General features: G+C 44.0%; 4 protein-coding genes across 11 annotated transcripts in view; 3 read left to right on the forward strand and 1 right to left on the reverse strand.

Moving 5' to 3' along the window:
* The first annotated feature begins 1,349 nt into the window (after positions 1-1,349).
* Positions 1,350-13,626, forward strand: csnk1db (casein kinase 1, delta b). 2 transcript variants are annotated; one of them, XM_079372274.1, is made up of 10 exons: positions 1,350-1,878; positions 5,648-5,758; positions 7,029-7,177; positions 7,364-7,592; positions 7,711-7,881; positions 7,979-8,127; positions 8,568-8,736; positions 9,302-9,441; positions 10,202-10,272; positions 12,039-13,626. In XM_079372274.1, exons 1-9 carry the CDS (start codon positions 1,803-1,805, stop codon positions 10,232-10,234), a joined length of 1,227 nt encoding a protein of 408 aa, XP_079228400.1. In that variant the 5' UTR covers positions 1,350-1,802; the 3' UTR covers positions 10,235-10,272; positions 12,039-13,626. The 2 variants fall into 2 exon arrangements, with proteins under 2 accessions (XP_079228400.1, XP_079228399.1); XM_079372273.1 differs by lacking the exon at positions 10,202-10,272 and having other exon boundaries at positions 1,351-1,878.
* Positions 13,627-17,103: 3,477 nt separating this feature from the next.
* On the reverse strand, positions 17,104-28,705 carry slc16a3b (solute carrier family 16 member 3b). Of its 3 annotated transcripts, none has more exons than XM_079372267.1 (6): positions 28,649-28,705; positions 22,132-22,386; positions 21,905-22,048; positions 20,801-21,414; positions 19,641-19,821; positions 17,104-17,856 (listed from the first exon to the last, which is right to left on the reverse strand). In XM_079372267.1, exons 2-6 carry the CDS (start codon positions 22,352-22,354, stop codon positions 17,531-17,533), a joined length of 1,488 nt encoding a protein of 495 aa, XP_079228393.1. In that variant the 5' UTR covers positions 22,355-22,386; positions 28,649-28,705; the 3' UTR covers positions 17,104-17,530. The 3 variants fall into 3 exon arrangements, with proteins under 3 accessions (XP_079228393.1, XP_079228394.1, XP_079228395.1); XM_079372268.1 differs by lacking the exon at positions 28,649-28,705 and adding an exon at positions 23,683-24,396; XM_079372269.1 differs by lacking the exon at positions 28,649-28,705 and adding an exon at positions 23,716-23,723.
* Positions 28,706-30,282: 1,577 nt separating this feature from the next.
* ccdc57 (coiled-coil domain containing 57) lies at positions 30,283-50,297 on the forward strand. Of its 4 annotated transcripts, none has more exons than XM_079372265.1 (20): positions 30,283-30,531; positions 31,235-31,377; positions 32,840-32,962; positions 33,353-33,496; positions 34,065-34,173; positions 35,344-35,445; positions 35,569-35,726; positions 35,808-35,882; positions 36,319-36,519; positions 36,633-36,791; positions 37,069-37,231; positions 37,910-38,002; positions 41,828-42,044; positions 42,544-42,732; positions 43,803-43,891; positions 44,332-44,575; positions 44,989-45,092; positions 45,308-45,412; positions 45,940-46,051; positions 49,429-50,297. In XM_079372265.1, exons 2-20 carry the CDS (start codon positions 31,253-31,255, stop codon positions 49,632-49,634), a joined length of 2,718 nt encoding a protein of 905 aa, XP_079228391.1. In that variant the 5' UTR covers positions 30,283-30,531; positions 31,235-31,252; the 3' UTR covers positions 49,635-50,297. The 4 variants fall into 4 exon arrangements, with proteins under 4 accessions (XP_079228391.1, XP_079228388.1, XP_079228390.1 ...); XM_079372262.1 differs by having other exon boundaries at positions 30,283-30,527; XM_079372264.1 differs by having other exon boundaries at positions 30,283-30,527; positions 44,332-44,554.
* A 6,830-nt stretch (positions 50,298-57,127) lies between these two features.
* Positions 57,128-69,631, forward strand: part of fasn (fatty acid synthase) — a 22,798-nt gene continuing 10,294 nt past the window's right edge. For both annotated transcript variants that reach the window (XM_079372259.1, XM_079372260.1), the window contains exons 1-22: positions 57,128-57,289; positions 58,004-58,156; positions 58,269-58,442; positions 58,722-58,922; positions 59,087-59,209; positions 59,320-59,435; positions 59,770-59,904; positions 60,210-60,672; positions 61,111-61,298; positions 62,570-62,759; positions 62,846-62,940; positions 63,305-63,439; positions 64,101-64,304; positions 64,903-65,018; positions 65,106-65,281; positions 65,975-66,166; positions 66,366-66,446; positions 67,350-67,535; positions 67,633-67,812; positions 67,962-68,165; positions 68,415-68,731; positions 68,809-69,210. In XM_079372259.1, the coding sequence (XP_079228385.1) occupies positions 57,163-57,289; positions 58,004-58,156; positions 58,269-58,442; positions 58,722-58,922; positions 59,087-59,209; positions 59,320-59,435; positions 59,770-59,904; positions 60,210-60,672; positions 61,111-61,298; positions 62,570-62,759; positions 62,846-62,940; positions 63,305-63,439; positions 64,101-64,304; positions 64,903-65,018; positions 65,106-65,281; positions 65,975-66,166; positions 66,366-66,446; positions 67,350-67,535; positions 67,633-67,812; positions 67,962-68,165; positions 68,415-68,731; positions 68,809-69,210 (4,158 nt within the window). In that variant the 5' untranslated portion in view covers positions 57,128-57,162. The remainder of the gene's footprint in view (positions 57,290-58,003; positions 58,157-58,268; positions 58,443-58,721; positions 58,923-59,086; positions 59,210-59,319; positions 59,436-59,769; positions 59,905-60,209; positions 60,673-61,110; positions 61,299-62,569; positions 62,760-62,845; positions 62,941-63,304; positions 63,440-64,100; positions 64,305-64,902; positions 65,019-65,105; positions 65,282-65,974; positions 66,167-66,365; positions 66,447-67,349; positions 67,536-67,632; positions 67,813-67,961; positions 68,166-68,414; positions 68,732-68,808; positions 69,211-69,631) is intronic.

The following is a 69,631-nucleotide window of genomic DNA, read 5'->3' on the forward strand; positions in this document are numbered from 1 at the left end:
CCAGAAAGTCTGAGGATAATTATCTGAAACTTAAATAATGTTCACGGTCAGATAACACAACGACATTGCTTTGAATTGTGAAGTCGGTTTAATTTTTTCCTACAGGATTTGAACGCATCGTCGAGATTCCAAGCGGAGCGTTGGCGTACACGTGCAGGCTTGTTACCCAATCTAGACGACAACACAGGTCTGCCATGTGAGCTGCATCTGTGCTGTGTCAACCTGGTTCACAGCTCACAGGCGACCAATGAGAAAAATCCAGAGGGGCTGGTCCGCGAGCAGCCAATAGGAAAATTCTAAACTCAGCTCAGTGGGCGTGGCCTCGAGACTTCAACTCTTCTGAGTAGAATAAGAGAGGGGTCTTTTTTCTCTGGGTGTCCGTCTATCTTTTATTGAATCCTCGGGACCCTCGTGTGTTTATCTGAACAGTTTCGAGTATTTGAAAGCACAGCACAGCATTTCTCATCCTTTATTTTACTAATTTACTCCGTTTTTTACTTCAGTATAGTATAGTATAGTCTTCAGTATATTTTGTATAATTTAATTGCAATATATGTTTTCAGCACTTGACACTTTCATTTTAGTGTATATTTAACTGCATATTGTCTATTTATACTGCATTATTGATCCATATTAATATTCTTATATTCTTATGTGTAAATTTGGTCACAGTGTTTTGTATATTTGTATATTTTTGATATGGCATCTATTGGACAGAAAATAAATGAGGAAAAGGAAGAATGATTTAGTCCATATTTTATTATAAATAAAATACTTGACAAACAATGAGTTATTTCTTACAATTAAGTGTTCAGCTATTTCTTTTCCAACATCAACCTGAACAAGTATTATGCCTGTCTTATTGTTTGACTATTGATAGTAAAGTCAGCTAAGAAACAACCAGATTAAATATTAACACTTTGTAATATTAAATATCTTTAAAGGTTCAGCTGAATCTGAAAACAAGCAGACCATACAACATTTTAACTTCTCAGAGGAAAGTTGCCACGTTCCAAAACGTTTAAGTTACAAAAGTAAATCAGGAAAAGAAAATATATATTGTTGACTTACAGCAGTCATGGTGTAAATGCATTTTATTAATGCAGGGCTCTATGTATGTAAGTTATAGTAAGCAAAAACCTCAACAATGAGGATTAAACTGCCAAAATTGTGACATATTTCAAGATGACCTTCGAATTCATACAGTAAATGGCCTAAATTTTTGTTTATGTGGGTATATAAGTTTTCAACGTGGATAAAAAAACACCACCAGTAACCCCTGAAAGGACAATCTTTTGCTGTACTTGTGTTGTTCCAGGAATTCCTCCTGATCTGCCTGTAGTTGCTAGGGGAAGTGACGTCAGAAGCGAGTGACAGCTTTCACGGTGAAGGGAAAAATCCGACAGCGGACTGAAGCTTCAGGACTGAGGACAACTTTATCAACAAAATCCGTCTTCATCCTTTTTGTTTCGGCGAGTTATGATTCCGGAATTACGAGGGACATAAACTGCACTCTTCACACTATCGGATGATATAGATATTATCGGGCTTCGCTTCTTAGTAAGACAGAAAAGTAATGGTGAAAATTGTATTGTTACAGAAGAGCTGGGATTCAGGGGGACGGGGGAGTGTGCATTAGTGAGCGTTGTTATTAAAGGCTGCTTTTGAAGGTTGGGATATTTGTCGAAGTAAAGAAAGCAAAGAGTCACAATACGAACATTTTTTTGGAGGAAAAGCAACGCAAATTATCAAAGGTAGAAACGACGCAACAGACGTAAAGGTTAGCTGACGTAAATATCGAAATGGAGTTGAGAGTGGGGAACAGATACAGACTGGGCAGAAAAATCGGAAGTGGATCTTTCGGAGACATATATTTAGGTGAGTAAAACATGTTTACTATTCGTCTAATCAATCAAAAAGTATCCTGCCATTTTTTACACATGTTTTTATCAATATACATCCGATTCAGGTTGTAGTAACCGGTAACCTAGTAACCGTTGTCAAGGATACTTTCCTTCGTAACGATTTAAACATTCAACGGTTGATTAAAAAATAAAAACAAGTGAGTGTGTGTCGAAAAAAAGAAAGATGGACCAATACAGTAAAGACAGCTACAGTAAAATGGTGTTAGCTTGTTGACTGACAGGTTACATAATAGTAATAATAATAATAATAATACAGTTGGCAGGGAAGAGCCACTAGTTTTTATTTAATACTTTAAAGACGGTTATAATCTCATGACTGTCATTGCAGTCGATGAAAAACGGGAGGCCAGTTTAATATACGAGAACCTCAGCTAATTTGATCCTGTGTGTGTGTGTGTGTGTGTGTGTGTGTGAGAGAGGTAATTCCTGGTATACAAGCTTACATTAGTCCTGATGAGCAGAATCTAGTACTACTGTCAGAACCTACAACCTTTTTTTTAATTTAGTTCTACAAAGCTGTTTCTTTAGGCTCTGTTTATATATATGTATGTGTGTATAATATATATGTACACATGTATAATACACTGAAGAAGTTTGTTGTTTAACAAGATCTCTGTAAGCTTTGTATTAAACAGTAATTACTGTCGATGTAATGACTCATTAAACTCGATACGATTCTTATTTGACTAAAAGAGACTGTAGACAGACGATGAGTGAAACAGATTCCTTGAGGAGCTGCTAACATTCTTGTTTTTAATGTTTTTATTGTCTCATTAAGGGGAGGTGATCGGAGCTTCTCATTGAGGTGTCGATTAAACGCTGCATTATGTTAGTTGTGTTGTTTGAAGTTCTCCGTCTTCTTGTAACATTGTTGCACAGTTTTTGTCTCCTGTTGTCTTTGCACCTCCTTTTATTTTCTGTCTTGAACTTAAAATGCTTTCACGATGCGCCCTCAGTTTCTAAATCTTTTCTCTACAGCTGCTGACGCTCACTGTGATGTTGAGATTCGTTTTTCAGAATCAGTTTATCTCGATTCATCTTTACATCTCTAGTAGCTACTCTTTCTGGACTCTCCATATCTCACTGACAGTATTTCATTAGTTAGGTCACATGAATACACATCCATACCATCCATTTTCACAGTACAACAAACACGGTCTGATACATGCAGTAGCTATACATAGATGTGTATGTCTTTAGTAGCTGAAAAAATAAAGTAACTGACATCTACATCACAAGAAAATTTGATCTAAATCCATTTGTTATGAGGCCTTCATAAATATACATCATATATAGTACTGTACAGTATTTGTTAGGTAAATAGATATAGTCTTCACTTATTGTGGAAACATCTTAAATAACTTATTTTTTGCAAAGACGTCTATCCAGAAAAAATAAAATCATTAAAGAGAAACAAAAGCTACGTTTCACACTTATCAAGTCTAAACAATGATTCATTACACTTCCTCTTGTTCTACATGAGCCGTTAGTCATGTGAATGTGTTTGTTCAACACAAACACTGGACACACTGGTTTTTCAAGTAAATGGAGTCATCCGCTCGCTCCTGTGATAAGCAGATTGAAGAAGCCTATCAGGATGTCGGTGTTTACAAAAGTCTGTGCAGTTTGTTAAAGAGCAGATGTTAGCGAGGTTGACTCGGTCCGTCTGGCTGCAGAGCGTGTTGTCATGGTATCGAGATGGGAGCATAATGTGACCTTTCTGTTCTTGACCAGAGCAGCTGACAAAGCAAACAGGGACGGCATTCATCCGAGGACCGACGACAACGTGATACAATCATTTTTGACAACAATCGTTTCACACATTGCAACTCAGACTGTGTAACTTTTCAATCCAAGTAACTCCTAAACAGGGGGGGGCAATCACAAACTGCTGTGCTGATAAATACGTATCAACCGAGGGTCAGAGAGTCTCTGACGGATGGTATTTTGTGCACTCTGTTTTAGGTGTCATTTTTACCGCTGTCCTGTTTTCATTTCTTTTTAGCCTCTATCAATACCAGTGCAGCTGTCTTCCTCCTACACTGCCTTAGATGTGTCACGTGTTTATGGAAATGACAGTCAATGCTCTGATCCCATATCAGAATTTATAAGCTTGTTAAAAATCAACTGACTTCTGGCAAAGTTTAATTTGATGATTACAGTTTACAACAGAGCATGCTAGAGCTGTGTAGAGCCAGAAAAGGTCTGCTCATGTCAGCCATATTTATATATGTTTTACTGGTATCTAAGAGGTAAATGTCGAGCTGTGAGGAAACACTGAGTTTATATTTTGGTCAGATTTTCTTCTCATGTTGACGGCCGTCTTTCTGCAGTGAAACTAACGAAAGGCTCTCTGATAAACGCACGTTTAAGAAGTGAATTAGAGGAGATCAGTGACTCTGCCGACCTGATTTCCTCACGCACGTCGTCACAGAGCCCTAATACGATAGACGTGTAATTAATCCTCCCTTCATGAAGGTTAAAGTGTTACTGGTTTTTTTGTGTGAACGGTTGTAGAGAGACATCTATGCAGCTTGATGACGGTTTGTTGGAGGATTGTGGTGCTGTGACTCTGATTGGTCGACGGTACTTTTCCCTGTTGTACGCGTCTTGCAGAGTTTTTATCCCAAACTATGCGCTCTGTATCAGCACAGTCCTTTTTGCTAACTGTCAAACTCAGTGTCCTTTCATGCTTAATCTTTTGGCTCGGCCTCCTTTAACATGGCCTTCCTGCTCGTGTAAACCAGACACTTATGGCTCTCTTTTATAAGCCAGGAAAGAGTTGGCCTCTGACTTTGTTTTGATTGAGTGCAGGGCGGGGATGGGCCTGTGACTTGATGTCAGCCATTGTGTTAGTATTGTGTAGAAGGCGGACTATAATGAAGAAAAGAGAGTGAAGGATTTTCTGTACACTGGCAGCAGCACAGTGTGTTATTATGGGATAAATGAACCTCCATAGAATCAGGTGTGAGACGCTTTAGCTATGTTTTCATCTAAAACATGAGCCTCCTACATACCAGTACGACCAGTATATCTTTCTAAAATGCTGAGACGCGCTGTTGTTCCTACCAGTGCAGCTGTCACCTGCTCACCATCACTCTCTGCACGCGACCTGATGGTTGAAAATGTTCCCCCGCTCGTCGTTTATTCTCTGTGCAAAAGCATGCTGGGATACATATTTGTGCATTTAAAGGACATGGTGGTGTTCGAGTCGGTAAAAGACCTGGTGGAGAGTTAGTAAGGAAGTGCACTGACTGGCAAATCGCTCATGGGCTTAAACTAGTAGGCGTTAGACGCGAGTTAGCCTTCTTTCTTTTTCTTGTCGTCGTACTCGACGCTGAAACTCATCATTTGTGTTGTTAGCTTCCCCAGCTTCAGTACATGGTGATCACACATGAACTCATGATGGGAGGGGTTTCCTGTTCCCAGCACACGGACTCACAGGCACATACAAACAGCAGAGCGAATCAGAATACATGAAAAGACTGTGATCTACAAGTGTGTATTGAACCGTGAATGTACGGTTCAGTCTTTTATTGACATGTATACACTTCTTATCTTGTACCATTTCATTTGTATTAGTTGATATTTTAAAATGTTGGTCGATGAGAATGAAGCTTCTGTAAGCACTGTGTGATTTCCAGGTCTTGGATTAAATGATGGTTAAAAGTCAGAATCTGTGTACCAACACTCTTTGTGGGTTTTTTTTTGTTTTTTTTCAGGCACGGATATTTCAGTCGGTGAGGAGGTTGCCATTAAGTTGGAATGTGTGAAGACCAAACACCCCCAGCTCCACATCGAGAGCAAGATCTACAAGATGATGCAAGGAGGAGGTGACGTATCAGCTCGCACGCCCACTGAGACTGTGCTCTTCATCCCAGCATGCATCACTGCCTCGATCTGCTTCTTTCATCATTTACTCCTCCTCCTACATATATATGTACACACACTGTAGGTGTGTGTGTGTGTGTGTGTGTGTGTGTGTGTGTGTGTGTGTGTGTGTGTGTGTGTGTGTGTGTGTGTGTGTGTGTGTGTGTGTGTGTGTGTATATATATATATACATACATGCACTGTATATAGGAGCTATTTTTTCCCACCGTATCTGCCTTCATGTAATCTTCTTCCTCATTGATTCTCTCCTCTTCAATCCACCCACCGCTCCGTGTTAACACGATGCATACATGGCTTCAGCAGTGATCACATGACTTACTAGTGGAAGTGTAAAGTAGAGCGACTGACTGCACAGTGGATCCGTCTACAGGTTTAGTTTTGACATCAGGTCCACTATCATTACACTCCTGTACCTACATATTGAATCCATAGCAGCATATTATTACTGTTCCACTGGATTCATATTGCATTTTTGCATAACGTAGCAAACGGCAAAAAGCACACGCGCACACACACACACACACACACACACACACACACACACTCACACACACTGTGTTCAGCCTTCCCGGCCCCTAGGTTTCATATTGCCAGCCCTCTTTAAATATTGTATGTTTGTCATTTTACAGGCATAAAAAATCTTGCGTCTGACACAAGATTTTTTTTTTTTTTTTATGATCACAAAATAATAATCATGCAAATAATAATAATCTGCGAGTCTCGTTCGTTAGATAATTTGAATACTCGAGTACAGAGAGAACAGCAAATCGCCATCCCAAGTTAGTACCTCAAAAATGGTGGATCAGGGTAGATCGACTTCACCCCATATCACACCTGCTTGTGATACATGCAGTGTGTGTGTGTGTGTGTGTGTGTGTGTGTGTGTGTGTGTGTGTGTGTGTGTGTGTGTGTGTGTGTGTGTGTGTGTGTGTGTGTGTGTGTGTGTGTGTGTGTGTGTGTGTGTGTGTGTGTGTGTGTGTGTGTGTGTGTGTATATGTATATATATATACCACCTTCAAACTCGTTCTCCTTCTGTCTCTGTTAAGCCGGAGTATTTGGAGATTACTCTGCGAGAACAATAATAATACAATAATGATTATCGTGTGGGAAACACTGGTGCTGCATGTGTAAAAGAGCAGTCTGTATCAGATCATCATCAGACAGTACATGTAAGAGCTGTAAGTGAACTAAATGTCTTGTGTGTTTTTGTAGTTGGCATCCCAACAATAAAGTGGTGTGGGGCAGAAGGCGACTACAACGTGATGGTGATGGAGCTGCTGGGACCCAGCCTGGAGGATCTCTTCAACTTCTGCTCCCGCAAGTTCAGCCTGAAGACAGTCCTGCTGCTCGCAGATCAGATGGTGAGCCCACCTGCACTCTGACCTCTGTGTGTTGTTCTGTGTGCTGTCTGTACAGTGAGAAAGAAATGGACACACATCAGCTGAAACTAACTGGAATAAAAGAAAACAATAAACATGGAATCTGTGGTTTTCCTCCCTAAAACGTGACCTTATGTGTGCGCTGCTTCTCCTCCTCTTCTGCTACAGATCAGTCGCATCGAATACATTCACTCCAAGAACTTCATCCACCGAGATGTGAAGCCCGATAACTTCCTGATGGGACTGGGCAAAAAGGGCAACCTTGTCTACATCATCGACTTTGGATTGGCCAAAAAATACCGTGACGCTCGCACGCACCAGCACATCCCCTACCGCGAGAACAAGAACCTGACCGGCACGGCCCGCTACGCCTCCATCAACACACACCTGGGGATCGGTAAAAGAAAACAACATATGTTTGGACACATTGCTGCCTCTCTTTGGGGTTCAAATGGACGGTGCGTTTTGAGCCTTTGCTGTACCCTTATATTATCTGTTCATCGTCCCGTCTACAGAGCAGTCCAGGCGTGATGATTTGGAGTCTCTGGGCTACGTCCTCATGTACTTCAATCTGGGCTCACTGCCGTGGCAAGGCCTCAAGGCTGCCACCAAGAGGCAGAAGTACGAGCGCATCAGTGAGAAGAAAATGTCCACACCGATTGAAGTGCTGTGCAAAGGATACCCCTGTGAGTCTCTGCTTCCTTCTCTCGAGCATCGTGTGGATCAGAGACCGCCAAGTCCCGTTCACGTTTTCATCTTTTCTCTCCTCTCTCTTATTCGCAGCTGAGTTCGCCACCTACCTGAACTTCTGTCGCTCTCTCCGGTTTGACGACAAGCCTGACTACTCGTACCTGCGACAGCTTTTCAGAAACCTCTTCCACAGACAGGGATTCTCTTACGACTACGTGTTCGACTGGAACATGCTCAAGTTTGTGAGTACTCACAGTTGTGTCTTTACTACTGTCAGCCACAGTATATAAATGCTTGACTCAGTGGACTGAAGGCATGTTCTAGTGTTTCCTCACTTTGGACAGAGTGAAGGAGTTTGGATGCATTTGTTGTTATTAACAGAAAACAGATGAAACAATATTTAGTGCACATAACTTCCAGTTTTTTTTTTGTTTTGTTTTTTTGCTGTGGTTTTAAAACCGGTTTTGATAGCATTAGATTTTTACTAGAATCACTTGATTCTGGTATCATGACAACCCTTCTCTGTTGTCCTCCAGACTTTTAGTGCCACCAACCAGTCACATGGTTTTTTACTCACATGCTGTGTATCTAAATATGTCAAAGTAAAGAACACTGTTTCTCTGAGGTCTGTTTTAGTCTCGACAGGCTGCAGCTGTTGAATGTTTGTTGTCGTGATGTTTAGGGTGCCAACCGTGCAGCAGAGGAAGCAGAGCGAGAGCGCAGAGACCGGGAGGACAGATTGAGACACGGCAGGAACCCGGGGGCCAGAGGAATACCTGCTGCCTCGGGACGACCACGAGGAGCACAGGATGGAGCCCCGCCCACTCCTCTAACACCCACTTCACACACAGGTGAGTCACTCCAGCAGAGCTACAGCTGTCGGGCGGTGAAGCATCGTCCTTGTACGTTACGCTAAAAACCAAGAGTGAGTGTTTGTGTCGCTGAGCGCGTGTGTAACAAATGAGCTATACTTGTGAGGACCAGCCGGCTCTGGTCACATGCCCATATATGGGTGAACATGAAGTTTCAACATTTGATATGTTGCTGTTTTAAGTGCTGCAATGTTTTGCAAATGAAATAAGTTGAACCTTTAAAACCTCCCCTGTCTCATTTTTCTGGGTTCATTAAATTCTTTAGCTATTTAAATATAAAAAAATGAGCAGGTTGAAACTTTGTCTTCTTCAGTTAGATTTTGCAGAAAGCTATTTTTAGTTTGATGTGTGAGTGAATTCTTCACTCTGTCTGTCTTCATCCAAAGGCATGACAACATGTTTGGTGCAGTACTCCAGTCTGAGGCAGCATGCTCTGAGCAGCCTTGTCTGTTGGTGTAAAAAAATGTTGCAGTAAAATCCATTGCTTTGAAAAGTAGAAGACGCTGATGGGGTCATTGTTTTTTTTAATTTTTGTTTTTTTCAGCAAACACGTCTCCACGACAAGTGTCCGGTATGGAGCGCGAACGAAAGGTCAGCATGCGACTGCACCGCGGAGCTCCTGTCAACGTCTCCTCCTCAGACCTAACAGGACGGCAGGACACGTCTCGCATGTCCACCTCACAGGTACAGGACGCCCCTTAAACACACTACAGTTCATTATTCGAGTGTCTCTGAAAGCGTCAGCACGGCCGGAAAGACGAGCAAGTTAATGAGTCATCGCCATCCGAGCTTAGGTTGGAAGTACGAGAGAGAGAGAGAGAGAGAGAGAGAGAGACCTCAAATGAGAAAAAAGGTGGAAGGACTCTGGATGTAAAAGACCACGGTCACACGGGGGACATCTTCCTGTGATGTCACACTAAGGGGACGAAGCTCAAAGACTGAATCTGCTAATTTCCTTTCAGCGCGTCCAGATCAATAAGAGAGTACAAAGACAGTGGATACTGTTAATCACGGTACCTTCAGCCTGTGATACAGTAATGCAAAACCTTTGACCTTAGTTTGACCTTATGTGAACAGGCTTATAAATGATGTGTTCAAATAAGCATCATTATATTAAATGAAAACACGCCTGTTCTATTGGATACATGTTTTTTTTGTTTTTCTGTAAAAATGCAGTTTGTGATTTTAGCTTCCTACTCTGTGCAGGATGGTCTGTTCCTTTTTATGTTACATGTGATAATGGATAATGGCATGTGATGCTCGTTGAGTCTTAAATGTTCTTGAAAGCGCTGCACACAGAACAAAGTCTCAGCAGCTCCTCTGGGACGGTGGGCGGGGAGCGACGCGTACTTTTCAGAGCGTTTTCTCCAGGTGTGTGCTTGATGCAGGATGTGGGTTCTGACTTGACTTGTTGGGCCTTCTCTCTCCCTCCCCCCAACCTCAGAATAGCATTCCCTACGAGCATCACGCCAAGTAGACGGCCGCCACGTCCTTGTGTGACGGTGGCAACATCGGGTGAGTCCGTCCCCAAAGCACCAGGGATGCATGAGTCTGAACTCCAGTTCCACACGAGGCTTCCTCTGAGCACGCCGTTCACTTCTGATTCTCAGCGTCGGGCATTTAGTCTCAGACAAGTCTTTAAAGGAGGTAAAAGAAGCTCGAGGTCAGATCGGCAGCTTTAACAGGTTCATGTAAATACAAAAGTAAGAACCGCCTGGGATCAGGACTGAACACGTGGCAGATACTTCATCGTACGCCACCTTCACATCCAACATTTCTTTTGCATACAAAACTGTAAAACTGGTGGAAAAAGCTCCTTGTACCTCGGAGGCGTAAAGACCCCAGGTTTAATCCAAACTGTGCATGGCTGCTGATCACACGTCACACATGTTCTGTAGCAGCCTCACTGAACACTCAGGAGCAGGAGGGAGAAGTCCTGTGAGAACTGGAGTGGATAATGCATCAGAGCCTAAGAGTGTAACTCCCTTGTTGCCTTTTAAGGGCGTCCCCTTTTAATCAGCTCTGTGCTTGTGGCTTGTTGCTTGCACTGTTTGGTTTGACGCCTGCGGCCGTATCGATCAGACGGCAGGCCTGCAGCTCTAGCATCCAGAGGAATTTACCCCCCTCCCCCCCCCCCCAAACCCCCAAACCCCCCACCCCCACCCCCCCTCTCCAGCCTCGCCTGGTGCAGCCCAGTTGTACTTCACTTGCATTTTCTTTCCTTCCTAGTTGTTCCCGTTAAGCACTTGCATGTTATGAAGCTGTTTGCTGTTTTCCATGTAAAGCTTTCTCATGGCTTGGGCTTAAAGCATGTCAGCAGAGTGAGAGGAGACAGGTTCCATGAATCAGTCCGTTAGTTAGCTCAGACAGCGCTCACGAGGGGAGACGTCCTGCATGCACTGCAGGTTTGTCTACTGTCATAAAATACTGAAGAATAATCCTTAACATGAACACCAGGACAAACTTCTGCCTGTCTCGTACTCTGGAAACAGCACACATCACACACAACTTTAGAATAAAGTTTTAGCATGCACTTACGTTGTTCATCACACCGTCTTTCTTTTTTTAAGAGTGTAAAAAAACAGTAACTTGAGGTAAAGGATGTTGATTTCTCGTGCTCTCCTCGTCTTTAAGACCTCAGTGGAGCCGCTGCACTGGGACCCACCACAAGAGTGGGCAAAACAATGAGCTCGTGCTTAGAAACATGGAAACAACTAAAGATGAGCTAAGGAAGATTAAAGTCGTTTTTAAGGTCTGAGAACTGTGAGCAGTTGTAACTGATACAGAGGAGTCGAAATGTAAAGCTTGTTTTAAAGTTCAGATTCCAACAGAGGAAAAAAAAAAATCAGTTTCTCTTCTCTGCTGTTTGGCGAGTTTTAGGGACTGCGAGTCAGGCCGACACCGACTGAAGCTGAATAAATCCAGTAAAAAGATTTGATGATGTTAAAAAGCACAGATAATAATAATGAATCTATAATATCAGTTCGATTAAAAGAGTTTTTGTGGTGATGAACTCGGCATACAGTTTGTCTGAACTGAGACGTGATGACGGGTGCAGCGCTAGTTTAACCCTTTGCTGTCTCATGAGGAAGACATGTTAGAGAAGTTTTCCCGGGCCTGAACACGTGGAGGTCAAAGTCCTGCAGCTGAGTTCTCAGGTTGAAAACGAGGCGGTGGGTTTTGCTGCTTTGCGTTCAGAGTCAGAATGAATAAAAAGCTCTGCAGACATGAGATGAGTCACTGAGTGTAATCAAGTCTTTGTGACTCTGTGTTCCCTGTAGATGGTGTCCGGTGTACCGTCTGCTGGTCTCCATCTTCTGGCTCCTCGATGAGCTCCCACAATGCAACGTGGAGGACAAAGGCCTGAAGCAACCTGACATACGATACTACCACTATCAATAACTACATCTGTGATCTGCTTCAGAACGGCCGTGCACTGCTCTCCGACTTCCTCCTTCCTCCATCTAGCTCTCCCTTACTCCTCCTCCTCTTTTTTTGTGTGTGTGTTTCTGTCTGACCTTCCAATAAAATGAACGGAAGTCGGACCTCGGAGTTTCTTCAGTCCACTTTTCAGGGCATACTAGCACAACCCTCGACGCGCTTTTTTCCAGGACAAACATGACGGCCTGATACTCTTTTGTAGGACACCAACAGACTGATGAAACAACGCAGACTCCCTGTCCTCTGGAAACTTTATGATCCAACATTTCCACCCTCGCTGTCAGCATCAGAAAACTCTTCTTTTTTTGTCTTTCCCCAGTAAGGTGTAACCAGCAGCTTTTCATTGTGTGTAAATGTACGGGTAGTTTTAGGGGGCGCGATGCTTTTCATCGCAGTTTTCATTTTTCGCCTCCTACAAGTACCAGCAACGTTTCCTGTTTTTGTTTTTACCAACTCGGATGGCTCTGGTCAGTATCTCTATAGCCATGTGTATTGATTGAAAAGAAAGTACTTCTTTGCATGTTTAAGAGCCTTTAAATTCAGGCGTGGAGGCTCGAGCCCGTGAACGTACCAAACACGCTTTGGTATCTCGGTGCAGGAGGTCGTGTATTTACTCATCAGTTGACAAGATTGTTCTGTGTGTCCGGCTCCAGATGAGCTCGGGCGTTCTGTCTAATGAGCCCCGCCCCCTTTTTTAGTGTTCGCTACAAAAAAAGTGCACTTGACGAGGGGGCGAGGGCGTCATCTGACGCTTTTGACCAGATGTCCATTCGATGTGTACAGATAAACATTCAAACTTTTCTTACTTGTATTATTTGGAAGCTGTGAAAATAACTTGTAATGTTGATGTGTAAATGTTTTCTCATGCGTCTTTGTTTTCGTTTGACCTGTATGGATGAATCCGGAGCTCGATTCAGGTACCCAGCTCCTGCAGGTCCCTCTCTGTTGTCCCCCCCCACACACACACACACACACACAGAAAGCAGAGATGTTGCACCGAATGTGAAAGAAATTTAGTACAACATGCCGTCTCATCACCGCTCCTGCTTTGCGTGTGGAAGGATCCGTGATCCTGAACCAACACTCAACTTTTTTTTTTTTTTTAAAGACAGTTGACTCTCGTCCCTCTTTTCCAGCAGTGTCGTCTTTTTTTTTTTTTTTTTTTTTTTCATATCTGACTCGACCCGTCTGACACTAACACTAACCCTGTACTCCTGTCAGAATGTAACGGCCCTCTCGTAATTCATTTTTCACTGCTGCTCGTACTCTTTAATAGTTTTGATTTTGACCCTTGACCTCTTTGGTCAGGCACTCTACACCTATTGAATTATGTAAGCAACCAGATCAGCAAGATTTACTTTCTCACATTTATATTTGCCACTGTATTTGTGTACTTAAACTGTAAATAAATGAATTACTTGTACCTTTTTTTATAGTTTCATTACTTCATTTTTTTAAGATACATTTTTAATCCCTGAAGGGAAATTCTGGTTATTAGAGACATGTGTCCCACACGTGCACAAACAGGAACTGTGGTTGGGGGTCCGGTGCCTTGCTCAAGGGCGCCTTGGCAGTGTCAAGAAGTGTCCTGGTACCTCTCCAGCTACCAGAACGTCTGCATCAGGACTTGAACCGGCAACCAAAGTCCCTTCAGGCTTGATACTACCTGTGAATGAATCCGATGACCAAAACACAAAGACTTTTCTTTCACAAATACTTCAGTTAAAAATTTCAGTTAATAACATGACACAAACATTTATTTTCTCATTTTCTTCAACAGCACATATGTTTAAAATTTATTTGGTTAAATAGTCATTCTTGCCTGTGTTGTGTTCAATGTCACTCAAAAAATACAATTGCAATATCTTCACCCAAGCAACAGTATTATTTTCCTCTGCTACGGGTCTGTCGAGATCAGACGCACAGAAGGCATCAAGTACAAACAGTCGATCACAGTTTCATTTAAACACAACAGCAGATTTCAAACATTCAGCAGGAAGTTCAACAGAACAGTAGATACAGAACAAGACAATCAGCTGAGTCACTGCTGCAGCCAGGTGAACAGAGTTTAATCCTCCAGTGACCCGATCGCCTCAGCTCGAGGAAGTCACAGAAACGCAGCACACAGCAAACACACACACACAGATTTTTGGTTTTCATGAAATAGTAGAAAGTGCTGCTCACAATAAACACAATCAAGGCATTCAAGTATAGAAAGTGAAAATGATCTCATCGTCTTAAAGCCTCGATATAGACTTACAGTGGAAGAAACTGACCTTTTGAAATGATGAAGCAACTTTAACAAATCTGAATTATCCATGAAGTAGAAACGTCTTAAATAATGTTTAATAAATTAAAGAAGAACAAAATCTTTCCCTTTAAAAAATTTAACTTTACTCTCAACACTATCCGTAACATGTTTCTGTTTGTCACATTTTCATCATCATGGATCCTTTCTCATCAGGTTTGTAGCTACAAAAATATCACACAGTTGAATGCAAGTTTTTGTCCACTCGGAACATAAAATATCAATAAATATTTGCAATAAATAAAGAAAAAGTGCAACCAGTACCAACACAGTATCTTGTACTGAGTGCGGGGGTCCGCTGACTCACTCGGTCCTGATCGTGATGAAGGTGGAGGGTTCATCAAGCTGTCAAGCTGTTTGCTATGCTAATGCTTTTTGAGATTGTGTTTTTGATTAAAACATTACCACTAACATTATTTTAATCAACAGTATCATGAAGCTTTAAAAAAAAAAAAACCTACAGATCTTCAGTCATAGTTGTAACCAAAAGCTGCCACCAGCGGAAGAGGAAGCTGAAGTCTAAATTGTATAAATACTGTACGCTGGAAATGTTTCGTACTTGTACGATTTAGAAAGTGTGCAGGAGATTACTTGCAGTTTTTTGGTAATTAAAAAGAAGACATTACCACATATTTGTGTTTCTAAGATTAATAATTAATATGTATTTTTAAAAGTTTAAATAAGTCACAGAGCTCCTCTAAACGTGTGAAGTGTCCACTCTGATCCTGTATTTGATCATGTCTATAAACCCCTCTATTTCAGCCCTGCTCAGAACAGGCTGTTTCTGTGTCTGTAGCTTTAAATATGTAAATGAGCTGTGTCTGACCACGCCCCCTCTCTGGAAGGGCTCAAGTGGCTTGAGCTTTTCCACTTCAGGTAGGTCTAAGAAAGTAGAATGGCATGAGTCCTACTTTAGAAAACATAAAAAAAAAAAAACAATGCTTAAAAGTGCATAAAACTCAAAATCTGTATCTTTGTTCTCAGCAGCATCGTAGATAAAGTATTTAACAAGGAGAAGCTGGTGTGTGTTGCCAGTAATGTGGCGCATTCCCAAAAGAATGAGTGCAGCATGTAGACTGTACCATCACAGATCACAGTAAAGTACAAAATCTGATCAACATGTTTCATTTGTTTTCATCACAGACTGCATATAAGAAGTAGAAGACGTCTCCATCTGTAGAAAGTGAAGCCATTGCAGATTTTTGTCTCGAGCAACCAGCAGGGGGCGACTCCTCAGTTTGCAAGAAGAAGACGGATTATATTGAAGTCTAAAGCTGTTTTCATATCTGCACTGAGGTAACGGAGGTGACACGGACAAAGCTACAGCGTCCACTACACAACGCTATGATGAAAATGTTTGTATCGATGCTACTCGAGCTGAATTCTCCAGAAAATGTCCTGCAGTGTTTTTACACGTCAGCTCGCTCGGACTCGCAGCAGGAAAAATACTAAGGCGCCTGTCAGGAGAAAGTCTGAGTAAAACTTTATTTCTACAAAAAATAAAGGAACATTTAAATCAGTACGATAAAAACTCGGGATGTTCCGAGTGACATATTTTCTCTCAATTGAAGTAAAATCTTTAATCGGACTGTTGGACGAGTCTGTAGTTAGAAAAACACTTCGGATCACAGGGTCCCGTCGGTAAAGATGTCAAACAGGGATAACGTTAGATATTCCAACTGTGCCAACCTTTTGTCTTCATTAAAGGTTGACGTCCACCCAACGTGCTAAACGTGGTTATGCTTGGCTCCGTTTCTGCCAGTTTAACTTGCGAGTGCCGACATACAACCCATCACCATTATCCAGCTCAGAATACTGACACTGTTTCCTTCCAACCTTTCCTGTTTCCTTCAAGTCCAACCTTGTCCCTTTGCTGCATGTCATCCCCTACTCTCTCCTCCGGATTTGTCCCATGTCTCTTCACCTGTCCTCTTCAATTAAGGCACCTGCTGTGCTTTACATGCAGATAGTTGAGCCTCATGGCAGCAGCATTAACCTGAAGCTACAGCGCCGACTAGTGGTCAGTAGCTGCTTTGCAGCTTACAAACATTTAACCGACATTGTGAGCCTAATTTAAAGGCAGGGTTGGTAATTTTCCAAAACTAGCATGATTTTAAAAGTAGCATTCTCTCAGTGCTCCATCTGCACCCGCCCCCTCCCCCCTTTCTCCCTCTAAAGCCACGCCCCCTTACTTACATGCACGAGCGCCATTGGTCTAGAGGCGGGCCTCAGTTCATGCTTGGAGTGCGGGCTCGTGCACGCATGTTGTAGAGAACGAGCAGGGAGACAGGGAGGCGTGTGATTGGTTCATCAGATTGGTACCTCGTGGCAGACATTGGTCGAAGTTTTCAGACTTACAAACTGATACAGATTCCTTTTTCAGAGCACACGAGTTATTAATTGCTGTCAGGACCTAAAGACAATTTCATCTTAAAAAGCATATTACCAACCCTGCCTTTAATTAAAGTCACACATATTATATGATTTTAATTCTGATGCAGAAAAATGTGACATATTTTAATTTTCATGTTAATATGGAGGAGGCGGAGCTTAAGATCTTACTGCAGCCAGTCAGTAAGGGGGGAGAAATTTCATATTTGTTTCCTGTTTTTCTTTCTTTCTTTTTTTTTTTTTTATTTACACACTGTGTTTAAGTAAAAGCACATGTTGCTAGATATGCTTAGCAGGATTATGGTTGCTAACCGTTCCCTACTCTCCAGCTCCACTCACTGGTCCACATTTGGTGACTTGTGTTTCCAAATTGAAAGATGCACCAGGAGTCCACAGATGGAAGCTGACGTCTTATGTACAGTCTGTGAAAACAACTGAAACAAGTTGTGAATATACCCCGTCTGTCCTTTTGAATCCCTCATATGAAAGCACGTTTTCGTTGAAATTGTGGACCCGACTTTGTTCCCTTCATCTCTCCGTGCTGCTCCGTCGTCCGTCTCTTCGCCACAGATCCTCCTTCCTCCGTATGTTTGTCCTCTTGGTGCACAGTCTCATTACCGCAACTCCAACTCTTCATATAGCCGTGTTCTCCTCTACGACCCTTTTCCCGTTCTCCTTCACCACATCCTCGCACACTTTCTCGCCGCTGACGCTCCCGTTCTCTTTTCCCTTCTGCTCCTCTTCTCCTTCCTCCCCGTCCTCCTCTTTCCGCACCTCGGGGTTCAGCCCGTCCCTCTCCGCCGCGCTCACAGCCATCTCCATCTTTGCCTCGGGATCTTGCTGTTTCTTTCTGATGCAGAAGAAGTTTCCCAGAGCGATGACGAAGGCCGCCAGCGTGACCTCGCAGCCCGCCAACAGAAAGACGTACATGTACTGATTGGTGGCGTCCAAGAGGCGACCTGGTGAAGAGCGGAACAATATTTATACGTTGACTTTAAGCGTGAAAAAAAGCAAACAACAGCAACAGGAACACTGAGAAGAATGAGAGCGTCACGCTGAAGTTTACAAGATTGAATGCTGATTTTATGTCCTACGGTTTTGCTTTTGGTTTAAATTCAAGAGAGAGAGAGAGAGAGAGAGAGAGAGAGAGAGAGAGAGAGAGAGAGAGAGAGAGAGAGAGAGAGAGACGAGGGGAGATCAAGTGGTAACCTCCAGTGTTGAACATGTTTCCAGCCCGAGTTCTGGGTGCTGAAGCCCAGAAAAGCTTCCTTTACACAGTCAAAAAATATCTTTCTTTGCATGTAGCTAATTGACGACATCCTTATGAATCTTTTTTATTTTGGATTGATTATTTGCAGATATATTGGATGGGTCTCTGATAACCAGAGCGGTGGTCCTCAGCCGGTCTAGTCTCAGGACAAACCACCGACTCCTTCCTGAAAAACAATCTTCTCCACCAAGGAACACATGTGGGATTTGGGATGCAGTCAAAGCTTACGTGACTTAAAGGGATCTACCGTGATCAAAAAAAGAGTCAACTGGGGCGTCCTCATGGATTTGGGTTTAAGACTGTGACCCTGAACAACTGCTTAAATCCAGACGTGAACTTTTAGTATCCTCAATCTCCTTGTTTGTTTCTGCACCGTCGCCGTACGTACGAAAGGTGAACCGCTTCAGAAAACACAAGCGCGCACACATTGAACACATCGAAACCTGCCGCTACCTTTTAGAATAAGTTTTAATTACGGCTCAGTAATCCGACAGTCAGGTAGGAATAAGTGTTTTTTTAAATGGTCAGGAGGAAAGGCGAGAGGTAAAGTAACCTGTATGTCAAAGCTGCAGTCATTCGATGTATTCACAGTGTCAGCAAACAGGAGAACATAGAAGTGCGCTGGAAAGGTGACGAGCACGAGTTTCTGTGTTTGCTGGTTCGACACGACTCAAGTGCCCTGAAGTTTTTAAAATAATAATTAACTTCCCTCAAACAGCAGAAAATAAATAACTTTCATTTCTTTCAAACTGTTTTTCCGCAGTGTTTACATCTGACTTCTTTTTGTCTGGCGTCGTCTCGTGTCTCTGAAGATAATCGAAGTAACCGACGTGGTCTCGATGACGTCGGTTTGGATTCATCGCCCAGCTCGACATCCGGCTGCCTTCACACATCAGCTCAGCCGGACGTCATGCAAACATCTGACTCTGAGAAAAACGAGTCTCTTTGCATTCACACACTTCAGTCATCCATTTATATTTGACCTCTCTTTATTTTTCTCTCTTGTTTCACTACATTCACTTATTTTATAGTTTGCACCCTGATATTTGGCTTTCTTTGAGTTTGACCTTTTCAATATCTTATTATTATCTACCACACACACACACACACACACACACACACACACACACACACAGCCTTTAATGAGATCTCTATGCACCTTACAACTTTTTTATTCTTCTGTAAAATATATAATTGCTCTTTGACAGTCAGCTGATTAAGCCAATTATTGAGTCAGCTGTTTTTAAAGAAGCTTATCTGTGATTAATTCTTCTCTTCTTGGTCTGCAGGCGCTGATTTGTTTGGAGTTTTTTTTGACTGATGAGAATTCAAAAGAGTTTCTCTTTTCAGTCTCAACCAATATGTACAAAATTTGGTGAGAGCAATTTTTTGAAAACAAATATCAGACATTGAAATGAATGTGAGCAGAGAAGCTGCTCATGTAAACACAGATGTTTCACGTTTGTTTCTCACCTGCTCCAGGAGGTCCCACGAGCACCGCCACGGCCTCCATGAGCAGCACCAGGCCGATGGCGCTGGAGAACTTCTCCGTCCCGACGATTGCCATGAGGACCTCGAACTGCAGCGCTCCCACCATGCCGTAGGAGATCCCGAAGAAGATGCAGAAGACCACCAGGCCCGTGTAGTCGGTCGCCTGCAGGAAGAGGAGGACGCGTTTAAAGGGAGGCCCAGGTATCGACACAGAGCCGGTTCAGATCAGGAGAGACCATTACAGAATTCTGGTTTTTAAAACCTGCATATACATAATGTATTTACAGTGTGTGTCAGCTGCAGCCTCATATCAAGCTGCTGTTCAAGATTAGGTTCATAAAAAAAAAAAGAAGCTCAAACCATTTTATGAAAACATTTTGAAAGTGGCAACAATAAATATGTATTTGTGTAACTTTAGTGAACTTTGAACGTTTTTGGGGGCTTTTGATTGGAGAGTTGATGAGCAGGAAATTGGGAGAGAGAGAGAGACAGAGAGAGAGAGAGAGAGGGGGGGGCGAGAGAGAGAGAGAGACAGAGAGAGAGAGGGGGAGAGAGGGGGGGATGATGTGCAGGAAATTGGGAGAGAGAGACAGAGAGAGAGAGAGAGAGAGAGAGAGACAGAGAGAGAGGGAGAGAGAGAGAGAGACAGAGAGAGAGGGAGAGAGGGAGAGAGAGAGAGGGAGAGAGAGAGAGGGGGGGGGAGAGAGAGGGGGAGAGAGGGGGGGGAGAGAGAGGGGGGAGAGAGAGGGGGAGAGGGAGGGGGGGGGGAATGATGTGCAGGAAAGGAGATGAAAACCTTTGTACACTGAGGGGGCGACACAACCACTAGGCCTTCAGAGACCAGTACTTAAACTGCTTTAAACACAATTCATGTGACTCTGCAGAAGCCCCAAGTGGACACGCATCCGACACGTTATCTTCACGTGACATAACTTCAGGTCATCTTCTCCAGATCTCAAATTCTTTTTCTTGATACTCGGCTGGTCACTAACTGAAAGCAGAGAAGCAGGCTCTGATTTCTGAGAGGTAAAGTGACTGTTTTAGAATCATGACACTGAGTGACATCATTCGTTTCTGGTTTCCTAACTTTACTTAAAGGTCTCTTATGGAAGCTTTGATGACTGAGGCGTGAGTCGACTCACCTGTGATCCGACGAGGTCGGTGCATCCATTGAAGAGGATGGCGAAGCTGAAGAGGTAGACACACCTTGGCCGGACCCACTTCAAGCCCGCTATGACCCCACAGGCGGGTCGAGCGAACATGTCGACGAACCCCAAGATGGTGAGCAGCAACGCCGACTTGGTGTCCTCGTTGCCGAGGCCTTTCGCATAGTTGACCACAAACACGGGGGGCACAAACAAGCCCAGAACCATGATGGATGCTGCGATGGTGTAGATGAGGAATCCTCTGTCCTTAAACACGCTGAAGTCCAACAGCTTCTTCTTGGCCTGGGGCTTCTTCTCCTCCTCCCGTGCAGCTGTGGGCTCGCTCATCTCCAGCTCTTGTGGCTTCTTCGGGGGCACCAAGGGCCTCATGAGGGCAGCACAGGCGCAGCAGTTGAGCAGCATCCCTCCCAGTATGAGGAACCCCCCCCTCCAGCCGTACTGATACTGGAGAACCTGTCCCAGAGGGGAGAGGCAGCACAGAGCCACAGGACTGCCTGCAGCCGCCAGCCCGTTAGCCAGAGGACGCTTCTCACTGAAGTATCGATTCAGCATGATGAGAGACGGCTGAAAGTTCAGCGCCAGACCCAGACCTGAAGAGACGCACAAATGTCACTGAAAATGTTTTCATGTTGCACATGCTCCTTTTCTCTCAGCCATCTAAATGTTCCTGTATCTAAAAGGGGGTTAATGGGTTTGCTTTGCAGCGCCTCAGACTTCTGTTAGGAGCATTCAAATAACAGATTATAAACATTATTGGGAGAAACGGGGGAGTATGGAGCTTCTTTCCTCACCCCTCGGTGCCCTGAATGCTTGACCTAAAATCCTGTGATCAGGTTGAAGCGAGTGTGCAGACCTGTCAGTACAGACCCAGGTCGAGAGTCAAAAAGGAACGGACTGATTGTTGTCTCAGGAGTAAAGAGCACCAAATTATAAAACCCTTCTTCATGCATATGAATATATGGAGGGTGGTCTCTCTTAGCCCACCTCAAATTGACTTTTTGTTCTAAATAAAAGCTGTAGGAGATGTTAATGTTCAGCTTTGACAAAGATGTTGATATTTTCCGTGCATGTCGTTGCTACCTGTGATAACTCCGGTGCAGAGGTAGATGTGGATGATGCTGGTGGAGAAGGAGGCCAGAATCATTCCCAGTGAAGCGAAGAAACCTCCGACCATCATCACGGGGCGGCAGCCGTACCTGTTCACCAGCACGCTGCACAGAGGACCTGAGAGGAAACAGAAAGTTAGACACCTGCAGATCTGTGTTTGAAGATCGCTTTTAGCCCCGTGTGAGGTGTCGTCTGTCTACCTGTGCCGTACAGCATGGCGAGCAGGATGGACGAGATCCAGGCGGTGTCGCTGTAGCCCACGTCGAACTCTCGGATCAGCTCCTTGAAGAAGACGCTGACAGCTTTGGGGAAAGCGTAGGAGAAACCGGTGATGACGAAGCAGCCGACCAACACCGCCCAACCCCAACCTCCATCTGGTGCCTTCACCCCCGGAGGTGCGTCGTCAACCACTGCTCCTCCCATGATGCTCTCTGCTGCTGCGCTGAGGTCAGAGGCTGTAAACAGAGCGGTGAAAAACTTAGCCTGACACTCTGGTTTAAATGGTTCAGGTGGATCATGTTATTGTACGCTGTCGTCTGGCCTGTCTGCACTTCATGATCTCGACTGCTCAGGAAAACATCAAACTGAATATACACACACGTGTTTGTAGTTAAATCTCTGCAGGACTGTGCTATTACTATTCTTCCAGCTTCTATGTGACGGTAAAACGAGGTTCACCTCCTACCTTGATGCAGAAGATTCAACTCTACTGTCAAATTAACATAAATAATCATCTTTATTTAATTATCAATATAAATTAACTGAGTTAATAAACCCCGCCATACAATACATACTAATAATTGTTAATGACCTGTATTTAATAAGTTGAAGATGTGAAATCCAAACACAAAGCTCAGCTTTTATCACCAGCAAACACAAGTAATCACAAACTGCTCTTTAAACTATGACAGAGCTAATTTAATCACATCAATCCAAAATCCATGAAACTCAATCAACAGCAGTGATAACAAGCTGAGCTACAGACAAACACTGTCAAGTTATGAGTGTGTGTGTGAGTGAGAGAGAGAGAGCAAGATGGCTGCGTAACCACGTGTGGTCACATGATCCATCCATCCATTTTCTGCCTCTTATCCGGGCCGGGTCGCGGGGGCAGCAGTCTAAGCAGAGACACCCAGACACCTCCTCCAGCTCTTCCGGTGGGACCCTGAGGCGTTCCCAAGCCATCTGAGAGACATAGTCTCTCCAGCGTGTCCTGGGTCTACCCCGAGGCCTCCTCCCGGAGGGACATGCCCGGAACACCTCCCTAGGGAGGCGTCCAGGGGGCATCCGGACCAGATGCCAGAACCACCTCAACTGACTCCTCTCGATGTGAAGAAGCAGCTCTACTCCGAGCTCCTTCCTGGTGACCGAGCTCCTCACCCTATCTCTAAGGGTGCGCCCAGCCACCCTACGGAGGAAGCCCATTTCGGCCGCTTGTATCCGAGATCTGTCGGACGCTAAATATAAACCTGAGCGGTTTATTATCTAAACCAGAGGGACCGAGTTCGGCTCCGAAGGCGTTTGGACGACACTGAGTGTACACATTTTAGTGTGTGTGCATGCATGTGCGTGTGTGTGTGTGTTTGTGCGCATGCATGTGTGCAGGCGCGATCTCGGAGCCGTCTCCAGGTGTGCGTGTATTAAAGAGTGAGAGGGAAAGGACAGTGAGATCACAGACTCAACTTTACGCATAACTCAGGAGCCAGAGGCAGAATTTAGTTAGATTAATTTAGGGTCAGATTAAGCCTTACTTGTAAACCGTTAAATCCAATATGTTTCCGGACAGATGAGTTTTGATGGCGCTGATTTCCCAAAAGGTGAGCCTGATCGGTGTGATCTCCGTGGATGTTCGTTGCAGGACGGAACGAGACGTAAGCTTTACAGTTAATAGATAAACAGTTTTTCAATGGATGATCCGACCTCTGCGCCAAAACTATTAAAAAACGAGAAGCGTGAAGCAGGCTGGCTGTGGACTTTAGTCTCCTTGAGGTCAGCGTGTGGAAAGAGTAAGTGACCTCTGATGCTTAAAGCAAATGAATGGGGGGGAAGGGGTGGGGGTGATTTTATTTACCCTAAACTTCACACCTATGTAGGTGTTGCAGGGCATGCTGGGAGGAAGACTTCTACATAACCACCAGTCAGGCTTCTCCAAAGGGACACAGGCCTGAACTGGCCCCAAAGTGACAAATCTTATCCCAGATATTCCCCAATATAATTACATTTATTTACCAGTCACACAGCATTAAAAAAGATGCCATTAATGTGTGATTATCTAGATCTACATGTATAATACTAAACTTTCAGAGTAGAGCATTTTAGTTCCAGTCTCTCCAACCAAACAATACCTCATCTGTCCCTCAGCTCTTCTCCTCAGCCCAACCTTCTCCTTTATTCTGACCAAGTTACAGTAGTTGGCTCACTCTTTCTCAGATCAATATTTTTCCCATATGCATCCCTTTTTTATTTCTTAAGAAAGTGTTTAGAAAGATCTTCTGTTTAGCAGGTCTGTTGGTTGTTCTTTAGTTTTACGGCGGGGCGCTCTCTTTTGAGCTTTTTTGGCCAAGACAAAGGCGACGAGGCGACGCCACAGTTCTTTGGAGTCTGCTTGGTGTGTGTAGTGGCACTCCGTCTCTTTCTTTGTCCTTTGTACCACTTATTGGAGTTAACGCACAGTATTTGCAACGCAAAAAAAACGACAACTTTTCTTCGTTTTAAAAAGTTTACTGTAAAAATTTCAAAGTAAAATAAAAGTATAACAAAGGTCGAAAGCACGGTCAAAAAACTGTGTAGCTTCCATCAACACTTGACTCCAACTACCTACGTTACATGCGTCATATTTAAATACGCAGTGATGTCATGACCAAAAACATTCAATGACTAAATTATGACTTTACAAACCATTTTAAACATTGTGAATTAACATGAACGTACTGAAAATCACATTTTAATCATTTTTAACTAAATATTTATAATCAAATCAAGAATATGCATATTGGCTCTTACAGTGTGTCACGGCCTCTACAGTTCAGAGGATTAATCATGAGTAACGGGGGCGCTGGGCGTCCCCATGTATGGAGGCTACAGTCCTCAACGCAGGCCGCCCGGGTTCGACTCTCTTTCCCGCAGGTCTATCCCCTCTCTCTCTCTCTCTCTCTCTCTCTCTCTCTCTCTCTCTCTCTCTCTCTCTGATTTCCGTCCACTATCTCTCTAATAAAGGCCAAAAATAAATTTAAAAAAAGCGTAATGCTGATTCCCAATTTAACAACCGTCACTGACGGGCTTCATACCTGCCTCTTCAGAAACTAACTGGGTGACATCACTGACACTACGTCCATGTTGTATACAGTCTATGAACCGCACACAGAACAGAAAGTGGAGCACTTACAGATGAGTTTTGATGGCGCCGATTTCCCAAAAGGTGAGCCTGATCGGTGTGATCTCCGTGGATGTTCGTTGCAGGACGGAACGAGACGTAAGCTTTACAGTTTTTAGATAAACCGTTTTTCAATGGATGATCCGACCTCTGCGCCAAAACTATTAAAAAACGAGAAGCGTGAAGCAGGCTGGCTGTGGACTTTAGTCTCCTTGAGGTCAGCGTGTGGAAAGAGTAAGTGACCTCTGATGCTAAAAGCAAATGAATGGGGGGGAAGGGGTGGGGGTGATTTTATTTACCCTAAACTTCACACCTATGTAGGTGTTGCAGGGCATGCTGGGAGGAAGACTTCTACATAACCACCAGTCAGGCTTCTCCAAAGGGACACAGGCCTGAACTGGCCCCAAAGTGACAAATCTTATCCCAGATATTCCCCAATATAATTACATTTATTTACCAGTCACACAGCATTTACCAATTTACAGCAGGCTGCCCGGGTTCGACTCTGGCCTGTGGCCTCTTTCCTGCAGGTCTATCCCTCTCTCTCTCTCTCTCTCTCTCTCTCTCTCTCTCTCTCTCTCTCTCTCTGATTTCCGTCCACTATCTCTCTCTAATAAAGGCCAAAAAGAAATTTTAAAAAACTGTAACGCTGATTCCCAATTTAACAACCGCCGCTGACGGGCTTCATACCTGCCTCTTCAGAAACTAACTGGGTGACATCACTGAGACTACGTCCATGTTGTATACAGTCTATGAACCGCACACAGAACAGAAAGTGGAGCACTTTGTGCCGCTTGTTTAATCACTGCACCGGCTTCCTGTGAGTCAGAGAATCCTATTACTTCATCATACAGGACTAATTGGTCTGAAATCATCTTTGATTCCCGTGGGTCATTGTTTACTGCAGCTTCTCAGTAGTATCATTTCATCTGACGTCTTTAAGCGTTTATTGCCTTTTCATTGTCTTTTGATTGCAACTGTAACGTCAACGTGTCTTTCTGTGAGATATTTTTAGCCTGCGTGTTTCAGAGCGTGTGCATGCATTGTGCTTATTATGGTTAAGGGTGTAAATAACAACGTCGTATCTGCTGTGGCCGATTTAGTGTTGACAGCCTGTCAGGACAGATTAAGCTTCCTCCACAGGAAGCAGACACACACGCACACACACACACACACACACACACGCACACACACACACACACCCTCTTTTTTTCTAACAGTGTCATAAACAACATTTTTCTCTTCTGCACTTTTACATATTATTATTATTATTATACTAAACTTTTAAGATCTTCAGTACATGTTATTCCCTCATCAACCCTCTTCCCCTGCCCTCTACACTTCTTATTATAAAGGGTTAGGGTTAGGGTTAGGGTTTTTAGATGAATTTAGAGGGCCAAATATGCATCAAATGACCTGGAGGCGGATTACTGAGCTCTACACACATTGTGCATCATTTGTTTTCAGATGTTATTTTGCAAAAGAAACTTTCAAAGAGGACATATTATCTCCCCTTCTCCACTTTTTCAATCAGTCCCCCTGTGCTCTAAATGAAACGTCTCCGCTGAGCTTTGGTCCAATCATAACATGAATCAAGCAGCAGAGGAGGTTTGTAGTCAGAATGCTCCGTTTAGGTGTGTGTCTTTTTTTCACTTAATGTCTCCTTGATTACCACTAATGTTCAAACATTATCTGGACGTCTGCTCAGCTGTGATGATATTCTGCACATTATTTCATGTTTTCATTCAGGATCATCTCAGGACAGATTTATAAGAACATCAAGATTGTTTAAATGTGACTTTTTTCCAGGTTCTTTTCTATTTCCTGTCCTGGGACGCCGAATACACTTTGGTTGTTGACAAAATAATAAATTTGAGGATATGAAGAACGATTTCTCTGCATTTGTTTTAACAGATTATTTAACAATTAAACAAACTCGCTATTCTGTCTCTAATTGGCTCGTACACATTAACTATGCAGGTGTAGTCTGACATGTCACTGTTTATTACAGAGGCTGTTTCCTCTACTGGACGAGACATTTGAAAACTGGGGGGAACAATTATTAGTATACCCACTTCATTTGGTATCACTACACCACTGCTGCACACCAAACCTCTGCTGAGGATATTATTGTGTATATGACTGAATACATTTTGTCTTTCTGCTTTTGTTCCCTGCAGCTCTCTTTATTATTAGACATCTCATCATTTCCTCATCTTGCTCTTTATGAACCTGCTCCACGGTTCAGTTAAACATGATTATGACTTCTTTAGAGTTTGCTGAAGCATGCGTCATAAACATCACGCCCAGCAATGAAGATACAGTTTATTCTTCCTCTATATGTAGATCAGGATATCCTGCCATCACCTGGTTGCGTAAAGATTACATGAGCCTTTATCCAGCCCGCTAGCCTTTATTATGTTTATATGTAGCCTGCACGTGCATGTTTGGTAGAGAGAGATGACATATAGCCTATAGTAGTCGTGACCTCCTCATCATCATCTCGTGGATGCAGCCCGGCGCACGTAGGCAGTGTGACTCGTCCTGCGTGCGTCACATCCAGCAGCGACCATCCTACTTCAAACTTTCAGCGCTCGTTGCGTCAGTCTCTGAATCAGGAAAAGAGGCAGCGACCAAACGCGCTATGTGCGCCAAATAACATCCACTCCAACGCGCAATGTGCGCCAAATAACATCCAAGTCCCTTCACTCTGTCTTATTTTATCATCTCAGCTCGGCGTCCTGTCTTTCGAGCTTCAGTGTTACCTTTTCTTTACTATTTAACCCCGTTATAAAAACGAATACACCACAGTGATCGCCGTTAGGAAATGATGATCTTCCGTTTAATTCGCAGCACAAGTGTTTTCCAGCTGGAGCCATTTGTTTCCTCTGTAACATATCCGTCAAATTATCCTATTCAGATAACATGATCAACAGCTGCTAGATGGAGTTTTTTGTATGTAGTAGGTTACACTTGACAGACCGACGGGGGTCACGGAAAGAAACAAGAGAGCAAGCTGCCTACGTGAGGAGCGAGGCGTGGGTCTTCAATGTGCATCCCCATAGACCTGATCCAGATCTGATCAGTCCGTCACTAACAGGAATAATACTGTTACAACAGACACTATCCAGTGGCTAAGCATCACAAATACCTTTCATAAACCTTCATTTTCACCTTAATTTAACGCTCATATCCTCTTTAGCTGGCCCACCTGTTACTCTCCACCTTTTCATTCACGATAGACAGTCATAATAAAAACACACATTCAATCTGTAAATTAAAAACAAACAAAAAACTAACCCCTACGTGAAGGAAAAAGAAAAAAAACATGTATGTGACCTTACCTGCTGAGATGATGCCTCCCTCTTCAGAAGCGCTTCTACTAAAACCGCGGGTGCGCGCTTTCCTCTTGTCTTTATGAGACGGCGACGCGTGCACAGGAGACCACGCCCCTCAGTCAAATCTAACTGATGTGCGGTTATTAACTGTGGTGCCCTGCATTGCATTTAATCATTTACCAACCAAACATACACAGATAGCTGCGTAAGAAGGTTACAAACTTTTAGACGACTTTATTCACACCGGAGACAGTTTTCTTCCATCATCATTATATTGTAAATAAATGCAAAAAGGATTACACTGTCGATAAAGACACAGATTGTAGTCTTAACCTTACAAGAAACAAATACATATAGGTCCATCACATTTCTGCTGGGTCAGGCGTGGGGCACTGTTGCTTCTGTGCTCATGATGGATTTATGATGTTTGGTTTTTGTAGATAATAATACAACAAAGGTCAGCGTAGTAGAGCCTAAAGAAGTGGCTTTACTCTTACATTTATTAAAAAAACTGTTTTTTTAGGGGGCCAGTGCAGCAGAGGAAAACAGTCTCTGTTATGAACAGTGACACGTGAGACTACTCCTGCATTATTTAATTCTTTTGTATTTATCACAGAAGAAGAGCAGGTTTTATCATTTAAACTGGCACACAGACTTCAAACTGTCCAAATTGCAGCATAATACTGATTATTGTGAATCAGAGGAGATTCTAAAGTGGGTAGTGTAGTGCAGTATACCTGTGAATACACTACTGCAAAGGGTAATATCCTTGACCTACTCTTTTGTAACATAATATAGCACATTCACCCTATACAAATACAAATAATGATTGATTGATACTGTCTGATTGCTTTTATTTCAGTTCATGTAGAAAATATTGTCTGATTTTTATTTTGCGTTATCATATGTTGGGTTTCTTTGTAGTCTACTTGGATTTGTGATTGCAGCATTTTCCCATTAAAATGATACTGACCTGATGCTATTTGCATTGCAATAATAATATATGGAACCCATTTGTGCAATAACATGTTCATCCTTAAGTGGACTGTGGGGTGCATGCACTTTATTGCTGTAACACTGCACTGTTTATTAGTTGTAAGACGAATAAAGTATTGTCTTATCTTAAATAACGTTTTTAAAATATTCACTATTTTAACAGGCTGCAGATTCTAATTATCACAAAACATATACCGGCATTCGTTTTCCAAAAATTAACAAAAAAAAAGTCAAATGTTAATGCTGCAAAAAAAGAAAAGAAATACAAGTTAATTATTTTCTGCTGTTTTAGAGAAGTTAATTTCTACTTTACAGGTCAAATGGGGAGTTTTAATTTCAAGTGATGCTTTGATTTATTGAAATATTCAATAGATAACAAGAAAATAGTTTATCAAATATTCACTCATTAGAAACAATATCCCAGCTTTAATAGTTGAGCATCTTTACAGTGGAGACCATGTCAGTGAACTGTGAGGTCAAAAACATGAAATAATTCATCGTTATTTTATCAAGGTCAAATGTTAGATTAATCGTAATGTTGATTGGAGGTTATGAGCACGCGAGCATCAGGCTTTTATAAAATGTGACCTTGTCTAGGAACTAGGAACCAATCTATCTCTCTCTCTCCTTGTTCCTGGGGGAAGAATATTGCGTAACGGACGGTTGCCATGGAAACCCTTCAAGGCTCTCTGGGAGGACATTTGTAGTTTTACTGATCGTTAACTTTAGTTCCTCTAATGACATTCACGAACAAAGTGTGAATAAGATGAATAAATAAAGTCGTTTTGTGGCTTGTTGACGATGAAGCACGAAGAATAACGAACCGACACGAAGCGAACTTGGCCGAAACGAGCCGAGTGAGACGGAGAGACTCGGGTCTGGGATGATGGTAGGTTAGTGTGATTGATTTCTGTTTGTTGAGCCGTGTTTTTAACCCCCTTTGTTAGTTTCAAATGATGACAGGGGGGCGTCAAACTAGCAGAGTTATGACTTCTCCTAAAGGACTCTGTACTGACCTCTGACCTCTGACCTTAATGATTCTTCCCCTAATTTAATTATCCGTCTGGATTTATGTAGGTACTTCTGTGTGTCTTATTTTCCTGTCTTTGTGTTATTGTGACCACACATAAAGGGAGGGACGGGTGTATAAAACACTACAGGCATTTTAATACTGCCTTTGAATGTTTCTTACACACTGACTACCTTATACAGAGATGTATTTACTTTTTTTTATATTTACTGTCTGCCAGAGAAAATCAATAAACAGATTTTTTTTTAAAAACAACAACAACAAAAAAACAGGTGTCCTAACAAATTTTTCTGACATGATAAATAACGAAACAAAGAGGCACGAGGACACTATGAGCATCTGTGGTACCTATGAATAAATAAAAAATATATATTATTATTATCTACGACAACCACAGATGCATTTGGGGGAAAGTCACGTTAACACAGTCTCCCTTTAAACCAGGACACCTGCCCTCAGACTCCTCCATATGATCCATTTCAAAATATTCTCCTGGAAGCCCCCAGACCTGTGGAAAAGAAACTAAGGCTGTAAACTAAGAATACTATGTTGATGACCTTTTCTAGGTGTACACGTGTTTGGCCATGCAGTCAGACCTGGAGGCCCAGCTGGCCTGTAAAGAGAAGGAGTGGAAGGAGCTCCAGGCTGTGAGGGTCCATCAGCTGGAGAGTTCCCTGAGGAAGGCGGAGGAGGAGTGCTCCTCCCTCAGGTACCGTGATCACGTCCACCCCACGGTAGAATCAACACCACATAAACATCCACTGGCTTTCTGCTGGACGGATTCCCAGCATGAGAGCCACAGACTCTGACTCAGACAGGAAGTTAAACAGAAAGGAAATATGTGAAGATAGTCATGCCTTTTTTTTTTTTTAATTTACTGATTAATCCTTCTGGAAAAAAGTTTGAAAAAAACTTCTGTTACAAGAAGACAAATGAACACCTTCAGTTTTCAGAAGATGTAAAGCAGAAAATCCTGCTTTAGAAAAATGTCTGGGGGGGTTAGGGTGGTATTTATAACAATAATAATAATAATAATAACAACAATAATAATAATAATAAGAATATATATTGGTGATGAATTGTTTTATATAAAACATAATTCTTGATATAGCCTGATGGATAAATGCTTCCCAAAAAGAGTCCACGTAACTGAACTCTGCGGGTAAAAAGACGGACATCCTCCCGTGCGTTCTTGCGTGACAGTCGGGTCATCAATCGTCCCGTAACAACGCTTGACACGACGCCACGCTGAACATTTGAACTCTTCCACACTGAGCAGGAAACATGATGCAGCCTGTCCGTGCACCACGTTCGTTTGCTCAGGTTTTGTAATGTTTGTCCGCGCTTATCTGCCTCGCTCCAACACAATCGAGGCGTGTGGATTATCAAGCGTGTGCAGCACATTGTAATTGGAAAGACACATTGTTATTGCTCGCTGTCGAAATCCTTCAATGTCTTTGTCAGCGCCAGGAGCAGCAGCCTCTATTGTCCTGCAGTGAAGACAGAAATCTGAGTGGAAACATAAGCAAACATGGACTCCTGAGCGGACTGATACCTCTACACACGTTTGTGTTCTTACCTCGTCCTCACCACCATCTGTTTTGTCTTCAAACATGTTCACGTTTTTACGTCCGAACAAAACGTCTGTGCAGGGTTTTTGTGTGTCACTCAAACTTTTGGTGGAGCCGAAGTAATTCTTTAAAAACACTCGTAATAAAGCCAAACGTAACGCTTGAGGCGTGATGGAGGTAAAATCAGAAACTACAGTGAATGCAAAGTAAAAGTTTGTCAGAGGAGTCGAGGCGATGTCGGCCGTATAGACACATAATATAAAATGAAGCCTTTCTATTACGTTGTCAGACACTCAGAATAAATATTTGCGGTTGTGTCTCAGCTGGTGGAGTCGTCGTCTCTCAACTGGACGGTCGAGGGTTCGATTCCCTGCAAAATATTATGTTGCTGCAAATTGACTTCCTGAAGGAATTCCCCAAAAAGTCGTGGCTCAGAGTTTTAAAGGCTCTGAAATGTTAAAGCACCTGCCCGACCATGTATTCAACCCTCACCTGATGCGTCCTGTCTGTCAGTATCTGTGACTCCACAGTGAGCTGAGGGAGCCTCCTTGTGTGAAGACTTACAGTAACATGTCATGTTGTTGTGCATTCCTCTGTCAGAGAGCGCTACCAGCAAATAAAGGAAGATTTCCAGTTCAATCTGGCCGTGCTGGACGAACGAGACAGAGAGCTGGAGAGATACGATGTGGTTACTGCCGGAGCTCTTCATGTGGAAAACAAGAGGTACAGTTCATCCCAACCTCTTCAGTATGAAGTGCAGATAACATGAGGAAGAAAAGTACAGCTTTACTCTTCAGTGAGCTGCTGCCAGATAAAATCCTTATTATCAATCAAAAATAGAGCAGATTTTTATGTTTCCTTTTTAACTATTTCTCTCTTTCTTCTTTTTCAATGTTTACCTGTCATATTTTTATTCCTGTACTAATTGTACACATTTGGCACTTCATCATGGAGTAAGTCACTGTGCTGATGAGACGTCAGCAGGGTGACTTTGAAATCAGAGCTCCCTGTTTTAATGTCCCATAATAAACGTGCAGGAGAACAGCGTTTGCTCCAGCAGACACAGTGGCGGCTACTGTCCACTAACACTGAAACACTGCTGTCATTGTGCAGACAGGAGGAGGTGAAGCAGCTCCGTCTGCAGGTCACCCGGCTGGAAGAGCGAAGAGGCAGCGAGGCGGAGCGGTGGCGGGAGGAGCTCAGACAGAGTGAGCACAGCGCTGCTGAGTTCAGGCTGCAGCTGGAGGAGCTCAAACTGTAAGAAAGAGGAAAAACAATCATTACCTCTGGGATTCAGATCAGCACGTCCGTGAGACCCAACCACACCAAAATAACTCACCACAGAAAATCTCCTCCAAAAGTACCAAAGCCTAAAAACACAACACAACGACATTTATCAGTTCTTTTTTTAACACAAAGGTGAAACAAGAAGTAAGTTTGCAGCAGGTTGTCAACATGTTTGTTTGTGATGTGGAGATGGACGTTTTGAGTCGGCCTCTAGTGGACACTCAAAGATCTGCAGCTCTTCTACATTATCTTTATTTTTAACTCTGCATGAAGCCCCGCCCCTTTTAAAAGGCATTTCACTTGAACAGCACAGCATGCACGACGAAGGCGTTCAACACGACACAAACACACCAGCTGATTATCTCGCTCATTTGATCATTAATGGAGTTTGTTGTCATACTTTTTAGTTTGATATCCCAAGACTGAGCTGTGTTCTTACTTATCATAATGCTCTTTAACTTTGTGTGTGTGTGTGTGTGTGGGTTGTGTGTTGTGTGTGTGTGTGTGTGTGTGTGTGTGTGTGTGTGTGTGTGTGTAGTTCCACGGCAGGTGAAATTCAGAAGCAGATGGAGGCGAATGAGAGGATGAAACTGGATTTTCAGTTCAGGATACGAGAGGTGGAGGGAGAGCTGACCCTCCAGAGACAGGTGAACACACACACACACACACACACACACACACACACTAACAGATAACATGTCTCAGTGTCAAACACGCTGTGCTGCTGACAGACATTCAAAGCTCTGTTCCTCTGCAGCTCCACAGTCATGTGCTCTCTATGGTTTCTATTTCTGTCTCCTATTGTGACCCCTCATAGTTGACTGTGTCCACCAGTCTGCAGGACTGAAATAACTGATAGGGCAGTGAGACCGTCAGACCTTTAGGATGAACCTAAACAAAAGACCTGTGAAAGGTCTCTGTTACACTACGTATGAACACCTGTTGGTTCAACCTGGACGACCCAGCAGGAGGTGATCAGGCCCCGACTTGTGTCCAGGTAGCTCGCTCTGCTACACGTCACCCCTCTACAGCCTCGCTCATGTCAAAGGAACGATAACCCTGACAACCTTTCTCTCCCCTGCCGCCTCCTCCATAGAGTCATAGGTTGCAATGTCATGAACACTGAAGCTTCAGTGTTTAGCCAGCTCTGCTGTAAAACCGCCTACCTTCTCTGGTCCAAACAAATCCAGACCCCTCAGGAGCAGAATTTAAAGTCTCATACTGGCTGAGAAGCTTCAACACAGCATGTTTCCTTCATGATCACACAGGGAGAGAGTCATTCATTAAATAAATGTGTATGTGTGTGACTACTCAAAGCGCTTTTTACACCGCAGATCACACCTACCCATTCACAATGATGGGCTGGACATAGGCCCATCCAGTAACTATCCATTCCACCCATTCATCAATTCATACGCCCCAGACGTAGCAATTTGGGGTTAAGTGTCTTGCCCAAGGACACATCGGACATGTTGCTCGCAGGAGCTGGGGATCGAACCCTCAACCTTCCGATTGAGGGGCGATGACTCTACCAACTGAGCCACAGCCGCCCTTCTCACATATCTGGCATATCTTTACCTGCCACAGTATTTCTATCTGAGCAGCCCGGGTAGCTGGTTGTGTTCTTAAAGCCGTGATAAGGACTTGTCAAGGCTCATTAAACAATGTAAAAATTGGAGATGAGACCAGGTATGTCAATTCATTCAACCAAGCCTACATGATATAAAACAGCGAGTGCAGGCTGGACTGGGCAAAGGTGTGCTTTCTGCTTCTGTGTTAAATTACAGCTGCTACAATCCCTCTCCTCTGGCCAACAGGAGATGACAGCAGCATTCAGCAGCATGCTGAACGAGCGGGAGCATCAGTTCAACATAAAAATGGACGAGATGCGAGCTGTGGTGCTCGGCCATGACATCAAGGTGAGGAGAGGAAAACATGGTGTCAGTTCAGGTTTCCTACAAACATCTGCTCCGTTTGCTTCCAGATGTCTGTGGAGTTCATAACACTCTCATCTTCCCTCGTCATTGTTTGTGTGTGTCCAGGTAAAGATGCTGTCCAAAGAGGTGGAAGTTCACAGTCGGGCTCGGCTGCAGGCGACAGAAACTCTCCGCTCCACTCAGGAGTTTTGTCAGCAGATACAAACTCAGCTCCAACATAAAGAGCAGGAGATCAAAGACCTCATGGCTGTCAAGGACAACAGGTTTGCTCCTGCTTTGTAAGGTGTGTGTGTGTGTGTGTGTGTGTTTCTACATGTGCTGAAGATTTTTACCTTCTGTTTCAGGATAAAGGAGGTTGAGGAGGAGCTGAAATGTGTGGAGACCAAACGGAAGAAGGAGGAGGATGAACACAAGAAAAGGTGAATCACTCAGCTGATGTCTCAGCCTGATGCTTTGTTTATGCAACTACACCAAGTCTACAGTACACGCTCTTAACAAATGAACACAATCAAGTCAGTGGGTTTGCATGGGATCGTGGGTGTTTATCCTGATCTTTCAGTTATTGTACATTTTAAAGATATTTGTTGCCACAGCTGTGTGATTTATGACTTTATGGAAAAGATGATCATTTATATTTTTTTTGCGTTACCCTCGTGCATTAAAGATTATTTTAGTGCAAGTGACAGCATTTTAAAAAGACAAAAAGAAGGGGAATGTTGCATTCAGGTACAGGATGATAACAACATTGAACTGTTGCAGCATCTTTTCATACAAGCTCAGAGAGCTTCGCAGACCAAGCAGGCGTCTGTCTCTGCGATGAACCTCTTGTTTGACGGTGTGGCTCTTTATGTAAAGATACGAGGGTGCGATCGGGGCTCTGAAGGAGTGTCGGGCACAGCTGGAGGTTCAGCGCCAGGCGCACACGGAGCAGCTGCAAACTGCTGAGGAACTCATCATTAAACAACAGGAGGATATGAAGGTTCAAGCTTCTCAGGCTCACATCGTGCAGAGAGACCAACAGGAGGCGGTGAAGCAGAAAGACGAGACCATCTGCAGGTGAGACGAAGTTTGTTTATGATGCTGTGTTTATTTCCTCTGCAGCTTGTGGCTGCTCAGGTTTGATGTCCGATGCATTTGACCCACTTGTTTCTGTGCTTTTTTTCTCAAAGGCTTCACACAGAGATGGAGAAAATCCGAGCGGGCTGGGACGATTACGTCGGTCAAGCCTCCCGTGAGATCGTCTTGAAGGATACGGAGATGATCGCCCTGCAGGAGAGAGAAAGGAAACTGAAAGCTGAGCTGGAGCGGAGCAGGACTGAGATGAAGGGGTGAGGAAAAAAAAGACCTTGAATGCACCAATACCGATATTGATACCTGATAATGGTTCAACACTGTGTGTGTGTGTGTGTGTGTGTGTGTGTGTGTGTGTGTGTGTGTGTGTGTGTGTGTGTGTGTGTGTGTGTGTGTGTGTGTGTGTGTGTGTGTGTGTGTGTGTGTGTGTGTGTGTGTGTGTGTGTGTGTGTGTGTGTGTGTGTGTGTGTGTGTGTGTGTGTGTGTGTGTGTGTGTGTGTGTGTGTGTGTGTGTGTGTGTGTGTGTTCGTTCAGATACCAGCAGCAGCTGAGTGCTGGTCTACAGAGGGAACAGATCTTAGAGCAGAGAAGAGTCCAGGCAGATCTTGAGGGGCAGAGACGCTGTGAGGACGTGAAGGCTGAACTCTACCTGGCTAACGAGCAGCTGATCCGAGGCTTGACCCAGACCAGAGACCAGGTCGGCTTGTCTGATGTTACACAGCGTGTGATGGATGCAAACACTCCCGAACGTACAGCACGGGGGCCTTACTTTGCTAATGCAGCTTTGTGGAGTTATGTAGAAGACTCTGTACTGGGAGCATTCAACCTTGTCCTCCCCATTCTGACAATGCATAGGAGTTAGTAGTGGTTTGATATAAAATGATTAAATACATGGGGACATTCTTTGATAGGTGAAGACGGATAGCCTCTGCTATTGATTTGCAACAAATCTCTAAAGAACATCAGCTCCCACAAATGTATGCAGAGGATTGAAGATCTGCCAAGTTCTCTTCTTGAAACTCACCGTGTACCTCTAGGTCCAGGTCCAGGTCCAGGTCCAGTTTGTTGAACAGGGGTTCTGACCACTGCAAAAGCTGCAGACTTGACTGGTCTCACCGTCACAGATTGGCCCTTGTCACGTCCTTACCCTTAAGCATTTTCCTGCTTCCAGCAGCTCAGCTCCAATGACAAAATGTTCACCTCACCTGCTGACAGGTGTCCTGATAAAGACAGAATCAGGGTTTTATTCACTCCACGTGTTAGTGGTTTTAATGGTGAGGTTTATCACTGTTTGTCTCGTATGCTGGTTTGGAGCCCATGCTGATGGTATACTTGAGAATGATTCTGACCCGTGTTTCATGTCGGTGCATCTCAGGCTGAAGCAGAGCTGAGGGAGAAAGAAAAGGAGCTGCAGGATTTGACTGTTCTTCTTCGTTCTGTGAAGACAGAGAGAGACCAGGCAGTACAGGTGAGTCCGTACACCTCGCACCGCGTGTCCACCTGAACATCATCGAGCAGCTCAAGCTCAGCGCTGCCTCCGTAGTTTTGGTGCGTTGAGATACATTTCTGGAGGTTCATGTCAGACAGCAATGTGGAGCTCGCTGTGTTTTTACCAAAGGAATATTTCCAACAAGTGACTTTAGGAGGTCCTCCAACGTTTTATCTACAGGGACAAAACACAGGTCTGCAGGACATGATAAATCACAGTAAAATTCAGTGTAGACTAGTTCTTTTAAGACCTTTATTTTCATGTTTTTGTTAATCTGTGAAAAGCATGCTGGGATACATCGCAACATGGACCAGGCTGGCAGTCCTAATCATGCAGCTGTGGTAAACTTGTCAGTGAATCAACCTTGTGGAGAGCTGGTTTCACTGTAAAGACAACAAGTGACACGTCGATGTGGGCAGCTCTGATTTACTAACAGCGTGCAGTGAAGATTACGTCTTTCATATGAGCAAAACAACACGTGTTGTACGTTTGCCTTAATGAATATGCAAAACGAGGCGTTTCTGCCTCAGCGTGCAAAATACTGGGAGGAGAAAATGTAAAGAAGTTAAGTTAGTACACGCAGTGTGATTTACCAAACCAGGTAAAGACTGCTGTGGATGTGACGGTGTCTGAATTTAACACCTTTGAAAAGAACGTGCTCATCCAAGAGCCCCAGTGTTACACACTGCAGGCTGCAGTTAGGAGGAGATATAGGCACAATAAAAGACGTGTTAACATGTTTAAATGACAGAAAAATAAATGGTATGCTTTTATTTTGTATCTTCAATAATAGTTTAAAAGAAACGCCGTGATTAAACTGTGAACATTCACAGCTTCTGCATTCTGAAGAATTTCAACATTGACACTTATTGTCGTCCTATTTCCCTCTTCTCGCCAACATTACATTTTAAACTGGACATTTCATTTTCTCGGGTTACGCGTCTCTGGTGCGCTCGTCTCTTCACTCTACAGCCCCCCCCCCCTGCTGCTGCGCTGTGGGACGCTTGAATGGGGGGCTCACCATGCTACCCCCAACTTCAGTACCTTTTGCCAGACACAGCGCTGACCAGCTTCTGGTGCACGAGTGGCACACACACTGCGCACCAGTGCCACAGAGGACCATGTTTAATACCCAGGTTTTCTTATAAGCCACCTTTTCCTTTTGTTATATTCACATTTATCTGCTATTACTTGAAAATACCGGACGTTCATTTGCCTCTAAATAACACCTATGACTTGCAGTCGTCCAGCTTTCCGTCCAAACTCTCTGTGACGTAAACCAGTAGAACACGTTAAAGCCTGACAGAAATATTACCGCCTCCACAAGGTTTGCACCTGACGTCAATCACACAAATGTTCTTAGTAAATCACCTGTAAAACGCCCACAAGCTGAACGTGCAGACTTTTGCAATGAGCACGCAATTTAGTACTCTTTAATTGAGATCTTAGTAAATCAGGCCCTTTGAGTCTTAATACCTGTGGTACAAGCACAACTTTTGCTTTAATCTCTTAAATAATAAAGATTAAAAATTAAAAAAAAATAAAGTTCCCTCTGGATCAATGACGTGTCTATCTGTCTATCTATTACAAATGTGCTAAACGTCAACCTGTTTGCAACACTTACAAAAGTACAGTTTTTCAATTTCCCATCTTGCCTCTGTATTTTCTGTTCCTGCATGAACTTCCCTTTCTTACAAGAACCTCTGTGTGACCTTCTGCTTTTCACACAAACACTGTTTCACTGTTCAGCACTCAAACTCTTCCATCTGCACAGCAGCAGAGTTACTGATACTCGCCTCACTGCTAATGATTCAAAGTGTGTTTTCTCTTCGGCTGCAGAGTCTGCAGACTCGTCTGACTCTACTTTTTGATTTATTTTGCAAAAAAGAATGAAACTCAATGAAGACGTCGACTTGACTCAAGATCTTTAATTCAACTCTTTTCCATGTCACCTGCCTTCATTTTCACTCTGTTAAGTTCTATCCATCAGTAAAGCCATGAAATCATGTTTTTTCTCCAGACTTCACAGTTTGACTTGCAAACAGAGAACAGAAAAAGACGACTGAGCTTCCCCCTCTGAGCATGTGTTCAGAGTGTGCTCTCCACTTACACACTGTCGCAACGCAGAAGTCGGACACTCCGAGTTGACTGCCTGATACGTCATCAGGAACGCCCCGCTGGTGTCAGAATCCGACTCAGAAACTTTGAGAAAATTCAGTAGCCCGAGTTAAAATCCAACATGGCTGTCACCTGCATCATCAGTGATGTTAAAGAGGACATATTATCCCCCTTCTTCACCTTTTCAAACAGTCCCCCTGTTATCTACATGAAACATCTGTGTTTTATGAGCTTTGGTCCAAACATGAATCAAGCAGCAGAGGAGGTTTGTAGAAACCAGCTCTCTCTGAACGCTCCGTTTTGGTGTGTGTGTCTCTTTAAATACGATGCTTTGTTGTTTGTTTTGGATAAATCCCAGCCAGCGAGGCGGTCACATCTTTAAAGGCTTTTAGTTCCTCATGAATACGAGGGGGATCATGTTCACATGCACAGGTCGAGCTCTTTCTATTTATGACATTTGCTGACCTTTCCCTGCTGTGCTGTCCATATGTCAGAGTGTCATCGCCATGGTTACAGGTTGCATAGGTAACATTAGACACAATCCAGCTGCCGTCACACCTCAGCCTGGTGCACGGAAAAAAAGGAGCTGTTCACCATTCCTCTTGATGCTCCCCGTCGCAGAAATATCTAAAGGTGTAAGCTGGACACGTTTAACCACCTCGGCTACGTTTACTCTTCATGACGTGTAAACTCACAGATCCAGCTGTGCGTCTGATTCTCTGTGAGTTCAGAGCACACGTCGAAGCAATCACTTAATAAGAGATTTGTCTCACCTTCCTGCTCCGAGGACTTCACGTCGATAACATGCTAACCTCCATCAAAGCCTCACTGTATCTATCACATGTTGCTGGGAGTTCTTTTTTTGGCTCTTGGCCTTTTCCTCGAGTGCTCCGAGAAGTATGATGGCCTTTCAGCGTCGCCCAAATATATCAGCCTGTAAAGTCTAATCTATCAAACAGCAACTTTTAAACCAGCTCACATGACTCACATAGAAGACGTGAAGCTGCATTTAGCAGTGAGAGTTTTATATGCCATGTTCAGCCTCCAGCCGGAGCATCCTCTGATGAGGCCACTCAACAGCTGCACCAGAACGAGATGACAAACTAACGTAACACAGCTTATCAGGTTATTTAAAGTTTCTAGTTTTTTTTTTTTTACACAATTATTAGTAGATTCGATTGAGTTGAAGCCAAACACTTAACACATAAATATTTGCGTAAATAAATATTTATACATAAATATTTTATCTGGTGGAATTTTCTATTAACAAAGAGTGAGAATAAAGAGTGAGAATAAAGAGTGAGAATAAAGAGTGAGAATAAAGAGTGAGAAGAACTATTCAGTTTAAGAACCCAAAGATCGATCTGGTCTGAAGGAGTTTTTATTCGAAGGCAGAATCAGCGTTTAAAGACCCCTCTCTCATTCGGTGAGGAGAGAAAGAGGCCCCGAGAAAAAGCAAAGATGAACACTTACAAAGAACACACATCCATCGCGCCACATAGAGCCACTATTTACACATCTGTCCTGGGTGAGAAGGAGACAGAGCATCCTTATACACTGTGCGTGCAGTATTTTAAGACATTTCTGACACAGATCATATGAGACATTTGTACAGCGTGAAGTGAAATAATGCACATAGTACACGTGAGGTGAAACTGTCCATAACGCCTCTCTGTGCACTCGCAGGATCTCGCACCAAGAGTCGATTATTTAGCATCAGAAGAGATCCGTCGTCTTCAGGAGCAGAACGGCGTCCTGCGCGCTGTGGTTAACCAGATGAGGAAGGACATGGAGGGTCTCAGCCGTCCCCCTCCACAGACGCCGAGCTCCCCTCCTCGGCCACTTCACCATCCAGCAGCTCAAACACAGTCACCCAACACTTCGCCTAAAGTCCGCCCAGCAGGTGAGCTCACACACACACACGTCATCATGTTCATACTGTGAAAGGTTACGACGACTGTAAGCATCGTGATCCAGATGTTCTTTGATATCTACCCCAGTGAATCCTGTTGAGTCCAAATGAGGTCTGAACATCAAAGAGCTAATGACATCTATTTTTGTATCCAGCTAAAACAGAGTTACAACATCAACAGGGAAACAAAGAGATTTGATGATTCGTTCCTTTCAGCTGTGAAGTGCTGATGGATTCTTGTGCTCTTGTAGCGAGGTTAAATCTGGGAGTGCATTTACTCCTCTGTCAGCCTCTTCTCTGCATTTTTCCTCTTCCTCTCAGTGCGTCGCTTCTCGCTCCATAAAACGTTCAACAAGTCAGGATTCATGTGTTGATGTTATTGGCGGTGGTTAAAAGTGATCTGCAGGTCACTGATTGCTCCCTCTGAAATCCATACAGCCTAATCTGACTACAGTCTGCAGGTCAGTGATGAATATGTTTCTGCCTCCAGCTGCAGATTACACTGAAGCTCTGGAGCAGGAAGTGTCCCTACTGAAGGCTCGCTGCAGGAAGCTCAAAGAGCAGCTAGAGGGCGCTACAGGACCGCTCAGTGTGGCTCCAGAAACGGATAAACCTGCAGAGGAGCTGCCACCTGAAGTCCCAGAAAACACACACATGAAGCTGCAGCGACTTGAGCAAGGTATTCTTTATTTTCAGCTTAAAAACAAACTGTAAGATTTCAGGAATTATTCACAAACGTTCAAAACGATATATTATTCTGGTGCTTTTGTTCTTATAAATATGGCTGTATGACCTTATTTTAAAGGTTAAATCAGTTTAGTTTCATAGTTTTTAATTAATAAAATGTTATTTCTTGTTCATTAATCATTACTGATGGGAGGAAACAGAGACTTTCATACATGCTGTGTGTTGTTCCTCATGGAGACGTGACTGTGTGGACTGATACCCGACTCTGTGCTGCAGCTCGCAGGATGTCAACGAGTGGAAGAATCTGTTTTGACATTGGCTGCTGTACGAGCGTAAACAGTGATTGAAAAGCAGTGTTCTGCTTTTTACTGCTGAGCTGTTTCACTCATTACAAACCTTTTTATTCCCTGCTTGTTCGCTTCATTCACTCTGCTCGGTGTTTACATCCCACCGCTGTGGACAAACCTGCACCCCTCACTTACTGTCTCAGTCATGAGCTTCCTCTGCACAGAAAGCTGAATCATCGTTCTGGACCGCTCTGCACTCTGACCACGTCACCGTCCGTTTGATCCTTCATACAAGCAGAAATCAAAGCTCGTCTCCTCGCCTCCTTTAGTGAGGACATCAAATAAGTGGAGCAGAGGCTGTGACGTCTTCACTTCTGTCTGGACTTGTGTTTTAGTTTGTTGTGTTTAAATCATTTAGCGACCTACGACATGATGATGATAAGAGGGTGTTTTTTTTTTTTGATAACGATGATTTTTAGGTTTCTGTACAGAATAGAGCAGCTGTCGATGCTGTGCTTTCCCTCTGGTCACTTCCTGTCAGCACCTGTGTTTCCAATCGGCCTTAAAGCTGTTTACACTGACTGACGTTGTTTCCTCCTTTTTTAGATCCTCGCTTGCTTGTGTGTTGTTCGGACTCTCTGATGAACGTCGCTTCGGATAAAAGCGTCCGCTCAGTGAACTGTAGAAGTGAAAGAAAGACATTTGTGGAAAACTTAGTTGAACTCTTCTCCTTCTTCTTCTTCCTCTTCCTCGCGTGCTCCTTTTGGATCGTCAGGTCTAAGGCGTCCGGAGAAATGTGCCAACACCTCCACCCAGGTCAAGGCATCACACGGGGAGTCTGCGCTCACCAGCGTCCTGGATCAGGTACTGAAAGAAGTCAGGGATCCTGTCAGGACCGTCCAGGTGATGGCCTGTGGAGCTGAAGCCTCTTATCTCCTTTGAGTCAGTCACTTTACACCGACACCGCTCAAATGTCAGAAGGGTGCACGATAGATAGTTTGACATATTTCCAATTAAAACAAATCCTACATCTGTTAATTGGCTGATATCAAACATCAGAGTTAAAGCGATAACAGCTGATCTGAATTTAGTGGCAGCAAGACAAATAACTGATGTTCAGTAAAATCAAAGAAATGACTTTAAGGCTAAAGAAGTGTTGCATAGACTGACTCACTCGCCGGCACCGGATCCTTCATTAAAGGCTGTATTGGAGAAACTTCCTTATGTCAGTACTGTGTAACAGGCCTGGTTGTGACAGGGTCTGTAATGTGAGTTCTTGATCTGGTGTCTCGTTCTCCTCCCAGGCCGCTCTGGTGCGCCGGCTCCAGGAGGAGAACCTGCGTTTGCGTCGGCAGCAGGCCTCGGCTCTGACGTCCGCTGCTGTGTTTGATCAAAGCGACTGCGCTCTGTTACGCTCGAGGCTGAAGCGAGCGGCACTCTGTATCAGCCGGCTGAGCATCGAGAAACAGCAGCTGATAAAGATGGGCAACCGCCTCCGAGCCCAGGTCACCGCCGCTGAACCTCAAGGTACGACGATTCCACACTCAGGTTATTTATGGCCTCATCGTGTGTTCACTATCAGATGAGTTTATCAACAACAATGACTGTGTTTATTAGCACTCAGATTAGTGACATGAGGATTATCTAATCTTCCAGTTTGAAAGATTAGAGTCTTTCATTAGCACCGTATGGCTCCTGGTTGAGACGTGACTGACTCTACCAGCTGAGACACATCTTTGAAAAAACCACAAACATGCAGCTTGTGGTTTTTTTTGGGACGTTTTCGCTGCAGCAGTTTGACTCTAACTTCCTGTTCTTGGCTTGAGGCTTAATTGCGGTTATGATGTTGTGGTGATTGTTTACATACTACCACCTCATGATGCTGATGTGCCACATTTCATTATTGACCCGTTAGACAGCAGCTCCACAGTCTCACAGTCTGCCTTTAACTCTGTTTACAGAAGCAGCAGAGCAGCAGAGGGACTCCACGTCGGCAGACACACGAGGAGAGCAACATGGCCGACTGTCTGCTTTAGAGCAGCTGCAGTACCAACTCACCACCCAGGTACCAGCTCATCTCTTCACATCCATATGTCCCTGCTCCTTCCCCAGGGACTCTTTAAGTACATCCAGATGTTTCCTGACTGAAATCATGAATAAACATAAGTCAGATTCTTCATTAGGTGTAACTTTCAGTCGTGTGGTCGTTGGTTCCTGGTGTTGTGCACTTCTCAGTCCTGCCTCTCGAGAGCTTCATAGCTCCACTGTTTTGGTCTTCAGGAGCTCCAGTATGCATTGAGGCAGAGGACGTCCATGTCTGCTGAGCAACCTGCTGCAGAGGAAGCTGCCAACCCATGGATCCAAGGAACCCTGGACAGGCCTGAGGTAACCCCAGAATCCGTCCTGCACCGTCTGTGAAACATGTGATATGTGCTTCATCTTCATCAAGCACGGCCATTATACCAAGGACTCCATCCACCCAGTCCAGCGTACTCGTCATTTTATTATTAATAATAATCCAGATGTTAAGCATAGATCTGTGTGGCTTCATCTGCCATCTTTGAAAGGTTTATTTTGGGGCTTTTTCTGCCTTTATTAGAGAGACAAGACAGCTGATAGAATCAGATATCAGGAGTGCCATCTGACGTGCATGAAAGGAGCTGCAAGTCAGATTCGAACCCTCACCTACAGCCTTTGTTCATGGGACGCGTGCACTTTGATATCCGCTAGGCTGCTGGTGCCCTTAAGGTTGATTATTTCTATAGAGTGATTTAAGTTCATGAACCTGCCGCACAGAGTTAGATGTCAGACACAAGCCATGATATTTACACCATGTGACCTTTGTGATGTCCGGTGTTTCTCCCACACCTGTCAGTGTAGCATCTTAAAGTGATGGTACTCTCCTGCTGCAGCCCCTGCCAGGTTTATCCAGGTCTCTGTTGTCGTCGGAGGAGTCACTGCGGTCGTTAAAGGAGCTGTGGGAGAAACTGGACCACGGACTGAGCCCATCACTTTTCTCTGAAGGTAACCACACTGCTCTCGTCCATATTTCATATTTAGGTTTTGTTCCCTTGTAGTTCCGAGTGTGAAGCCTTAAAAGCACCTTCCTTCTTTCTGATGGTTCCACTGGTTTCCAACAAGCAGCAACATCTGATGTTGTTAGATGAAGACGGGGGGGGGGGATTCTTTTATAAGTCAGCCGTTTTGCTCTGATGAAGGATAAAGGGTGTTCATAATAAAGGGAGTGGCTGATTTGGCCGACTGGTTGTGGCTGTTTGTCGGGAAGCTTAAGGCCTGCCTCTCTTTACAGGTCGACCAAAAGGTTACTCAGGTTACTTTGTGAAATAATTTTTTTTTTATGTGGTTGGCTCCAACAAGACCTTTAAAAATATGCTTTAAAAACCAACGAGTGACGTCACAGAGACGTTGTCCATGTTTTATACAGTCCATGATCTGTATGTAAGCAGATGAGAAAATAGACCTTACTCCCCAGTTTGATATATATATATATTTTTTTTTTACCTCTCTTTCACCTTTTCAATTCTGGTTTGTGTTTAAGTCTTCAGTGCAGCCTGTTGCTTATTCAGTCAGTCACTATAGCAACAAGTGTTCTCTCGAGACGCTTTACAAAAGAGCAGATGGGAGGACGGCGTGACTGAGGACGGCGTGACTGAGGACGGCGAGTGTCGGGTTTTTGGTTGTGACGACACAGTCCGAAGGCGTTTCCATATCAGTGTTTTATTTCTTATAAAGTAAGCATCCTAATCATAGCACATAGTATAAATCTTGCCTATATAATAATTTGAAGCATGCTAAGCTGTATATTTCTGCCGACTAGACATCTCATGTGTATTTAAGAAATCAGAATTTCATCAACCATCGGACAAAGTCTCATGTTGGAGGTACTGCAGGTCACCTCTCAGCTCTGCAATAGTTAGATCACTGATGGATCAACAAACTGTGAGTTGCCCAATGTGTAGATATTGTAACTGCTGGCTCTCCAGAGAGAAGTTTCTCAACCCGAGCGGCTCTCAGGTCAGTCTGAGACGCAGTGATCAGCATCGTGCCATCATGTCATATTTGTGAAACCAGACACACACGGCTCACATCTGAGAACTGAAGTGACGGGTGGTCAGCTCAAATCCTAATCAGCTGTTTGAGTCCAGAGTAGAAATGTTTTACTGCAGAGCTGCAACATGCAAACAGAGCAAGAAGAAATGTGTCAGAAGATCTTTGTTTTTGAGCTTCATTTGCATCAACATAAACTTTAATGATTTCTTTTCACGCGTGCACAAATACTGTCTGGGTGAGCTGAATGTGTGAAGCACTTTTAAGCCTGACTTTTTCCTTCCAACCCTTTACCTATACGTCTGGTATTTATTTACATTTGTATTATTTCTCCTATTCTTTGTTTTAAATATTATCCCGGTGAAGTTGGGGTGAGCTGATGTGTGAACACAAGCCGATTGTGATGTTTATATCACACATCGTGATCAGTGAGATCGATGTGCGTTTATAAATCTTTTCTTCTTCTCACGATGTTCTTTCCCACTTGTTCGTCGATGCTGTGAATAAGTTGGTATAAAGACAAAAAGACGTCTTTAAATACCATCGCTCTCCTTGGCTTCATCCGCCATCTTTGATTGGCCTTTTCACACCGTGTTCTTCTTTCCAACAGGGAGAACGTCACGCTGTCGGAGACGTGTGTGAACATGCACGTCTGTCTGAAAACAAACGGTCTGAAACGTTTGAGGAAAACAGCTGCTACGACGTGAAACAGCAGCTTCTTACGCTGCTTTTTCTAAAAGTGTTTGTGAGAAAATATATTTTGATGTTTAAGTTTTAAAATTGAAAACGTCCGTTAACAGATTTAATTTCCCTCCGACTTCATGAAAAAGAGTTTACAAAGACATTTCGGGGAGCTGAGACACTTATCGTCACATCCTCACCACGATCATCTTCACGACTCAGATCAAATATGTCTCAAACTAGTTCCCCTCATTCCTTCAGGCCAGAGCACCAGGATTCATTTGCATCTTAGAAGACCCCATTAGCTGCATACTTCAGTCGGACCCTGAAGCTCTGAATATCAGCCCGGACTTGTCAAGAGTTGTTTAAAACTCACTGTACATCATAAGGAGCAACACTTACTGTGTCCAGTGCAAAGAGGTGACATGAGAAGTGGATGGATTTGAAGTAACGCTTGTGAAAGTGAATCTGAGCCGACTCGAGAGAAAACATTTATAAAAAAAAGATTTGACTAATTCATGGAAGACGTGTTGAAGTAGATTCCCCACAGAATCAGAAGAATCCTCTTGATGCATCCTGAAACACCTGAGGGGGTCATACGAGTGCACGCTGGTGTAGACATGGATCTCATGTGTATTTAAGAAATCAGAGTTTCATCAACCATCGGACAAAGTCTGATGTTGGAGGTACTGCAGGTCACCTCTCAGCTCTGCAATAGTTAGATCACTGATGGATCAACAAACTGTGAGTTGCCCAATGTGTAGATATTGTAACTGCTGGCTCTCCAGAGAGAAGTTTCTCAACCCGAGCGGCTCTCAGGTCAGTCTGAGACGCAGTGATCAGCATCGTGCCATCATGTCATATTTGTGAAACCAGACACACACACGGCTCGTTTCTGACCTGAGTGGTCTGGATGCTTCATGGTTTATCAGAAGGTCACTCGTGTGTTTTGTTCCTCGTCCAGTAGCGTCTATCCTGTGACGGACTGGGAGCCAGTGTAACAAGCTCATAACTGGACTGATGTGATCCATTCTCTTGGTCTTGTTGAAGACTCTCTCAATCAGCTGCTGTTATACGACTGATGTCCGTGGCTTCATCCGCCATCTTGGATTTCTGCAGCAAAAATTGAGCGGACAAGATGTTTCAAGTCAATGATGGAACTAGCTTATATAGCAAGATGCATTTTTAATTCCAAGTTAACATGATATTAATTGGTATGCTATGCGAGCGACAAAACAAAATGTACTTATCTTTAGGATGAACGCTGAATGTCAATCCCAATGTTGCCAATACAGCTTACCATCTATATCTGATATTTAAATAATGAGACGTGATGCTAAATAACAAAACAAAAACCTCATTCTGTCCTGATGAAGACTTGAAACTAGAAAACGGGACCATGAACTCATCTGGAAAAAATATTGACTGAAATGATGCATCAATTAGTATCATTGTTTCACATCGATATCTACACAACTTCAGTCGCATTCAGTCGAGTCGCCCCCTGCTGGTCATTAAAAGGCTGCAGGTTAAGAGAGGTCAAGGGTTATCTTTTCATCATTAGTCCAGTCAGATTTGACTCATTTTGGATTCTACCGCAGATAAGAGCATGTTAGCTGTTCAAATCAAGCTTTTCTTGTCCACCCCTGAAGGTGAGCTGAGCAGGACGGAGGCGGCTGAGTCTGGAGGAGCTGGAGTCCAGATGATGATGCAGGGTATCGGCGTTCCTATCCACAACCACCCGATGACTGAAGGCAAACAGGGGAGGCCTCTCTCGACAGCTCAATCGAAAACGAACAAAACCCGGCAAAGACCTGGAGGCGTCGGCAAGATCAGAAATTACAATCTGAAAGACTGACACACACATGAATGACTCATAGGATCATAAAAACGTCAAGTGTGAGAAACGGATTCTGTCACAGTGATATCATCAGATTGAGCTCATCTACATGTTAATAACAGACGGCCTGCTTTTATCAAACAGAAAAACTGTTTTAAGATTCATCTTGTCAGTTGTCACATTTTGATGTAAAATGGAAAAAGAAAATGAGCCGGGATCATTTAAGCACATGTCCGAGTTGAGTAAGTAAGCAGACGCTGCTCTAAATGACTCGTAGCGCTGCTTCCACTCGAATCAATAAATAAAATCAATAGTCAAACCACATCCACACTTAAACAAGAAGGCACACACCAATACAAAACAACAGATATTGCACAAGATCTGCAAAAACACAGCATGAAAGACAGATAAAAACAAAGGTAATGAAATATAAAAATCATATAGGGACACCCAGATACTATTGCACAACCTGCAGCCTTATGAAACATTTGAAAGAAGTTGTATCTACATAGGAACTTACAGTAAGGTTTTTGAAGCGGTTCAGTTGACATTAGAGGGACTCTGAGAGGTAGAAGCTCGTACTCAGAGTGGAGGATTTGAAACAAAACTCTCTGTGTCAGAGATGTTCACATTATGGATATTTATTTACTTCAATAAAATGCTTTTTTTTTAATGTAAAAATATCTTTGAAATGTGTTTTCCTTTCCTGCAGAGATGCTCCTGCAGCCTTCTGTGATGTTGCACAAGCACAAATTATAACCAACTTTCATGAAACAAACTTCTGTCTTCATGTTTTCTATCTGTTGTGCTTGAATCTGATTGTTGAGCTTAAACGGGTCTGTGTTGTGTTCCTGGGTGTTACTGGTCCTGCTGACCGAGTTTTGTACTTTAGTAACCCTGACGAGTCAGTCGCGCTCTCCCGACTACGTCACCACCTCAGCCCCGCCTTTTAATCACCCTATCTCCGAACAGCGCCCTCTCCTTTGTTGTGATTGGATGGAGCCTCACACCCACGCCCCGTGATTGGATACTTTACATGTCATCTAGAGGAAGTGTGTGAGCACCCACGTGTGTCGATGCCGGTTCTTTGCGTTCAAGTCTAACGTAAAGTTATGTAATGTTGACATGTTGTTACTGGTCCAGAAGATGGAGGGATGTTTCAGAGTTTACTCAAGTTTATGTTGGAGAAAATGATCAAACATAAATACTGAAAAGTGACTAAGAATACATTTAGTGTGTGCACCTGACCAGTTTGTGATTGAATAGCCAACATTAATTTTTAAAGGATGATAAGTGCAGCCTCAGGAGATGATTGTTTTGTTTTCAGTAGACAGTGATGCTAAGTAGCTGCTAGTAGTCCTGTATGCATAAAGGGTTCGAGCTGATTTAAATATAATTATTTGAGCTTTTTGCTTTGTTAGTAACAGAAACCAGTACTTTACAACACATCAGCTGGTATGATACATGTTTTTAATGTTGCTTATAGGTATCTAAACAGTAGATAAATTAAGTTTAGTTTGTCTGATACACCTCTATGATCAAATGTTTTTTTTAAAGGTTTTAAAATGAAGCAAGAATGCGCAGTGCAAGCTCCAAACGGTCTCAGGGTCACCTGACCCACAAACACTCCAGTAACACACACAGAATATTTGCTTTTACACAACAAGAATATATTGTTGGAATAAAAAGAGTTCATTTGCACAAACAGCCTAAAACATAAAACAACTAAACAACAACAACAAAACAACAGTGCACTACACATAGAGCAGTTGTGACCCAAAATCTGTTCTGGTGCAAAAAACAGACGTGTTTTAAAACGAAGTAACTACTTGTGCAAACACGTTCACATTGTACATAATTACACTTTATGTAAGATAAGCTTAACACAACTTTATAAATTACACTAGCTCTCTCTCTCTCTCAGTGGACCTGTCAGTGTTACATCCATGCCAAGAACTGCATGCACCCCACGGAAGTGTGAGAAAACTATAAATCATATTTCTGCAGATCTGTGTGGAAAAAAGGAGGCTATACGTGAAATCTAGTGTCCTCCTTATTTTAATGCAGACTCGATGGAAGACAGGTTTGAATTATGAAGTAGCATACGTAAATATTTTAACATCTTTTCACTTTCTGTGGTAAATATGACCTGCAGACAGTGTTTGTCTGGAGAGTGGCAGCTGCATGCAAAATACGGCAACATCATGGAAGCCCATTTCCGCACTGTAAAAAGTAAATAACTAAAAATGAACACTTGGCTTTGTTGAGAATTTTTTTTGCCCATATTAACTATAAATTACAAGATAAAAAACTTATAATTATGAGATAATAAATCGTAATTGTGCGATTAAAAAGTCAAAAATAAGAGAAAAAGTCATAATTTCAAGTTAATATGGACAAAACAAAACTATTAGTAAAGCAAAGTATTATTTTTTTTACTTGCAGAAGTAAAGCAGCATGTTATTTTAAGGATGGATGCATGATTCTTTGTAGAAATTCTAGTCCTATGTATGTTTGCTTTGTCCTGCATTTCTCGACATAACACCGGTAGAGACTTGCAGGGCGGAGCGGCGGTGTGTCGGTGTATCTGCCCGGGAGGAGAATCAGTTTGAACTACAGTAACCTCATCTTTTTTCTCTCTCCTTCTTCTTCTACGGCCGTTCAGCGCGTTACTCCATCAGTGGCTGCAGCGCAGAGCACGCGCAGAGCCCTGCCTCTCTTCTCATTGGACTGCGCGGCCCAGCCAAGCAGTCAGCCCATGTGGCGTGGCCAAGGCTGGATGACAGACATTTAAATTCACGACAGGAACCCGATTTAAAGAAGCACGCCTTTCTACGGAGTACCGGCTGGGACGGAGACGTTTACAGGAAACACCGGCACAGATAAGCAAACTAACGGGAGTTTAAGCCGGGGGAGAATACGTTTCAACATCTTCGTTTTTAACGGCATCTAACCGGTAAGTTCCCCAACCGGGTTTTTAACGTAAGCTGCAGTGACGTTGTGACAATAAACGTCGTCTCTACCGACTTTTAAATTTCAATATTTAGCGTTAAAATAAGGTGCGAGAAGTTTTTTTGTTTTTTTAGATTTAGCACAAGAGTTATAAAATTAATTCGACTCTTGTGAATTGTAGACAAATGCTGCATTCAGGTGTATTTTAAAACTCGGAAACTCGTTTTTCCGATATGTACAACATTACTTAAATGCATCATAAACATCAACCCTCTTTGTTTATTTTTTTATTTATTTAAGCTCTATTCATATAATACGTATATTTTGTCACTTTAACTCACCTTTTTTGGAGTTGTCCTTAAAGGCACATTTCTTTGGACTGATTGACCCGAACCTTTTTAAAATCAAAATTTAGATGTTCAACTTTTCATAATAGGATATATAGCCTTTTGTTTGGTCTTTTTGATGATGAATGAGGAAACTACACTCTGGATGTCTTCAGGTCATGGAGCAGAGCATCCCAGATGTGTGTGTGTGTGTGTGTGTGTGTGTGGGTGTGTGGGTGGGGCGTTGTCGACATGACAATATAAAGCAGCCAGTTGTGCATTTCCATTAAAGATAAATTAAAAATACATCATATTTAGCTGTTGTTTTGATGATGCTGCATTCACATGCATTCAGGTGGCTGGAAAACATCTGGCTGTATTTTCTTCATAAATGGAGGCGACATGAGGAGTAAAAGACAAATGCACTTGTCTGTTTATTTGAGAAAGCTGTTCTGATAAAGAGTCTGAACATGTCAGGCTCCTCTTGTCCACATGTCACATTAAGCAGAGTCAAGTTTCTAATTGTGTCTTAAAGGACAAAAACAAGTAAAGGCATGTCTGTTATTTTTTTACAACATCCTTTTGTGGGCATCGTCTAATCTCAGTGACCTGCTTTCACACAATAACATGATGACATGTTGTCTTCCTCGATGAAGTGATTACGACACAATCAGGACAATCCTCCAATAAAAGAAGTATCGGTCAGGCTCTCTGCTTTGTCTCATGAATCAAATATTTTTCATAGAAATCCACTTGTCACAAACAGGCTCATCCAGCTCTCTGTGTTTTCGCCTGCTGGAGGTGTGTCAGTCTATTATGGCTTATATGGACGAAACAACAAGCCGGTGCCACTGATGACGTCATGACATCAGACGGCGCTCTGGTTGCTCTGGCGTGTTGTCACAGGAGTGAGACACACAGCGATGATAAGCCGTGATTAGAGGACGGGCTTTTAGCCCAGCGTGAGGACTCGCTGGTCACCGAGTTCACAAGCCTCCGTGAACCTTTTACAAACGGAGAGACTGCAGAATGAATGGCTCATTGATGCTCCACTTCCACGTCGTGGTCTCTCCGATTCCTCAGCTGAGCTCAGCGGGGTTTACAGCTGGATGGAAATAATAACCAAATGAATGCAGCCATATTATTGCTCCTGCATCGTGACCATTAAGGTGGTTTCTGATATTCTTTCCAGTACCGTGTTCTAAAGCGTTCTACTGTTTCTTTTAAAGATCAATAGAACCTAAAAGAACCAAAGCCTTAAAAGAGACAAACAGGCATGAATCCAATGGATCCTTGTAGTCACATGGTCAAAACAAAGGTGCTGATTGGTCAAAATAGAGTCCAGTTTTCCTTACCAGCTGGAAGTGTTCACAATCATTCTTGAAAATGAATTTGTAGAGAGAACTGAATTGGGGGGGGTCAGAGGGATCGTCTCTGAGCAGTCCTCCTGTGATGATCGAGATATTATCAGGAGTCCATGTGTGAACAGGCTTACGTGTGTCCACCTGTACACACAGTGGCGATTCTAGATCATCGGAGGCCCCTCCAGCCACCATGAAGTCCACCAACATTCGGGCCCTCTTTGTCCTTTCAGTCCCACACAGATCGTTCCTTCTTCATTTTTCCATTTGTAGTTTAATTATAATGAAGGAACACGATATGAGAAGCTGAGCAGGGGAGGGAGTGCTGTGACTGTATATGGGGCCCTGTTAGGGAGGTTCTCTACTGTCACATTTTGAGCCACTGTTGGAATCAGTCTTGGGGGGTGGGGGGGCCTTACTGGCCTGGGGCCCCCCTGTGACAAGCAGCGCCTCTGTGTAGACCTGCCAGGTCTTGATGTGTGGAGGCCCCTACATTTTTTCGAATATGCAAACTTAAATAGCCAAAGACTGGAATGTGCTTATTGGTAGCTGTAAAGAAGAACGCTGCAGGTCGTCACCCGTCCATCGCTCAGCTGCTGATTTTCCTTTGAAAGTGGTCGGACGCTTGAAGCAGAGTTCAGATTTCAGGCAGGTAGAGCCTGAACAGGTGACACTGTCAGTCAGTCCCAGAGATGACAACCACTCACATGCTCCCCCTGACCCGCCTACAGGCATGTTAGCGCTCACCAATGACATTGCTGTCAGACAACAATGCTAACTGCTCCACCGCCCCAGGCCTGCATGCAGTCAGAGCAGCAACACGCCGCGTTGAGCTAGCTGTGTTAGTGGAGGCCAACTTGTTTACCAGTCAGTGTGGACGGTCTCTTTATCCCTGCAGTCATGTGCAGAGGGAGTCATGTGGGCCAGGTGAGTCACGGTTCTGGACTGACGGACGCTGCTTCATTAAGACCTAATCCCAGGCCTGTGTGCCCCCGCTGTCCAAATCCTCCCTGCTGCTGCCGAGCGTGTGACAGGACGAGGACAGCGGCGTCATGTTTTCACCTCGGCTCACAGTAAACGCCATCACCTGTTACATCGACATCAGAGAAACGAAATAGGACAAATGTTACATCCTTCATTATTTAATACTGTGACACATGCTACATTTACATTTTCAAAAAATAAAACATCACTTATGTATTTTATTTATCAGCCTGTAGACGGAGCATTGATGTAAATGTTTGATGTGCAGGTAGACGTGGACTTCTACTTTGCTCTAAATGCAGCAGAGACAGAAGCTGGAGTAAATAAAGAGACCGTCTCCCCACAGCGCGCTCTCTGACATCACTGCGAATAACGAGCCAGTGTTGGTTTCACCACTGCTCAGTGAATGTCGGCGCCTCGCACACACATCTTTTGTAGGTGCTGACGCTCGCTCTCACAGACGTTGCACTGTCAGTGTGGAACGTGAAGATGACATTTCTAAAAAGTAAAGTCATCACTCAGCTGCCTGAAGGGTTCGGCTTCGATAAATCACACTGCAGAAACTGTGACAGTAGCAAGGTGCTCTGCATTCTTAGGCCTGCGTGTGAAGTACACATCCAACAGAAACTAAAGGCTGTGTCATCGCAGTGAGGTTACGAACTTAGTGCAGATGTCTGATTTTTATTATTTCTCTCTCGGCATGCAAACACGGCCCGTGCCTCCCCGACACCTCGATGCACTGAGACGAGACCGTCAGCTCCACGACCCTCAGAGATCAGTGAGAATTTACTGGTGAAGAAAAAACAGTGGAAGGTCTTTTTAAAGAGTCTCTGACATCGAATCATCACGACTCTCTCAAACATCATGATCATTTATCTTCATATTCAGACTCTCTGCTGGACTCCTCCCGTGTCTGTTTGTACAATATGTCATGATGGGGGGGGGGGGGGGGGGGGGGGGGGGGCAGTCTGCTTGCTCTACATCGAGGCTATGACAGGCCTTTGTTTACAGTAGTTCTGTCTCCAGCTGAGAGTTGATTGGTCGACAGGCTCTGCCCTGCTGACATGAAATGTCCTGGCCTAGAAACGAGGAACAAAGACCAAGACACACACACACACACACACACACACACACACACACACACACACACACACACACACACACACACACACACACACACACACACACACAGTAACATGCTCACTCATGTACACAGAGCAGACTACATTGTCTGCTCTAAGCGCTCCGTCATGCGTACTCGGAGCGAGTCCTCGTTCCCAAAGCTTCACTGAAACGTGTCACATTGAATTTGTTGATTAAAATGCTGCAACACCAACATTTAGATGTCAAGGTTTATTTTTATTATTTGTGTTTTTTGTATATTGGATGTCTTCAGTTCATGTGGAATGCAGTAGAGTTTGGTGGTGAATGTGTTCGCTGAACCAGAAGTTTAGATTCTGTGAAAGGCTGAAGACCGTCTTTCTGCTCCGCTTCAAATCACAAGCTGTTTGTGTTTCTGAAAAATGTCTGCAGACTGTGTGAGCTCTTTTTCTCAGAGGTTTTACCCAGCTCAGTGTTTACCCAGCGGTAAAACTGCAGATTGTAAAGTGTCCGCTTGAGGCCGGCTGAAGGAGCACAGGAAGTCACACACACACTCCTGTTTTCTGTTGCAGCAGAATGAAGATGTTTGCAGCCTGGGGTTTGATCCCCGGCTCCTGCAGCAACATATCTGAAGTGTCCATGGGCAAGGCACAAGTTGCTCCCGCTGCAGTCTTATGAATCAGCATGAGTGGGATTAGTTAGTTCTGATGGTCTCACCACACAGCAGCCTCTGCCATCAGTGTGACCTGCAGTGTAGTCTACCAGTCTTTAGAGTGTGAAGGATGCTCACAGGTAAACTGCCTCTGTTCACAGACACTCAGCATGGATGATATCGTCATAGCTGGGATATCGGGTCGTTTGCCCGAGTCCAGCAACCTGGAGGAATTCTGGGAAAACCTGATGGGCGGTGTGGACATGGTGACAGAGGACAACCGGCGGTGGACTCCAGGTGAGAGTCCTCATAAACCTGGATTTCATCTCTTTTCAGGGTCAGAGTGGATCTCAACACAGATCGACTGCTTTCATTGGTTGGCAGAACCAAAACAAACTTCAGCAAATGAAGTCTTCATTTAGGTCCTCTGTGACATTTCAGCCTAGTTTAAGTACGGTAGACTTGTTTTTTTTTAGGCCTCTGCTCCCTGCAGACGATATCTTTTAATTGCATTATTTAAATGTCTCATTCGATTGCATGATAGATTGATTCACTTTTTTTTCTTTTTTTTAAGCTGCCACATCCCGACTATTCGGTCTGAGAGGGAGAATGGGGGATTGGGACCAGTTGATGGTGTAATTGTGTTTATGAGATTGATGATTTGAGGTAGAGATGATGATGGGTTTACTCGCTAAAGGAGAATGTTGTCTGCTTAAAGGCGGATTTTATGGTGTATAATTTAACTCAGTCAATTATATTCCTGTCATTTTTTTATCCTTTTATATAAACAGATGAAATGTTTCCACAAGTAAATCTATCTCTTCTAAATCGGGGTTAGCTTAGCATGAGAATCAGACTGGAAGCAGGAGAAACAAGTATCTCAAACATGAAACAATAAAACCAGGTGTCCAGGTTTGGTTCTGTCAGGCCTGTTCAGACCTGCAACAGTCGCTCACTGACTCAGGAGTTCTTCTAAATGTGGCTTTTCCCTCCCTGCTCTCTTGTTTCCAGGTCTGTACGGTCTCCCAAAGCGGAACGGAAAACTGAAAGACATCAGCAAATTCGATGCCGCCTTCTTTGGAGTCCACCCCAAACAGGCCAACACCATGGACCCGCAGCTCCGCATCATGCTGGAGGTGGCGTACGAGGCCATCGTAGACGGAGGTGAGGAAACTGCAGAGACTTTTCTTTTTTCTTTTTAAGAAGAAGGTCTGAGGCTCTCTGACGAAACGCTGAGTGGATGATTTCAAAAAACCGTGTTGGTTGTTTCTTGCAGGGCTGAACCCGGCCGCGCTGCGTGGCAGTAAAACAGGAGTCTACGTCGGGGTGAGCGGCTCAGAGGCCAGCGAAGCGTTCAGCAGAGATCCGGACGAGCTGCTGGGCTACAGTATGACCGGCTGTCAGCGCGCCATGCTCGCCAACAGACTCTCGTACTTCTTTGATTTTAGCGGTACGAACACATACATCCTCAAATATCAACAATGCACTCGAGGAAACTGCAGACTGACTCTGAAATCTTCATGAAGTCACATCCTGTATCTGGCCATGTAACATTTAAAACTCAGTTACAAATTCTCTTGTACTATTATTTTGATATTTAATAAGATTGCATTTAAAAAGCCTGCAGAAACGCATCTAAATTATTACTTATATCACAAATATCTGCATCTTCAACGGCTGCTTTCCAGGATATGCAGATGTAATTGTAAACATTAATATCGTCCCTCAGGTCCCAGCACGGCCATCGACACAGCCTGCTCCTCCAGCCTGCTGGCTTTAGAAAACGCCTTCCACGCCATTCGCCAGGGTCGGTGTGAAGCTGCACTCGTGGGCGGAGTCAACCTGCTGCTCAAGCCAAACACCTCAGTGCAGTTCATGAGACTGGGCATGCTCAGTCCTGAGGGGACCTGCAAGTCCTTTGATGCTTCAGGTAAAATCAAGCCGACGAATCGCTCCACGATCTCGAACGTTCAGCTTCTTCTTGATGCTGTCAGTCACTGTAATCGTAGCTAACATGTTAGCCTGAACCATTCTTCATGCACTCTGTATATTGGTGCAATATAACGTTCTGATTTGGATCCTTCTCTGGGCCAGGAAATGGATACTGCCGCTCGGAGGCTGCAGTGGCCGTGCTTCTGACAAAGCGGTCGGCGGCTAAAAGGGTGTACGCCACAGTCGTCAACGCTGGAAACAACACAGATGGATACAAAGAGCAAGGTGAATATACGCGTGAAAGAGGAGATGAGAGGTGGAGGTCCAAGAGACAGAAGTCTGGTTGATGATAAAAAGCTAATAAATGTCCTCACTGTCTCCTCCGTGTCCCTCAGGTGTCACGTTTCCTTCAGGTGAGATGCAGCAGAGGTTGGTCCGTTCGCTCTACGAGGAGTCAAATATAACACCTGAGCAGGTGGAGTACGTTGAAGCCCACGGCACCGGCACCAAGGTCAGTGAACACAACCGTTCAATTCTTTTGTAAACATGCCGGTTGCTTCCAGGGCGAGTAAAGCAGAGTGTCCCTCAGGGTTTAATAAAGTTTGATCCCATATGAACGCATGCAGCAGATGGTTTATTGTTTGTGTGTCCGTCAGGTAAAACAAGGAAATATGACTTCAGTGCCCCTCCTTTATAAACCATGCACAGTTTTTACAGCTTGATCAGTGTTTCCAGTGTTCCAACCAGTTATTTAATTTTTTTCTTTAATTCATAAAATTGCTCCCTGTCAAAGACTCCCTGCAGGGACGTCTGTGACCTCGTGACGATGTTCTCTTCTTCTGCAGGTCGGAGACCCACAGGAAGTGAACGGCATCGTCAGCGTATTCTGTAATTCAAAGAGAGAACCTCTGCTCATGGGTTCCACCAAATCCAACATGGGTCATCCAGAACCGGCCTCTGGTCTTGCTGCTCTGGCAAAGGTGAGCGTGCCGAAACTCCATTTAATGGCTGCTCTGAGAATTCAAAACAAAAATGCCTTTTTTTTTTTTTTTTTTGCTGGTTGGGGAGGGTTTAAAAAGTTAAAATGCATTTGTGACTCCTTGGTATTGAATGAATTAGAAAAAGATCATCTCAATTATCTTTCGATGTAAAAAAAAAATCATTATAATAACAGAATTTAACAGAATTTGTATTTATAGTAGAAAATATCTTTTCACCGATTGTAAGTATTTCTGCTGTGATGCTTCTGATCTTGTCTTAAATGTTGTTTTCATGCCTCTGACAGGTGTGCCTTTCCTTGGAGCGAGGAGTCTGGGCGCCCAACCTGCACTTCAACAGTCCAAACACTGACATCCCAGCTCTCACTGACGGCCGAGTTCAGGTTGTCGACCACCCGATTCCTGTTCGAGGAGGCGTCGTCGGCATCAACTCGTTTGGATTTGGGGGTTCGAACGTTCACGTGATCCTTCGTCCAGCTGAGAAACCAGCTGATGCCACCGCAGCAGCCAGGACGGTTCCCCGGGTGCTTCAAGCGTGTGGCCGCACAGACGCTGCCGTGAACGCCTTGCTGCAGAAGGGAAAGAAACACGCCGCAGATGACAACTTCCTGTCTCTGCTGAACGAAGTGTCTGGAGCTCCTACAGGCAGCATGCCATACAGAGGATACACTCTGATTGGCTCTCAGAGCGACATCGTGGAAGTGGAGCAGGTGCAGGGCGCTGCCAGACCGCTGTGGTACATCTGTTCAGGTGAGGGATCAGCCAGGCAACTTTCACTCATATAATGTCCTTCACCCATGTTCAGACCCAAAGCAACATATATACAATATGCAGTATTAATACAATCAATGTTTAGCACATGCTAAAGTTAAAGACCTGGATTAGCATGCAGTTGCTCAGGGCAACCGCTCAAGCTGCTTTAACAAAAACTGACAGAATTCAGAATTCTCTTTATGGTCATTGATCTTTTTTACAGAAGCACAACGAGAAAAAAAAAAAAAAAGCAGCTCTCATAAAAAAAAAAAAGGAAAAGAAGAGGTGGTGCAAATGTAATTAGTATGAATAAAGTCAAATCAAAAGGTGTAAAAACTACAAAGATCTATTTATAAATCCTCAGATTGGACAGCGGATGAATCCCGGTCTGATGTTCTGCTGACTCGGCTGTTTGACCGTTGACTGTATTCACAGGAATGGGAACGCAGTGGGCCGGTATGGGCCGGAGTCTCATGCAGCTTCCGGAGTTCAGAGAGTCGATTCTGCGCTCTGACGTGGCGCTGAAGGAAACCGGCCTGGTTGTGTCTCGTCTGCTCATGGAGGCTGATGATTCCGCTTTGGAAGACACTGTTCACGCCTTCGTCGGCCTCGCCGCCATCCAGGTAGAGTCAACTATATGTCGTCTTATCTTGAATCCAGCTGCTTGAACCTAAGCCTGTTTGTTTTCACTCTGACACCACAGCTGACTTTACTTCTATAATTCACAAAAGGGAAACTTTTATTTTTAAGTTTCAACCTCAGGAACTTTTTTGGGAACTTGATAAGTAACATCTCTACTTTTTAGTGAGAGGAACATTTTTTGCCTTAATTTGATTATAGGGAAATATAATCAAATTAAAGGGAAAGGGTTAATATGGGGAGAGAGAAGGTTGGCACATATCACCTCAGTGCTTCACCAACAGCCGGACTTGTTCAGCTGCAACAGACTAAGATCACCCGTCACACTGGCTCCCTGATGCTCCTCGCATTAAATTTAAAACTCCGCCTCTCGCTTACTAAACAGAGATGGATAGAGCTCCTCTCTCTCTATCATCAGGTCTACACTCCCTCCTGGAGGGCCTGCAGTTTCTCACTAGACTCTTCTCCTCTGTCGCCCCCTGGTGGTGGAACAAACTACTGCGGAGTCCCTTCGCACCTTTAAGAAAAAGCTAAAGACCCAGCTCTTTATGAATACCTGCACACTGAAGTTGATGATGAGGATATTTAGGATGGTTTCTGATGCTGATTCTAGATGCTTGCTTGTTTTGTACTTAAAGGGATACTTCACCCATTTACATGAAGCTTTGTATCATTAGAAGTTTTCTTCATGTGATGCAATATGACGCTTTTTGCATCACATGAAGAAAACTTTCAAGCAAAGAAAAACACATTTTTCTCGTCTCAGGGCAAAATGAGGGCTGGATTCACGACCATTCAACACTACTAGCATGTTTCTAATGATACACAGCTTCATGTAAATAGGTGAAGTATCCCTTTAATCTCTGATGTTCGTCACTTTGAATAAAAGCATCTGTGAGATGAAATGTCGAACGTCACGCCAATCTATCGATCCGAAATCCACGACTGAATTAGCAAAGCATCGAGCAAACGGACAGAGATATTCCACCTGTCACACAGTGACCTAGTTTCTGATTATGCATTACTTTAAATCAACCCCTGCAGTGTGGACATGAATACAAGAATGTAATAAAACTAGTGAACAAATACAGGATATATCTGTCAGACCTCTGAGTTCACCTCACACATAACGACAGCAGATTCAAAGAAAACAAAGACCAAGAGGGAGGATGTTTCCTGCACTATAAGGAGCATAAATAATAGTAGAAGTTTTAGATTTGACTCTTTGGTGTGTTCTGTGTCTCACCTGCTGCAGATCGCTCAGATCGACCTGCTCACCAAGCTGGGTCTAAAACCGGACGGCATCATCGGACACTCGGTGGGAGAGCTGGCCTGCGGCTACGCTGACGGCTCCCTCAGCCACAGCGAGGCCGTCCTGGCTGCTTACTGGAGAGGACGCTGCATCAAGGAGGCCAACCTCCCTCCAGGAGGCATGGCTGCAGTCGGTGAGAGACGCCGCCTCGTCGTCTTTGAACGCGTGTCTTTCGTTTAGCACGTCTCTTCTCACCTGTGCGCCCGCGGTGCCTTACAGGTTTGACCTGGCAGGAGTGTTTGGCTCAGTGTCCACAGGGAGTCGTCCCAGCCTGTCACAACGCCGAGGACACCGTCACCATCTCCGGTCCACAGGTCGCACATCCATTTTAAACTTTGTATTTACGTCCAGTCAGGTCTTTATACGTTCTGACAATCTCAGCTTTCTTCACATCTGGGGAAAAAAACACATCAGTAACATGCTGTAGAATCTGTTTCTCAGCAGATCACGGACATGGCAGTTAGAGATACTCGTGTTTTATTACATATTTCTAATGTTTTGCAGAGTACAACAATAGTCCAGTTTATTGTTTGGACGTTGCATGTCTTCATAGAGAGGACAGAGCGGTGGATAGAAAGCAAAGGATGAGGGAGTGGGGGGTGACGTGCAGGCAGTGGAAGCTGGCAGGAGTCGAACACGGATGGACAGTGATGTTGACAGATGTGTCTGTGTCTCCAGGAAGCCATCAGTAAATATGTGGCGGAGCTGAAAGAGCAGGGCGTGTTTGCAAAGGAGGTCCGCAGCGCTGGCGTTGCTTTCCACTCCTACTACATGGCGTCCATCGCTCCGGCCCTGCTGGCTGCTCTGAAGAAGGTACGTAACTTTAATATGTTAAAAAAACAAAATCCTGAATCCTGCGTTAAACCCAAAAAAACCCCCCCAAAAAACCAAAAAAACAACAAAAAAAACCAACAAAAAAAAACAACGCTGCTCTGTGACACTTTACCAATCTTCCATTTTTGAGTGAAGAAATAATAACAGATGATTCTTTAAGCTTCATTAAATCATTAAAGCTTCATTTCTTTGTATACTCGTTACTTCCTTTATCAAATAACTTCAGTTAAAATAAATATAAACATAATAACACTTTAACTCTACAGACTGAGACAGCCAGGAGAACACTGAGGTCTGGACCTCAATCAGCTAATAAATGTGCTAGACAACTTTTACTTTGAAAATACTTAAACAGGAACTCTCAGAAGCCACGGCCCGCCACACTGCCTCTGTGTTTGTTGCTGTGCTGAACACGAGTTGGTTTTGAAAGAAAGAAATCAGCAGAGAGAGAAGTCGACTTGAATCTGTTTCACATTATTCTACTTTAAAAGACGTTTTTTTTTATTGTTGTCGTTAGTAAAAAATAAAAACCTTCTCTTTCTCTCTCTGAAATAACAAAGTGACCGAGCACAGTTGGATGCAGGTGTTTCCCTTGTACTGTGAATATATGAAGTTTAATTAGATGTCATCCTGTGTGCAGGTGATCAAGGAGCCCCGGCGGCGCTCTCCTCGCTGGGTCAGCACCAGCATCCCGCAGGACGACTGGGACGCTCCTCTGGCTCTGACCAGCTCGGCGGATTACCACGTCAACAACCTGGTCAGCCCGGTGCTCTTCCAGGAGGGACTCCGTCTGGTGCCGGAGAACGCCGTGGTGCTGGAGATCGCACCTCACGCTCTGCTGCAGGTACGCTCGGCATGTCCATGATGAAGAAAACCCCGCTGAACCTCTTTGAGGTCGGAGAGTTATTGTCACCTCTTGGGCCGGCACACACGAAGAGACGGCCCTCCCCAACCAAACGGGAAGGTTCGAGCACAGATTCTCCCACCCGCCAAAATAGATATCAAATGTTTTCTATCAATCAGAACCTGACCCGGTTTATTCAGTGGTTTTAAGTGCAATATATTTATTCAATGTCACTTCCAATGTAATGTCTTTACCTTTTAAATTTAAACTGCAGTATATTCATTTATTCAGCACGTTACCTTCTACCTGTGTATTCAGACTGCATCAATGACCCATATTCACACTCTTACACTCTCATTTGTCAATGTGGTTATAGTGTTTGTATATTTATACTTTTTCTTTGACATGGCATCTGTTGCACTGGATTGCTCTAACAGCGTTTTGTTATGAAGATATCGTATCTTTAAAGGTGGACCGCAGGCAGCATGAAAGTCCTTTTCAGCCTTTTTTCAATAAAAAGGCTGAAAAGTTTATAAAAAGTTTTTTGGGGAGTCTGGTGTTGAACTTGTGATTTGAAAGGTTCGTGTTTCCTGCACAGGCCATCCTGAAACGCAGCCTGAAGCACACGTGCTCCATCCTCCCCTTGATGAAGCGAGGACACGCCAACAACCTGGAGTTCTTCCTCTCAAACATCGGGAAAGTCTACATGAGCGGGTGAGTCGACAGCTGACTGTACGTGCAGAAGTGTTGGAAACAGAGCTCTCTGCCTCTTCAACTTATCTTCTATTGTTTGCCTCTTAGCATCAACGTGGATGCTAACAGCCTCTGCCCATCCGTGACCTACCCTGTGCCTGCTGGCACTCCTCTGATCTCCCCCTTGGTGCAGTGGGATCATGCACAGACCTGGGATGTCCCCAAAGCAGAACACTTTGTGTCCGGTTCAGGAGGTTCCAGTTCTGCTACCGTCTACAAGATCGGTAAGAAATGCAATCAGCTGTGCGTTCACCCTCTGGTGTCCTTTCAGGGTGAATCTACTATATCAGCACTTAGTTGTGTTCAAAGTGTCTGGTGACATTTCAGAAAGCATCCCGAAAGAGACAGAGACTTTTTAAGTAGTTCTGTCTTCAACTTCAATTTTTTTTTTTTTTTTTTTTGAGAACCGGAGCTGGACAGGGGGAGGCTGCTGGACCCTTTGCCCGACTCACAGCACTCCTCCTCGGGCTTCCATCTCGCCTCTCCCCCTGGTCATCCCTGGAGGAGCACTTTGACTTTTTTTTTTTTTTTTAAAGACCGGAGCTCCTCCCATTATGGCAACACTTAAACTGAATTCAAAACGTCACGGGACATAAATATCGCACAGTGGAAGAGACGACCTCTGTTTCCTAGGAAGCTTTTGTCTGGTGGCTTTAAAGAGGACAATGCAGTGACTGTTTGTTGTGCGTCGACTAAAAGGTCCCAAATACTAAGAATAAAAGATTGAGTCCTGAGGCAACAAAATGCATCAAAGTGATCCTCTAAATGATCCAAATATTTCAAACGTTTTGTTCCTGCTTCTGTCTCTGAGACCAAACATGGCACAGCAGGGCCTCACTTTTAAAACACTGTTATCCAGTTTAAGAGGAAGACATGTTGTTTAATTTGACCACATTTTCTTTTCCCACCAACATCAGACATGAACCCAGAGTCTGCCGACTACTACATGATTGGACACTGCATCGATGGGCGCGTCCTTTATCCAGCAACCGGCTACCTGGTGCTGGCCTGGCGTGCCTTGATAAGAAATCTGGGAGTTGTCATGGAAACCAACCCCATAACCTTCGAAGACGTCACCATCCACAGAGCAACCATTCTGCCAAAAAACGGTGAGAGCGGAGCAGCAAGGCGGGGAGTCTGACTCTCTGTTTGAATTTCACCTGATTTCACTGAATCATCGTCGACCTCTCTTCTCCTCCTCCTCCTCCTCCTCCTTCTTCTTCTCCTCCTCCTCCTCCTTCTTCTCCTTCTTCTTCTCCTTCTTCTTCTCCTCCTCCTCCTCCTCCTCCTCCTCCTTCTTCTTCGCAGGCTCTGTTCAGCTCGAGGTACGACTCATGCCCGCCACCAACAAGTTTGAGGTTTCTGAGAACGGAAACCTGACCGTCAGCGGTAAGAGAAAATTATACATGTTTGACGGTGTTAGGATAGAAAAGAGTTAAAATTTGAGTCATGAGTTTTGGCCTCCAGTTATTCCATAAACTGACTGACTTCACTATTTATATTTAAAATAAATGATCAAGTCCTTTTAGATTAATGCTGCTCATCAAATCAGTCTCCTCCTGAGCGATGCAGGGAAGAATATTTCTGCATCATTTGTTTAGAGCTTTAATGCTCTTCATGTACGTTTAAGGAAAACTTAAAATGTCGAAAATAAAAGGTGAATTTCAAACCTTTTATTTACTCCCATAAGGACACTCAGAGATAACAAGCACAGGAAAACAAGCCAAACCACAACAAGCACTCAGAATCAGTGACAACAACAAAACGCACTCTGATCTTTAGAGTAGGCTGGAGGGCGTTCTGCGAGTTTGCAGAGTTCAGTGAGAGCTGCAGGGACTGAGTGCATGACAAAGATATTAGGGAGGATCTTCACGGAACAGAGAACGAATCAAATGCAGAAGAGCGTGACGATGGTGACTGCATGAAGGAGCAGCATGAAGGAGCAGCATGAAGGAGCAGCATGAAGGAGCAGCATGAAGGAGCAGCATGAAGGAGCAGCATGAAGGAGCAGTCAACGAAGGCGATGATGCCGAAAAGCTCAACACTGTATTTTATAAGCAACAATTAAAAAGGACATCAGACTTAGAGCTAAAGGAAATATAGGTTTATTCAATATAAAGAATAAGATAAAATAAATAATAGAACACTCTCCGTTGGAAAAAAGAAAAATATACAAAATATGGCTCAATCAGGACCAGCTGTGAGAAATGTTTAGTTGTAGTTTTCTTCCTTAGTCGTCTTGCAGCAGTTCATGGTGGCTCTTATTTAACACCGTTAACGTCCCTCCTCCAGGTAAGGTGAGCCTCCTGCAGGATGCCGCCCTCGATTCATTTCACAGTCAGATAAATCAAGAAACTACTCACGACGACGAAGATCCCAAAATGAAGCTCGCGGCTCCTGATATCTACAAGGAGCTGCGGCTGAGGGGCTACGACTACGGGAAAACCTTCCAGGGCATCTTAGAGTCCAACAACGCAGGTAACACTTCGATCTGCTGGGTTTTTTTTTATTTCTCTTGAAGATCAAAAAAAGATTTGCTATATTTCCCCACTACATGTGATTTTTCTGTCTGCAGGAGATGTGGGGAAGCTGCAGTGGAGCGGAAACTGGGTGACCTTTCTGGACACGATGCTGCAGATGATCGTGGTCGGGCTCTCCGGTCGCAGCCTGCGTCTGCCGACCAGGATCCGCTCAGTGTGCATCGATCCAGCTGCTCACCAGGAGAAGGTCAGCGAGTACACGGACGGGAAGAAAGGTTTGTGATTTAAATATCTTATGTTTAATCTTTTCTTATTTTGGGGCTTTTTGCCTTTATTTGATGGGACAATAAGAAACAGGTTTTACCGGATTTTAAATTTCCACCCGCTGTAACTCCTTCAAAACGTTCTCTTCTTGTTCCTGCAGCTGTGAGTGTCCGTGTCAACCGTTGCCTCGACAACATCACGGCTGGCGGAGTCCAGATCTGTGGTCTTCACGCAACCGTGGCCCCCCGCCGGCAGCAGCAGCAGAGCCCCCCCACCCTGGAGGAGTTTGTGTTTGTGCCCTACGTGGAGACTGAGTGTCTGACTGCTGACGGGAAGCACGCCGAGCAGCTGAGGATCTGCAAAGGTATGTTCTCATGGGAATTATTGTTGTTAAAGGCTTAGCTTTAGACCCTAAAGCACCACTCAGAGAGGCTAAATATCTGTTGTACTTAAAAACCAGACTGGCAACAAAGTTCAGGTTTATACAGAAGGAGTTAAAAAGCAAGAAAAATATATTTAAACATCTGAAAAAAACAGTAAAGTATTATTTTTGCCGCTTGGAGAAAAACAATCTTTGACCATCATCAGCCCTTTTTCTTTTTGTTCCATCCAGGTTTAATCCACAGACTGCAGAGGAAGTTGGCCAATCAAGGAGTCAAAGTGTCCATCCCGGGGCTTCAGGGAGAGTCGGACGGCCCGCTCCCCGAGCCTGAGCCCTCTGAGCCCGGCCTGGTCCGGCTGCTGGCCCTGCTGTGTGGCCTGGAGCTAAACGGAAACCTTCGATCGGAGCTGGAGCAGACGGTGGAGAAGGAGAGGGCGTGTCTGCTGCAGGACGGCCTGCTGCAGGCTCTGCTTGACCGTCCAGCACTTCGACACTGCCTGGACATTGCCATGGAGAACAGCACACCTGGCAAGATTAAAGTTGTGGAGGTAAGATTTAAACACCTTCCGCTCAGGTTCAGGATTTTGTTTCAGGCACACCCTAAAACTTTGTCCAACTTTTCCAGGCTCTGTCACACGACGGTCAGCTCTTCTCCCGCGTGGTTCCCCTCCTGAACATCCAGCCCATGCTGCGTGTGGATTACACCGCCACCACCTCCAGCCTCGACCTTCTGACCCCCCTGCAGACCTCGCTGGAGGAACTGGTGGTGTCCTCAGCTCAGTGGGACCCCCTCACAGGCCCGGCTCCTGGAGGCGCTGTGGGAGGGGCTGACCTGGTGCTCTGTAACCACGCGTGGGGCCCCCTCACGGTGGACCCCGGACTGCTGGTGGCTAATCTGTCTTCTGCAGCCAAACAGGGAGGATTTGTCCTGCTGCACACTCTGCTGAAGGGAGAGACTCTCGGGGAAATGGTTGCCTTCCTCTCCAGCAGCGCTCAGAGCAGCAGCCAGCAGGGACTCCTCACACAGGTCGGTGTCCATTCAAACCCTCCGCACAGAGAACTCCCGTGATTCCCCACCAGCTTCCACCTCATCTTTTCTTATTGTATTGATTGAAAGGTGCCGGGCGGTGGATTTTAAAGCCTTACTTTCACGCGTCCCAAGTTTCCAACATGAGTCCTGAAAGGAGCAGGATTATTAATCTCAATGACAAAGTTCTTTATGAATTTTATTTTCTTTTCTCATGTTTGCATCATCAGTGTTGTGTGTAAAGTGCGACATCAACATCAACAGCGCATCATATTTATGAATTAAAATCTGACACGAGCCAGGATGACAGCGCGCGGCTGTATCCGGATTTGTCCCCTCCGTGTTGAATTCAGACGCTCGGAAACGTTTGACAGGAGGAAAAATGTAAAAAACAAAAAAAGCAAAAAATAAGTTTGATTGT

Source organism: Symphodus melops (genome assembly GCF_947650265.1).
Source record: "Symphodus melops genome assembly, chromosome: 21".
NCBI classification, from domain to species: Eukaryota; Metazoa; Chordata; class Actinopteri; order Labriformes; family Labridae; genus Symphodus; species Symphodus melops.

What these genes read in the sequence shown, in the direction of transcription:
- ccdc57 (XM_079372262.1), top strand. An exon ending in TGCTCGGCCATGACATCAAG is followed by an intron (nt 35,446 to 35,568) that starts GTGAGGAGAGGA and finishes GTGTGTGTCCAG; the next exon opens with GTAAAGATGCTGTCCAAAGA. An exon ending in GAACCCTGGACAGGCCTGAG is followed by an intron (nt 45,413 to 45,939) that starts GTAACCCCAGAA and finishes CTCCTGCTGCAG; the next exon opens with CCCCTGCCAGGTTTATCCAG.
- csnk1db (XM_079372273.1), top strand. Translation starts at nt 1,803, where the DNA reads ATGGAGTTGAGAGTGGGGAACAGATACAGACTGGGCAGAAAAATCGGA. An exon ending in TTTCGGAGACATATATTTAG is followed by an intron (nt 1,879 to 5,647) that starts GTGAGTAAAACA and finishes GTTTTTTTTCAG; the next exon opens with GCACGGATATTTCAGTCGGT. An exon ending in ACTGGAACATGCTCAAGTTT is followed by an intron (nt 8,128 to 8,567) that starts GTGAGTACTCAC and finishes CGTGATGTTTAG; the next exon opens with GGTGCCAACCGTGCAGCAGA.
- slc16a3b (XM_079372267.1), bottom strand. Translation starts at nt 22,354, where the DNA reads ATGGGAGGAGCAGTGGTTGACGACGCACCTCCGGGGGTGAAGGCACCA. An exon ending in CGCCATGCTGTACGGCACAG is followed by an intron (nt 22,049 to 22,131) that starts GTAGACAGACGA and finishes GTTTCCTCTCAG; the next exon opens with GTCCTCTGTGCAGCGTGCTG. An exon ending in CGTGGGACCTCCTGGAGCAG is followed by an intron (nt 17,857 to 19,640) that starts GTGAGAAACAAA and finishes GCTCTTCACCAG; the next exon opens with GTCGCCTCTTGGACGCCACC.